Here is a 63,626-nt window from a genome sequence, read left to right on the forward strand (position 1 = left end):
ATCAGCTCTGACGCTCGTCGGATGTGGCAGGGCTTGTAAACTATTACGGACTACTAAGGGAAATGGAAAAGCCGCGGGGCAGGACAGATTACCAGGACGTGTACTCAAAGCATACGCAGACCAACTGGCAAGTGTCTTCACTGACATTTTAAAACTCCCTGACTGAGTCTGTAATACCTACATGTTTCAAGCAGACCACCATAGTCCCTGTGCCCAAGGAAGGCTCCTTAACCAAATCAGATTTATTTATATCGCCATTCTTACATCAGCTGATATCTCAAAGTGCTGTACAGAAACCCAGCCTAAAACCCCAAACAGCAAGCAATGCAGGTGAAGAAGCACGGTGGCTAGGAAAAACTCCCTAGAAAGGCCAAAACCTAGAGAGGAACCAGGCTATGAGGGGTGGCCAGTCCTCTTCTGGCTGTGCCGGGTGGCGATTACAACAGAACATGGCCAAGATGTTCAAATGTTCATAAATGACCAGCATGGTCAAATAATAATAGTCACAATAGTTGTCAAGGGTGCAGCAAGTTAGCACCTCAGGAGTAAATGTCAGTTGGCTTTTCATAGCTGATCATTAAGAGTATCTCTACCGCTCCTGCTGTTTCTAGAGAGTTGAAAACAGCAGGTCTGGGACAGGTAGCACGTCCAGGTAGCACGTTTTTTAACAGCTTCTAACCCCAAGCCATAAGACTGCTGAACAATTAATCAAATGGCCACCCGGACTATTTACATTGACACCCCGCCATTTGTTTTTACACTGCTGCTACGCTCTGTCTATTATCTGTGCATAGTCACTTTACCCATACCTACATGTACAAATTACCTCGACTAACCCGCACATTGACTCGGTACCGGTACCCCTTCTATATAACTCGTTATTGTAATTTTATTGTGTTACTTTTTATAATTTTTGACTACTACTATCAGGTGTGAAGGTAAGATCCAGATGCAGACCACGTCGAATAAACGATAATTCAACTGGGGCAGGCAATAGACAGGTCAAGGCAGACAGGGGTCTAAAACCAGAGGTGGCGCAACAGTACCGGGCGGCAGGCAGGGTCAGGGTAAGGCAGAGGTCAGTAATCCAGAGAGGGGCAAAGGTACAAGTCGGCAGGCAGGGTCAGGGGCAGGCAGAGTGGTAGGCTGGCGGGCTCAGAGTCAGGTCAAGCAAGGTTCAAAAACAGGAGGACAAGAAAAGAGAGACTGGGAGGAGCTGAAACTCAAAATGCTGGTTGACTTGAACAAACAAGACGAACTGGCAACAGACACACAGAGAAAACAGGTATAAATACGCAGGGGATATCGGGGAAGATGGACGAGACCTGGAGGGGGGTGGAGACAATCACAAAGACAGGTGAAACAGATCAGGGTATCCCATCTGGTTTACGCTTAGCGGGACTATCATTTGTTTTTCAACAGAACAATGATCCAACACGCCTCCAGGCTGTTTAAGAGCTATTTGACCGAGAAGGAGAGTGATGGAGTGCTGCATCAGATGACCTGGCCTCCACAATCACCTGACCTAAACCCAATTGAGATAGTTTGGGATGAGTTGGACCGCAGAGTGAAGGAAAAGCAGCCAACAATTGCTCAGAATATGTGTGAACTCTCTGAAGACTGTTGGAAAAACCTTCCAGGTGAAGCTAGTTGAGAGAATGTCAAGAGTGTGCAAAGCTGTTGAGAAGGCAAAGGGTGGCTACTTTGAAGAATCTCAAATATATGTTTAACCCTGTTTTGGTTACTAAATGATTCCATATGTGTTATTTCATAGTTTTGATGTCTTCACTATTATTCTACATCCGGAGATGTAGAATCGGATTCAAGTCCGGGCTTTGACTGGGCCACTCAAGGACATTCAGAGACTTGTCCCAAAGCCACTCCCGCATCTTGGCTGTGTGCTTAGGGCCAAATAGTTAAATCTTGGTTTCATCAGACCAGAGAATCTTGTTTCTCATGGTCTAAGAGTTTTTATATGTCTTTTGGCAAACTCCAAGCGGCTTTCGTATCCCTTTTACCGAGGAGTGGCTTCCATCTAGGCCACTCTACCATAAAGGCCTGATTGGTGGAGTGCCGCAGATATGTTTGTCCTTCTGGAAGGTTCTCCCATCTCCACAGAGGAACTCTAGTGCTCTGTCAGAGTGACCATCGGGTCTTGGTCACCTCTCTGACCAAGGCCCTTCTCCCCCGATTGCTCAGTTTGGCAGGCCGGCCAACTGTAGGAAGAGTTTTGCTGTTTCCAAACTTCTTCCATTTAAGAATGATGGAGGCCACTGTGTTTTTGGAGACCTGCAATGCCGCAGACATTTTTTGGTATCCTTCCCCAGATTTGTGGCTCGAAACAATCCTGTCTCGGAGCTCTACGGACAATTACTTCGTCCTCATGGCTTGGTTTATGCTCTGACGTGCACTGTCAACTGTGAGACCTTATATAGACAGGTGTGTGCCTTTCCAAATCATGTTCAATCAATTTAATTTACCACAGGTGGACTCCAATCAAGTTGTAGAAACATCTCAAGGATGATAAATGGAAACAGGATGCATCTGAGCTCAATTTCGAGTCTCATTGCAAAGGGTCTGAATACTTATGTAAATAAGGTATTTTTTTAATACATTTGGTAAAATAAAAAATAAAAACATGCTTCCACTTTGTCATTATAGGATATTGTGTGTAGAGTTATGAGGAATTTACTTGATTTTATCCATTTTAGAATAAGGCTGTAACGTAACAAAATGTGGAAAAAGGGAAGGGGTCTGAATACTTTCCAAAGGCACTGTATTGCTGTGGAAGCTGGATGTATTTCTGACACACCTGTTTCTGAACACGGCCATATTGGGCTTGTAAATGATCTGTTGATTTAGTTTGCTTCCTGTAACTCTGCCATCGACTGTATGGGATCAAATTGGAGTTTCAAGAACACTTCAGCAGGTTTGATACCATCTCTATGACGCAGGGTCATAAAGCAATCCCAAACTACTTTAGGCTGCATGTATTTCTGACACCCAGTTTGAATCATGGTCATGGTTGGAGAAGGTCACTAGGCAGGGGGTAATAACTGTGGACTTGTTGGTCCAAGGATCTATAAAGCTTATTGAAAAACACAACAGCTCCCCATTTGATCCAAGTGTTTATCCTTGTAAATGTATTAGATTAATATCCCATTGACATTACACTGCATGCTGAAAGGGGGAGCAGAGAGAGATCCGATACAGGCCAGCACATTATTTTGACCTTATTAGTCAACCATGAGGCCCTTACATTGCTGACACCGTCATAGATTTACAGCAAGATATGTGACCTGGAAAATAAGATCTGAATTAACCCGAGCCAAGATTGGATGTTTTGTAGGTCCATGCCACAGCATGTGACATTTCAAATCCAGATATAGATTTTAGTGGCTTTGACATTTTAATGGATTGAATCATATTAAAAAAATGCTGACGTGAGCCAAGGCACTGGGGTGTCTCAGGCCAACTACTTTGCGGGTCGTTTTACAGAACAAAATGTATTGGATCAGCAGTTACTATGCGATCCCCCCAAGGCCCTGCTAAAATACAAATGTACAATAACAGTTTTGTAATGACAGTTTACTCAACTGCTTAATGACATCTGACAGTTAATAACAGTATATCAGGGACCTGCAACTCCTGTTCTGAACAGCCCATCCACATAGAGTGCAGGCTTTTATTCCACCCCAGCACTAACACAGTGGGTTCAGCTAAATCAAATGATCATAACCTTCAATTTAGCCCTGAATTATTAGAAATCAGGTTGGGATTCCTATGAGTTGGGAGCCATCAGCCAATGAAGAAGAATATAATTGACTACTCTAAAATGGAGATCGCCTCAATGGCACTGCCCATGCTGTCACAGACACTATAATGGCACAGATACAAATATGAGTCCTCTGTCTATCTGTTGTTAACACACAGTATCTGCCCTCTCATTGGCTAAAATGGTCCCGCCTAATCTTGCCTCCTCCCACCTGCCTTCCACCTTCGGAGACATGTATTTCCATTGTTAGAGTGGTCACTAAAATATCTTGTCAATATAATAAACATTCTTTGGCAAAATCAACTTGTTGTGAAGGGTCATGCCACTCCTACAGGACTCCCAAATGCTCCTAATTACCCTAGGCCACGCCCCTTCCCTCCTCACCTGTTACCACTCCCTAATCATCTCTTCACTGCCGTTTTACACCCCTTTCATTTTCCTGGCTAAATTCCCAATCTGGCTCTCAAACCATCATGGTCACCTAATAATCCCCAGTTTACAATTGGCTCATTTATCCCCCTCCTCTCCCCTGTAACTATTCCCCAGGCCGTTGCTGCAAATGAGAATGTGTTCTCAGTCAACTTACCTGGTAAAATAATGGATCAATTTATTTTTTTATTTTTTTAAATGTAGAAGTGGTAAGTAGATGGCGGCATGCACATTCAAATTGTGTCAACGCCTTTATACCACAGAAGAGAATTGGAGATGGCGGAATCTGAGGTTTTGTTTGAAAATGCTTGTGAGTCGAGTGAAGCTAGTAGTACAGAAAGTGAGAATGAGTGGGTTACCATGGCGAAGAAAAAGGGTAACAAGCGAAGAAGAGGTGTTGTGGAAAAAAGGTAATCACGAGACTCGTTTTTAGTCGGAGTGAGGTATTTTAGATCAATGCTACTGGGGAAATCCGTTGAACGTCTCCAGGAAAATCTGGAATGTGTTGGAGGAAATTGTGGAGTCGGTGAGAGTCACAAGAAGTGGTCTTATTTTTTGTGTGTTTGTGTGTCTGCGGAGCAGAAGAAGCATATTGGAGTGGAATTTTTCCTCTATGGGTTGTCGTAGTCGGCTGCCTATAAAGGGAGGTATTTCTGGGGTGGCGCAAGAAATAAAGGCAGAGGATATAACTGAAGATATATGGATGGAGTTGTTGGTGTACGTTGATTGACCTGTATGGTGGATGGGGAAAAGAAATGAACTTCATCCATGCTACTGTTCTTTGATGAGTCTCTCATTTAAAGTTAGGATTCATGAGATACATGGTTGGAGCTTTTGTTTACAAACCTCTTCAGTGTCATAAATGGAACTCCCATCGGAGAATGTAGAAGTGGTTCACTGCACTCAGTTAGGATAAATGTCACACTTCATTTCACTGCATATCTAATAAAGTCCCAACATCATTTGTACACACGTGGTACATTTCCTTGACAAGTCACACTGCAAAAGGGGAAACTATTGGCCTAACTCACTGAATGGCAAGCTAATGTCTCATAGGCAGTTGTTTGTCTAACGTTTTAAAAAACAATTGTATGTTTCTACATTTCCACAACCTAACCTTCCCATCGGCCTTTACAAGCCCCAACTCCAACTCCTAAACCTTAATCAAACCCTCATGTGCTCTGTGTTCCTGTTCCACTGTGTAATAAACACTGAACCTGGATTCTTAATCTCAATCTCCTCATTGCATTCTGACCAATGGGTTCTTAATCTCAATCTCCTCATTGCATTCTGACCAATGGAAACATCTTAATACAATCCTTTGTTCTATATTTAATTCCTTTATTTTGGGGGGATTTGCCTGTATTGTATTGTTAGGTATTACTGCACTGATAGGAACATAAGCATTTCGCTGCACATGTAATAACATCTGTAAAATATGTGTTACGTGACCAATAACATGTGATTTACAACTAATCATGATCTTCAATTTAGCCCTTAATTACCTTAAATCAGGTCCCGTATGTTAGTGCTGGAGAGGAAGAAATACAATTCAGTTCAATCAGGAAGTAAACTAAATTAAAATATTTCACAATGCTTTCAAATAGACATTTCAGTTAACTTCCTGAATTTACTTGAAATGACCCCTGATCTGCATTGTGAGAAGACCCATGGCTGTAAAGTCAGATGAGGTCTTTGTGGCCAAATGCACAGTTGTCTAGTTGGGTATGACAGCTGTACATATTCCTCTGACACTGATCTAAGGTCAGTTTTATCCCTGCGGGTAACTTCTGCCCAGAAAAAGTTTGGAGCTAAACATGTCCCTCAAATACAAAAACGCAGGTCATAGATCATGCAAGATCTTAGCACATTAAAATCAATATCATAAATGTTTCGTCTGCATGGTGCTAATGTTCTCTCCACCCACAAACATGGCAAGTAAATATCTTGTCTAATAACAGTGGCATCGGTGCCAGAATTAGCCTGCGTTGGCAGATATACCAAACAATAAACCTTGGCTGCAGTGAAGATGAGAGCACAGTCCAAGAAATGAAAAGGCTTTGATGGGATCCTTCCAGATGGTCACCCTGCTCAACTAGTGTATCCAGCAGATATGGGGCTTCTTGTACTGATGTGCTGGGTGGACACTGGGCATAATGAATGAATCAATATCAATACATAATAGTACATAAGGTAATCCAAGTAATAACAATAACCCTAGAGCGGTAACAAATTAATTAAATGGATGGTATTTAAACCCATTCTGACACAAAGAGAAGAGTCAGGTGTGAGAGATAGAGACCTACACAATCTATACATACATACACTTTGTTATATGTTCCCAGCCTGTGTCCCCAGTTACTGGCCATATAGGCGTAAACTTGTGAACAACTAAAAAATAACGGCCTTCTCTGTTATGGACATGTTCATTTTATTATACCTTTTAGAGCCCCACCCTCCTGCTGAATAGTTCAGAACAGGACACACACACGTCTGATACACCTTGGAATACGTGGCATAACCAATATCTTTCAGTGTTTTTGTTACTAATCACCCCAAACAACCCAAAAGTACCCAAAACAACCCCCAAACAGATACCCAACAGAACCCAAAACAACCCCAAACAGATACCCAACAGAACCCAAAACAACCCCAAACAGATACCCAACAGAACCCAAAAGAACCCCAAACAAACCCACTGTAAGAGACTCGTTGTAACCCATCTATAACCGCACTTCATAGAATTTCTTCACTTTGACGTGAAGGGTCACGGCCACCCCGAGAGTGGTTTGAGTGTGATCGCAGGTGGGTATGTTCCTTCAAATATCATCAAGTTAACATTCAGTCGAACCACACCCAGGCGAGAACGAGTCTATACCGGATACATTGTTTAAGATTTGGGAATGGGATTCACTATGGACTTACACCAAGCGGATGGCAGTATACTGTACTCAAAACATATTAGGAGCCAACCATGTAGAACTTCAGTTAATTCAGGGATTTTAAGACTTATTTAGACAGTTCGTCAATCATTTAGTTATGGGTTACAGATATTTGTATTGATCCTTTATTTAACTTGAGAAAGTCACATCGAGATTGACAGTGAGCCCTGGACTAGAAAGCAGCATTCATAGAGTTGTCACGCCCTGACCATAGAGAGCCCTTGTTGCTCTATGGTGTAGTAGGTCAGGGCGTGACTAGGTGGTATTCTAGTTTATAATTTCTATGTTGTGTTCTAGTTTATATTTTCTATGTTGGTGTTCTGTATGATTCCCAATTAGAGGCAGCTGGTAATCGTTGTCTCTAATTGGGGATCATATTTAAGTAGCTATCAAATCAAATCAAATTTTATTTGTCACATACACATGGTTAGCAGATGTTAATGCGAGTGTAGCGAAATGCTTGTGCTTCTAGTTCCGACAATGCAGTAATAACCAACAAGTAATCTAACCTAACAATTCCACAACTACTACCTTATACAAACAAGTGTGAAGGGATAAAGAATATGTACATAAAGATATATGAACGAGTGATGGTACGGAACGGCATAGGCAAGATGCAGTAGATGGTATAGTGTACAGTCTATACATATGAGATGAGTAATGTAGGGTAAACGTGATATTAAGTGGCATTGTTTAAAGTGGCTAGTGATACATTTTTACATAATTTCCATCAATTCCCATTATTAAAGTGGCTGGAGTTGAGTCAGTATGTTGGCAGCAGCCACTAAATGTTAGTGGTGGCTGTTTAACAGTCTGATGGCCTTGAGATAGAAGCTATTTTTCAGTCTCTCGGTCCCTGCTTTGATGCACCTGTAGTGACCTCGCCTTCTGGATGATAGCGGGGTGAACAGGCAGTGGCTCGGGTGGTTGTTGTCCTTGATGATCTTTATGGCTTTCCTGTGACATCGGGTGGTGTAGGTGTCCTAGAGGGCAGGTAGTTTGCCCCCGGTGATGCATTGTGCAGACCTCACTACCCTCTAGAGAGCCTTACGGTTGTGGGCGGAGCAGTTGCCGTACCAGGAGGTGATACAGCCCGACAGGATGCTCTCGATTGTGCATCTGTAGAAGTTTGTGAGTGCTTTTGGTGACAAGCCAAATTTCTTCAGCCTCCTGAGGTTGAAGAGGCGCTGCTGCGCCTTCTTCACAACGCTGTCTGTGTGGGTGGACCAATTCAGTTTGTCCGTGATGTGTACACCGAGGAACTTAAAACTTTCCACCTTCTCCACTACTGTCCCGTCAATGTGGATAGGGGGGTGCTCCCTCTGCTGTTTCCTGAAGTCCACAATCATCTCCTTTGTTTTGTTGACGTTGAGTGTGAGATTATTTTCCTGACACCACACTCCGAGGGCCCTCACCTCCTCCCTGTAGGCCTCGTCGTTGTTGGTAATCAAGCCTACCACTGTAGTGTCGTCCGCAAACTTGATGATTGAGTTGGAGGCGTGCATGGCCACACAGTCGTGGGTGAACAGGGAGTACAGGAGAGGGCTCAGAACGCACCCTTGTGGAGCCCCAGTGTTGAGGATCAGCGGGGTGGAGATGTTGTTACCTACCCTCACCACCTGGGGGCGGCCCGTCAGGAAGTCCAGGACCCAGTTGCACAGGGCGGGGTTGAGACCCAGGGTCTCGAGCTTGATGACGAGTTTGGAGGGTACTATGGTGTTAAATGCTGAGCTGTAGTCGATGAACAGCATTCTCACATAGTTAATCTTCTTGTCCAGACGGGTTAGGGCAGTGTGCAGTGTGGTTGCGATTGCGTCATCTGTGGACCTATTGGGTCGGTAAGCAAATTGGAGTGGGTCTAGGGTGTCAGGTAGGGTGGAGGTGATATGGTCCTTGACTGGTCTCTCAAAGCACTTCATGATGACGGAAGTGAGTGCTACGAGGCGGTAGTCGTTTAACTCAGTTACCTTAGCTTTCTTGGGAACAGGAACAATGGTGGCCCTCTTGAAGCATATGGGAACAGCAGACTGGGATAAGGATTGATTGAATATGTTCTTAAACACACCAGCCAGCTGGTCTGTGCATGCTCTGAAGGCTGGGAATGCCGTCTGGGCCTGCAGCCTTGCGAGGGTTAACACGTTTAAATGTTTTACTCACCTCGGCTGCAGTGAAGGAGAGCCCGCAGGTTTTGGTAGCGGGCCGTGTCAGTGGCGCTGTATTGTCCTCAAAGCGAGCAAAAAAGTTATTTAGTCTGTCTGGGAGCAAGACATCCTGGTCCGCGACGGGGCTGGTTTTCTTTTTGTACTCCGTGATTGACTGTAGACCCTGCCACATACCTCTTGTGTCTGAGCTGTTGAATTGCGACTCTACTTTGTCTCTATACTGGGACTTAGCTTGTTTGATTGCCTTGCGGAGGGAATAGCTACACTGTTTGTATTCGGTCATGTTTCCGGTCACCTTGCCCTGGTTAAAAGCAGTGGTTCGCGCTTTCAGTTTCACGCGAATGCTGCCATCAATCCACAGTTTCTCGTTTGGGAATGTTTTAATCGTTGCTGTGGGTACGACATCGTCAATGCACTTTCTAATGAAATCGCTCACCGAATCAACGTATTCGTCAATGTTGTTGTTGGACGCAATGCGGAACATATCCCAATTCACGTGATCGAAGCAGTCTTGAAGCGTGGAATCAGATTGGTCGGACCAGTGTTGAACAGCTCTGAGCGCGGGAGCTTGCTGTTTTAGTTTCTGTTTGCAGGCTGGAAGCAACTAAATGGAATCGTGGTCAGCTTTTCCGAAAGGAGGGCGGGGGAGGGCCTTATATGCGTCGCGGAAGTTAGTATAACAATGATCCAAGGTTTGACCAGCCCTGGTAGCACAATCGATATGCTGATAGAATTTAGGGAGTTTTGTTTTCAGATTAGCCTTGTTAAAATCCCCAGCTACGATGAATGCAGCCTCAGGGTGTGTGGTTTCCAGTTAACAAAGAGTCAGATAAAGTTCGTTCAGGGCCACCGATGTGTCTGCTTGGGGGGGGATATATACGGCTGTGATTATAATCGAAGAGAATTCCCTTGGTAGATAATGCGGTCGACATTTGATTGTGAGGAATTCTAAATCTAGTGAACAGAATGATTTGAGTTCCTGTATGTTGTTATGATCACACCACGTCTCGTTGATCATAAGGCATACACTCCCGCCCCTCTTCTTACCAGAATGATGTTTGTTTCTGTCGGCGCGATGCGTGAAGAAACCAGCTGGCTGCACCGACTCCGTTAGCGTCTCTTGAGTGAGCCATGTTTCCGTGAAGCAAAGAACGTTACAATCCCTGATGTCTCTCTGGAATGTTACCCTTGCTCGGATTTCATCAACCTTATTGTCAAGAGACTGGACATTGGCGAGTAGTATGCTAGGGAGTGGAGCGCGATGTGCCCGTCTCCGAAGCCTGACCAGGAGACCACTTCGTTTGCCCCTTTTTCGGCGTCGTTGTTTAGGGTCACCGGCTGGGATCAGATCCATTGTATTGGGTGGAAGGCAAAACACAGGATCCTCTTCGGGAGAGTCATATTCCTGGTTGTAACGATGGTGAGTTGACGTTGCTCTTATATTCAGTAGTTCCTCCCGACTGTATCTAATGAAACCTAAGATTACCTGGGGTACCAATGTAAGGAATAACACATAAAGCCATTTTTCCCACCTGTGTTTGTGGGATATTGTTTAGTGTTTGTGCATGTGCACAACGTAGTCACGTTTAGTTGTTCATTTATTGATATATTTTGTTTTGTTTAAGTTTCTTTTTGTATTAAATATGTGGAACTCAACATCCGCTGCGCATTGGTCCCGTTCTTATGACAGCCGTGACAATAGTAAACACATGAAACACAACACAACGTTCTGTAGCGGCTCTCGTTGGTGGCAGGAAGAGTAGACCAAAGCACAGCGGGCAAAGTGTTCATGATTCTTTTATTCAAAAAACACTCAAGCAAAATAACAAAAGCGAAAACGAAAGCGCACAGTTCTGTCAGGCTAAGACACTAAACAGAAAACAAGATCCCACAGCCTAGTGGTGGGAAAAAGGGCTGCCTAAGTATTATCCCCAATCAGAGACAACGATAGACAGCTGCCTCTGATTGGGAACCACACTCGGCCAAAAAACAAAGAAACAGAAGACATAGAATTTCCCACCTGAGTCACACCCTGACCTAACCAAACATAGAGAATAATAAGGATCTCTAAGGTCAGGGCGTGACAGTACCCCCCCAAAGGTGCGGACTCCTGCCACAAACCTGAACCTATAGAGGAGGGTCCGGGTGGGCATCTACACTCGGTGGAGGCTCCGGTGCGGGACGCAGACCCCGCTCCGCTTGAGGCTCCCCCCACTTCGGTGGCGCCTCTGGTGCAGGGATCGTTGCCGGGGCCTCCGGACCATAGATCGTTGCTGCAGGCTACGGTCTGTGCACTGTCGCTGCAGGCTCCGGACTGGGGACCGTCGCTGCAGGCTCCGGACTGGGAACCGTCGCTGGAGGCTCCGGACTGGGGACCGTCGCTGCAGGCTCCGGACTGGGAACCGTCGCTGGAGGCTCCGGACTGGGAACCGTCGCTGGAGGCTCCGGACTGGGAACCGTCGCTGGAGGCTCCGGACTGGGGACCGTCGCTGGAGGCTCCGGACTGGGGACCGTCGCTGGAGGCTCCGGACTGGGGACCGTCGTTGGAGGCTCCTTCCCCTGGATCTTCACTGGAGGCTTCGTGCCATGGATCATCACTAGAGGCTTCGGGCCATGGATCATCACTGGAGGCTCCGTGCCATGGATCATCACTGGAGGCTTCGTGCCATGGATCATCACTGGATGCTTCTTGCCATGGCTCATCACTGGAGGCTTCATGCCATGGAACATCACTAGAGGCTTCGGGCCATGGATCATCATTGGAGGCTTTGTGCCATGGATCATCACTGGAGGCTCCGTGCCATGGATCATCACTGGAGGCTTCGTGCCATGGATTATCACTGGACTGAGGAGACGTGCTAGAAGCCTGGTGAAGGGAACTGCCACAACGCATACTGGTTGGATACCCACTTTAGCTCGGTGAGTGTGGAGAGCTGGCACAGGACACACTGGGCTATGAAGGCGCACTGGAGGCATAGTGCGTAGAGCCGGCCCAGGATATACTGGGCCGTGGAGACGCACTGGAGGCATAGTGCGTAGAGCCGGCGCAGGATATACTGGGCCGTGGAGGCGCACTGGAGGCATAGTGCGTAGAGCCGGCGCAGGATATACTGGGCCGTGGAGGCGCACTGGAGGCATAGTGCGTAGAGCCGGCGCAGGATATACTGGGCCGTGGAGACGCACTGGAGGTCTGGAGCGTAGAGCTGTCACAACGCGTCCTGGCTGGATGCCCACTCTAGCACGGCAAGTGCGGGGAGCTGGCACAGGCCACACTGGGTTGTGCTGGCGAACTGAAGATACCGTGCGTAGAGCTGGCGCAGGATATCCTGGACCGAGGAGACGCACTGGAGACCAGGACTGCTGAGCCGGCACAATCCGTCCTGGCTGGATGCCCACTCTAGCACGGCAAATGCGAGGAGCTGGCACAGAGCGCACCGGGCTGTGAATGTGCACTGGAGACACAGTGTGCATCACCACATAACACGGTGCCTGACCAGTCACACTCTCCCCACGGTAAGCACGGGGAGTTGGCTCAGGTCTAAACCCTGACTCCGCCAATCTCCCCGTGTGCCCGGCCCAAAATTTTTTGGGGAGCTGTCTCTCGGGCTTCCGTTGTTGACCTAACTCCTCGTATCGTCGCCGTTCCGCTCTCGCTGCCTCCATCTGCTCCCTTGGATGGCGATACTCTCCGACCCGCGTCCAGGGTCCTTCTCCATTCAGGATTTCCTCCCATGTCCACTCCTCCTGGCCACGCTGCTTGGTCCGTTTTTGGTGGGAGCTTCTGTAGCGGTTCTCGTTGGTGGCAGGAAGAGTAGACCAAAGCGCAGCGTGGAAAGTGTTCATGATTCTTTTATTCAAAAAACACTCAAGCAAAATAACAAAAGCGAAAACGAAAGGGCACAGTTCTGTCAGGCTAAGACACTAAACAGAAAACAAGATCCCACAACCTAATGGTGGGTAAAAGGGCTGCCTAAGTATGATCCCCAATCAGACACAACGATAGACAGCTGCCTCTGATTGGGAACCACACTCGGCCAAAAAACAAAGAAAGAGAAGACATAGAATTTCCCACCCGAGTCACACCCTGACCTAACCAAACATAGAGAATAATAAGGATCTCTAAGGTCAGGGCGTGACACGTACAGTGCCTTCGGAAATTATTCAGACCCCTTGACTTTTTCCACATTTTGTGACATTACAGCCTTATTCTAAAATGGATTAAATAAAAAAAAATCCTCAGCAATCTGCACACAATACCCCTGATGAAAAACCTAAAATAGGTTTTAGACATTTTTGCAAATGTATTAAAAATAAAAATAAAAACTACCTTACTTACATAAGTATTCAGACCCTTTGCTATGAGACTTGAAATTGAGCTCAGGTGCATCCTGTGGTAATTTCAATTGATTGAACATGATTTGGAAAGGCACACACCTGTCTATATAAAGTCCCACAGTTGACAGTGCGTGTCAGAACAAAAATGAAGCCATAAGGTTGACGGAATTGTCCGTAGAGCTCAGACAGGATTGTGTCGAGGCACAGATCTGGGGAAGGGTACCAAAAAATGTCTGCAGCATTGAAGGTCCCCAAGAACACAGTGGCCTCCATCATTCTTAAATGGAAGAAGTTTGGAACCATTAAGACTCTTCCTAGAGCTGGGCGCCTGCCCAAACTGAGCAATCAGGGCAGAAGGGCCTTGGTCAGGGAGTTGACCAAGAACCCGATGGTCACTCTGACAGAGCTCCAGAGTTCCTCTGTGGAGATGGGAGAACCTTCCAGAAGGACAATCATCTCTGCAGCACTCCACTAATCAGGCCTTTATGGTAGATTGGCTAGATGGAAGCCACTCCTCAGTAAAAGGCACATGACAGACCGCTTGGAGTTTGCCAAAAGGCACCTAAAAACTCTCAAACCATGAGAAACAAGATTCTCTGGTCTGATGAAACCAAGGTTAAACTCTTTGGCCTGAATGCAAAGCGTCACGTCTGGAGAAAATCTGGCACCATCCCTACGGTGAAGCATGGTGGTGGCAGCATCACGCTGTAGGGATGTTTTTCAGCGTTAGGGACTGGGAGACTAGTCAGGATCGAGGCAAAGATGAACGGAGCAAAGTGCATTGAGATCCTTGATGAAAACCTGCTCCAGAGCGCTCAGTACCTCAGACTGGGGTGAAGGTTCATCTTCCAACAGGACAACAACCCTACGCACACATCCAAGACAACGCAGGAGTGGCTTTGGGACAAGTATCTGAATGTCCTTGAGTGGCCCAGCCAGAGCCAGGACTTGAACCCGAACGAACATTCCTGGAGAGACATGAAAATAGCTGTGTAAAATGTTCCACGATGATAGTTCAGCAAAGCTAAAAGCACTCCTGCCGAACTCTGTTCTTTTGTTGGGAACATTAAATATAATGACTTCCTACCAAACTCTGTTCTTCTATTGGGAACATTATATAAAATGACTTCCTACCAAACTATTATTTTGTATTGGGAACATTATATAATATGACTTCCTACCAAACTCTTATTTTGCATTGGGAACATTATATCACAGGAGGTGGTGGCACCTTGATTGGGGGGGATGGGCTTGTGGTAATGGATGGAGTGGAATGGGTGGAATGGTATCAAATACAGCAAACACATGGTTTCCATGCGTTTGATACCATTCCATTTGCTCCTTTCCAGTTGTTATTATGAGCCGCCCTCCCATCAGCAGCCTCCACTGCATTATATAAAATGGCTTCCTACCAAACTCTGTTCTTGTGTTGGGAACATGATATATAATTACTTCCTACCAAACTCAGTTTTTTTGTTGGGAATATTATATAATATGACTTCCTACCAAACTCTGTTCTTATGTTGGGAACATTATATAAAATGCTAGATATAAGAGAGTTCTGACATTATTTTTTCAAGTTCAGTTTTCAGTGAACATGTGGCTTTATAAAATTCTTCCTCAAAATATGCCACATTTTCATTACTTGAGAACAAATTAGCAAACCCCTTCTACTACTCATTAAGTACCTGTGTGTTATCAGAGTTCAACCCCCCCTTCTCTTCATTAAGTACCTGTGTGTTATCAGAGTTCAACTTCCCCTGCTCTTCATTAAGTACCTGTGTGTTATCAGAGTTCAACCCCCCCTGCTCTTCATTAAGTACCTGTGTGTTATCAGAGTTCAACCCCCCTGCTCTTCATTAAGTACCTGTGTGTTATCAGAGTTCAACCCCCCCCCCCCGCTCTTCATTAAGTACCTGTGTGTTATCAGAGTTTAACCCCCCCTGCTCTTCATTAAGTACCTGTGTGTTATCAGAGTTCAACCCCCCCTGCTCTTCATTAAGTACCTGTGTGTTATCAGAGTTCAACCCCCCCTGCTCTTCATTAAGTACCTGTGTGTTATCAGAGTTCAACCCCCACCCCCCTGCTCTTCATTAAGTACATGTGTGTTATCAGAGTTTAACCCCCCCTGTTCTTCATTAAGTACCTGTGTGTTATCAGAGTTCAACCCCCCCCCCCGCTCTTCATTAAGTACCTGTGTGTTATCAGAGTTCAACCCCACTGCTCTTCATTAAGTACCTGTGTGTTATCAGAGTTTAACCCCCCCTGCTCTTCATTAAGTACCTGTGTGTTATCAGAGTTCAACCCCCCCTGCTCTTCATTAAGTACCTGTGTGTTATCAGAGTTCAACCCCCCCCCTGCTCTTCATTAAGTACCTGTGTGTTATCAGAGTTCAACCCCCCTGCTCTTCATTAAGTACCTGTGTGTTATCAGAGTTCAACCCCCCCCCCCCCGCTCTTCATTAAGTACCTGTGTGTTATCAGAGTTTAACCCCCCCTGCTCTTCATTAAGTACCTGTGTGCTATCAGGGTTCAACCCCCCTGCTCTTCATTAAGTACCTGTGTGTTATCAGAGTTCAACCCCCCCCCCCCGCTCTTCATTAAGTACCTGTGTGTTATCAGAGTTTAACCCCCCCTGCTCTTCATTAAGTACCTGTGTGCTATCAGAGTTCAACCCCCCTGCTCTTCATTAAGTGCCTGTGTGTTATCAGAGTTCAACCCCCCCCCCCCTGCTCTTCATTAAGTACCTGTGTGTTATCAGAGTTCAACCCCCCTGCTCTTCATTAAGTGCCTGTGTGTTATCAGAGTTCAACCCCCCCTGCTCTTCATTAAGTACCTGTGTGTTATCAGAGTTTAACCCCCCCTGCTCTTCATTAAGTACCTGTGTGTTATCAGAGTTCAACCCCCCCTGCTCTTCATTAAGTACCTGTGTGTTATCAGAGTTCAACCCCCCCCCCCCCCCCGCTCTTCATTAAGTACCTGTATGTTATCAGAGTTGAACCCCCCCTGCTCTTCATTAAGTACCTGTGTGTCATCAGAGTTCAACCGCCCCCCCCTGCTCTCCATTAAGTACCTGTGTGTTATCAGAGTTCAACCCCCCCCCCCCCCCCCGCTCTTCATTAAGTACCTGTGTGTTATCAGAGTTCAACCTCCCCTGCTCTTCATTAAGTACCTGTGTGTTATCAGAGTTCAACCTCCCCCTGCTCTTCATTAAGTACCTGTGTGTTATCAGAGTTCAACCTCCCCCTGCTCTTCATTAAGTACCTGTATGTTATCAGAGTTCAACATCCCCCTGCTCTTCATTAAGTACCTGTATGTTATCAGAGTTCAACCTCCCCCTGCTCTTCATTAAGTACCTGTATGTTATCAGAGTTCAACCTCCCCCTGCTCTTCAGTAAGTACCTGTGTGTTATCAGAGTTCAACCTCCCCCCTGCTCTTCATTAAGTACCTGTGTGTTATCAGAGTTCAACCCCCCCCTGCTCTTCCCGGACTTCCGATGGGGTTGTTTCGTTTCTAACTTATTAGGTTCCAGAACTGTAGAGTATTTCTTATCTGTATCTACTCAAGGTGTAATAACTGCCCTCTCTGATATCTGTGTTAGAAGAGGCAGTCTTCTTTTAAACACATGCTGTTTTTTCTTAAATGAGTTTCTTTACGCTGAATACAATCTCCACATTACAGAACATAGGTCCCTTAACTCATCATTCCAATAAGGCTTGTTCAGCTGACTTTGGTTAATATTCTCAATTGAAATGATCCCCCCCATTTCATTTTCAGATGCTCTAATCCAGAGGGATTTACAGTAGTGAGTGCATACATTTCCATATTTGTTTGTACCGGTCCCCCTAGAGGAGTTGAACCCACAGCCCTGGCATTGCAAGCACCATGCTCTACCAACTGAGCCACACAGGACCAAATTATAACACCAAATGTTTCATATCACACGTCTAAAGTTTCGATGAGTTTTAACAGTGTGACTTGTGCCATTTCAGAGCATAGAAAATCATTTGCCACATTTATTTTCTTACATTTAGGCCTTTGCAGGGTATGTGTATGTTGCATCGAGTGATGCTCAGTGGTCTCTCAGAAAATTCATGGCCCACAGAAAGGTCATAAATAAAGGTCATCGTTGAAGCCAGATCAGCTGCTAAGCAGTTTATATCAGAGTGTAATAAATGTTTGAGGCAGCTATATCGCTGTCAGCAATATGAGTGGATAAGATTATTGAAATACTGTACTGGTGATATGTGAGTCATAAGAATCTACTGGACAGTTTTAGCCAACTGAAATGTGAGACAAATAAAAGCTCCTCCAGAATCTTCAATAGGACATGGGTCGTTCCACATAATGAGTCCCTTATGGGTAGTGAAACTTGGCAAATGAAACCGTTTTATTTGCCAATTTTGCCACTTTAGCAAGTCTTTATTTATATTAGAGATCAGAGCATTTCCTTTACTAAAACATGCTTTTAAAATGCAATATTGGTTCACAATTTCTACTGAAAATGTCAAAGGGATGCTAAAGGGACTCATTTCGTGGAACAACTATCCAATTGTTGATAAACTACATGACCAAAAGTATGTGGACACCTGCTCGTCGAACATTTCATTCCAAAATCATTGGTATTAATATGGAGTTGGTCCCCCTTTGCTACTATAAAATCTTCCACTCTTCTGGAAAGGCTTTCGATAAGATGTTGGAACATTACTGTGGAGACTTGCTTTCATTCAGCCACAAGAGCATTAGTGAGGTCGGGCACTGATGTTGGGCGATTAGGCCTGGCTCGCAGTCGGAGTTCCAATTCATCCCAAAGGTGTTTGATGGAGTTGAGGTCAGGGCTCTTTGCAGACCAGTCAAGTTCTTCCACACCGATCTCGACAAACCATTTCTGTATGGTCCTCGCTTTGTGCACTGAGGCATTGTCATGCTGAAACAGGAAAGGGCCTTCCCCAAACTGTTGCCGCAATGTTGAGAGCACAGAGTCGCCTAGAATATCATTGATGCTGTATCGCTAAGATTTCTCTTCACTGGAACTTAGGGGCCTGGCCTGAACCATGAAAAAGAGCCCCAGCACATTATTCATACTCCACCAAACTTTACAGTTGGCACTACACATTCAGGCAGGTAGCTTTCCTCCAAACCCAGATTTGTCCGTCAGACTGCCAGATGGTTTTGCGTGATTCATCACTCCAGAGAACGTATTTCCACTGCTTCAGAGTCCAATGGCGGTGAGCTTTACACCAGTCCAGCTGGCGCTTGGCATTGGGCATTGTGATCTTAGGCTTGTGTGCGGCTGCTCGGCCATGGAAACCCATTTCATTAAGCTTCCGACAAACAGGTATTGTGCTGACATTGCTTTCAAAGGCAGTTTGGAACTCGATAGTGAGTGTTGCAACCGAGGACAGACGATTTTTACGTGCTTCAGCTCTTGGCGATTATGTTCTGTGTGCTTTTGTGGCCTACCACTTCGCGGCTGAGCAGTTGTTGCTCCTAGACGTTTCCACTTCAAAATAACAGTACTTACCGTTGATCGGGGCAGCTCTAGCAGGGCAGAAATTTGATGAACTGACTTGTTGGAAAGGTGGCATCCTATGACAGTGCAACGTTGAAAGTCACTGAGCTCTTCAGTAAGGCCATTCTACTGCCAATGTTTGTCTATGGAGATTGCATGGCTGTGTGCTCGAATTTATACACCTGTCAGCATTGGGTGTGGCTGAAATAACCGAATCCATTCATTTGAAGGGGTGTTCACATACTTGTATGTATGTTTATATATAGTTTACCTAAACATTATATTTAACAGTTTTATGAGCTGGAATTAAAAGCCTAAATGTTTCCGTTCTAGCTTTTAAATCTTAATTTAATATGGTTCCACCAGGGTGATAAATCAAACTGAGCAAAGCACGAGGTAACGGCCAACTCCGTCACAAGCATGAGGTGAGGAGACAGTTCAGATGTGTTTACAAGCTAAATCATATAAATAATAGGTGAACATATATATAAAGTTGTTGATGAGGATTAATGCGACTTAAATGGAACTAAATAAGGTCAGATTAGATTTAATGAAAACTATTTTAGTTGTAGTGGGGCAACATGGATTCCACTACAGTATTTGAGGGTCAGTGGTAGTAACATTGGAATCAATTAGATTAATCAAACTTTTGATATTGTCATAACTATTAGGAATGAAATCTCTCATTTATGTTAATTCACTGAAATTCAATTCGGAGACAAACATTAAAAAGTAATGTAATGGGAGTGTGGTGCTCCTGGAAGTGGGAGGTGCTAGTGATACACAGAAATAAACAAGTCTCTCATCCAATTCATTTCCTTTCCCAGAGTGGGACATAATTAACTTTTGCTTGGTTAGCACTTCCAACCAGATATAAGGAGGCTGAGGCCCCAGCATCCATGAGTCAGAAACCTTCTTCCTCTGTGGTAAGACCTCTCCACCTCCTTAGATTTTTAAATGCGTCTCATCCTTGCACTCAGCATCTGAGGCAGTATATAACTGCACTATTTGAATTGAGTTCTGTAAGATTTTACAATATTAAATCAAGTGGCATTAAAAGTAATTTTGTTTTTATTATGTGTTTTACTTAAAATCTGTAACTTTCCTTTACAGTACAAAGTGGTGCTCCTGCACTTGAAAGGGTGTTCTAGAATGTAACTGGGTTTTCAGGGGTATTTATTTGAATTCCTAACAGAATGTGTGGATGTGTAGTAAATGAAAGTTATCAGGTGCACCTGTAGTTGAATTTGACATGGCTGTAATGATTTAGTTAAATGTTTTCTAGCCCTTCCGGGGCTAAATGATAAGGCTTTAGACTTGTGGGTTTTCACAACACTCTCATGTTTCACAGGGTCCTCCAAGAAGTACACATTCATCTGTAGGAAGGGGAAAAGAAGGTGAGACATGGTTCCAGTCTTCACATAAAAAGTTATGAGAATATTTTGTGAGAGATATCGCTCACTTAACTCTTTTGACTGGGGAGGAAGCACCACAGAGTCAATAATGTTTCTTGTTTCATCTCTTTCCTAGTTATCCGTCACCATGAGTACGGACGCTGAGATGCAAGTCTACGGCAAGGCTGCCATATACCTCCGTAAATCTGAGAAGGAGAGGATGGAGGCACAAGCCATGCCCTTTGATTCAAAGAACTCCTGCTATGTGACAGACAAGGTGGAGCTGTACCTTAAGGGTTTAGTCACTGCCAGGGCCGACGGGAAGTGTACTGTGACAGTTACCAAACCTGACGGCAGTAAGGAGGTAAGTCTGATCTGAAAACTATTCAAGTTCAAGTTTGCGCAATCACTCTAATTCTTGAAAAGTCAACTAAATGCAAAAACAAACTTCCAATGTTTTTTGTAAGCAGAATATAATCTTCAAAGACATAAATTTTATTGCTGCAATTTATAAATTATATGGAATTTCTCATGTTGACTAGTCAAGAATCACCAGTTATGTCAGTGGGTGATAACAAAGTAGTTGGATTAATGTGGATATGCATTTTTTAAATGATTAAACTTGTATTTATTGAGCAAAAAGCATTCAGTCATGTCCAGTTTGATCTGTGTGTAATCTACATTTCTGACTGTTTCAGGAAGGAAAAGAGTTCAAAGATGCAGACATCTATGAGATGAACCCCCCTAAGTACGACAAGATTGAGGACATGGCCATGATGACCTACCTGAATGAAGCCTCTGTGTTGTATAACCTCAAAGAGCGTTATGCAGCATGGATGATCTACGTAAGAAACCTGCACATACAAACACACACATACATGAACATAATAAATTCACACATACATTACTACACATAAATGAAAGGTAGAAACCAAAACATATCAATACAGTAGACCCACATCAGTAAACCAAAGTACACCCACATCCTCACATAAATCCAGGTAAAAGTACATCTGACTTTACTAATCCACAAATGTAATTATGCTTTCATCCAGACCTACTCTGGGCTCTTCTGTGCCACGGTGAACCCCTACAAGTGGCTCCCTGTGTACGACGAAGAGGTTGTCAACGCCTACAGAGGGAAGAAGAGAGTGGAGGCTCCACCCCATATCTTCTCCGTCTCTGACAACGCCTTTCAGTTCATGATGATTGGTACGATATCTCATGGATGGATGGATGGATCAATCAATCACATTTATTTATAAAGCCCTTTATACATAAGCAGATATCACAAAGTGCTTATACAGAAACCCAGTCTAAAACCCTAGACACCAAGCAATGCAGACCCTAAGAAAAAACCTAGAGAGGAACCATGCTCTGAGGGGTGGCCAGTCCTCTTCTGGCTGGAGATTATAGGAGTATATGGCCATTAAGGCCATACAAGATGTTCAAACGTTCATAGATGACATGCAGGGTCAAATAATTATCACAGTGGCTGTAGAGTGTGCAATAGTTCAGCACCTCAGGAGTAAATGTCAGTTGGCTTTTCATAGCCGAGCATTCAGAGGTCGAGACAGCAGGTGCTGTAGAGAGAGAGAGAGAGAGAGACAGAGATAGGGAGTCAAAAAACAGCAGGTAGCACATCCGGTGAACAGATCAGGGTTCCATAGCCGCAGGCAGAACAGTTGAAACTGGAGCAGCAGCACGGCCAGGTGGACTAGGCAAAGCCAGGAGTCATCAAGTCAGGTAGTCCTGTGGCATGGTCCTAGGGCTCTGGTCCTCAGAGATAGAGATAGAGAAAACTTAAGTTCACACAGGACACCAGCTAAGACAGGAGAATTTCACCGGACTTAAAGGTCGAGACCGAGTCGTCGTCTCTCACATGGATAGACAATCCATAAAAATGGAGCTCTATGGATGTTCATAAGTGCATATAGATATCAAAGTCCATAAGTGCTAATGGATGGATGGATGGATGGACGGATGGATAGTTGGGTGTAAAATCAAATCAAATCAAATTCAAATATGCTTTAGAGTTTTCTCGTCTAGGTTAGAACAGTTTGCTGGGAATGTCTGATTTCAGTATCCATGAATGGAAAATGTTCCAAAATAAAATTCATGATTATACGAATGTACCCATAATGTTGCAGTATGATAAGCAATGTGTTTTTTGGTTCCAGATAAGGAGAACCAGTCCGTCCTGATTACGTAAGTTGTTTACTAAAATGTCACTTGAGAAAGTGTTCCTATTGTAATAAGTTGGGTTACTTGGTGTGATGAAATACATGACATTATGAATAGATTAGAGCATTAGGCTATGTGTAATAATGAGTCGATGAAAGAGAATATTTGTTAATGATTTACTTATGTTAGAAAACAAGTATTTTTCAATGCTATTTCTTGGTGAAAGCCAATCTGACACTCAAACATGTACCTAAAACCCCTCTTTCTCTGTCATATAAACCAGTGGAGAATCCGGTGCAGGAAAGACTGTCAACACCAAGCGTGTCATCCAGTACTTTGCCACCATTGCAGTGTCTGGTGGCAAGAAGGAAGCAGACCCCAACAAAATGCAGGTAGGTTGTGCTTATGTTTGCCTTTTTAACACATTTCAGTTTGGTTTTCTGAGCAAACTTTTTTTCCAGCTGTGAATCATGTTTCAAGAAATTTGTTCAAGTCAGAGAAAAACAAACTTGAACACTTTTCCCGTTTCTGAGCAACTTGTGTTTCTCAATCAGGGGTCTCTTGAGGATCAGATCATTGCAGCTAACCCTCTGCTGGAGTCTTACGGTAATGCCAAGACAGTGAGGAACGACAACTCGTCTCGCTTTGTAAGTATGAGAGGCATACTGTGGAAGTTACCTTATATTAGAAAAATGTATTTCAGTAGTTCCCTATTGTTATATCAATAGATGTCCAACAAACTGTAACATTTAAAGGTGTCTATCAAAGTAAAATGTTTATTTATTTGTTGACCTATTCCTAACCCCCATGCTCTACTACAGGGTAAATTCATCAGGATTCACTTCCAGGCTGGTAAACTGGCTAAAGCTGACATTGAGACATGTGAGTTGGTTTTGATTGTTTCTCAATGCTTTCCTAAATTCACACAGATCATTTTTTGTAGATCATATCATCAAATTTGATTTCATCTTGTTTTCTCTCTCTCTCTCTCTCTCTCTTTCTCTCTTTGTGTCACTCGCGCTCTCTCTTTCACCCTCAGACCTGCTGGAGAAGTCCAGAGTGTCCTTCCAGCTGCCTGATGAGAGAGGCTACCACATCTTCTTCCAGATGATGACAGGCCACAAACCTGAGCTAGTTGGTACGACAAAGTAGAGGTTCAGGGGAAATTATTCCCACCTTCATCCGTGGAACTTGTTAAAAATATTCATAGTCCACACTAATAATACTATTACAATGAGTACATCCAAGGTAACAAGGCATCTAGACATTTGGAAGGTCTTTGGGAAACATCTATCAAGTAATGCACTGTGATGCACTAGTCCACAAGTCTCAGTCTCCTCTTCTGATGCTATTCATTATATACTACATGTATCCTTGAGTCCATCTATTGAGTAAAGGAGGGAGAGATACTGTAAAGGTAGGACAGCAGAATTCTAAGAGATTTAACTGACAAGCTGTTCTCCGTTGTCCACAGAATTGGCGCTCCTCACCACCAACCCCTACGACTTCCCCATGTGCAGCCAGGGTCAGATCACTGTGGCCAGCATTAATGACAATGAAGAGCTGGATGCCACAGATGTGAGTGAAACAAAGGGTTAACCAAACTATAGATATATAATGGGTAGGACCATCATACACACTGAATGCACTGTGACTTAGTGGCAGCTGGGAACTTTCATGTATTTTTTGTTTGATTCAAAATGCCTTGTGTTAGTTAAGCATGAACATAAAGGAACTTTTCATGCCTTCACACTTCGCCTTGAGGCACATACATTTAAGACATCCACAAGAGAGCGCCACTAAGTGCCCTGTGGAACTGTGTAAAACTCATTTTGTGCTGCCATCTACTAATGTGTTGGCCAAGAGTCAAATCTATCCATCCCATTCGTTCTGGAGTGAGCACAGAACTGTAGCGTAACGTCACTGTTGTACTTCTTCCTTATTGCCAGGATGCCATTACCATCCTGGGCTTCACTAATGAGGAGAAGCTTGGAATATACAAGCTGACAGGAGCTGTAGTGCACCATGGCAACATGAAATTCAAGCAGAAGCAGCGTGAGGAGCAGGCCGAGCCAGACGGCACAGAGGGTGAGTCCCACTCATAGATATACAATATGTAGAACATTAGTCCCATTCCCTGTCCCAAACATAGAAATAGAACACCTAAGACAGACAGTGCCACATGAAAGTGTAATGGAAATTCTCCACTAAGGATACTCCTCTTGGTTCCCGGAGCAATGTTCTAGGCGTACTGCCAAATTGCTTATACAGTGATAGTGAGTACAATCAGTCCCTCGCATGAACCCAACAGAATTGGTAATAAGAAGAAGCATTTTAAGAAAAAGCTGCATTGATCTGAAAACACACAAACATAAAATGTTCCATCACATTCCCTCCTTTTATCACTTTCGTTATAATTATTGTAACATGTTAAGGTGAGCATTAGATTATGGCTTAAACTAGCCAAGGACGTTCTATCAAAATACTTCTATAAAAGTAAGTGAAATCAACACATAAAATGACACTTTATCCTTTCAAACCCTTCATTCTGGGTTGTACAATCTAACTAATAACTTATCCTTATTCCAATGGTCTAACACTTGTAAAACTATTGTAGTAGAATGGTTTAACTTAAGACCTTCCTTTCATACAGGTACACACATGCTTCATTACATAAGTTCATTTATGGAAACATCATAAGCGGCAGGGGACTTTCTCTTCAACCTTCTGGTTCCTAAGAGACTTGAAAAGAAAAAAGAAAAACGGAATATGACCAGTGTTAGTAATACGTTAAACTATGCATGATCATATATGGCAAAAATCCCAACGTTTGATAACATGATGATTCCCACTCTCCCCTAGCCTGACTCTATACCTGATAACATGATGATTCCCACTCTCCCCTAGCCTGACTCTATATCTGATAACATGATGATTCCCACTCTCCCCTAGCCTGACTCTATACCTGATAACATGATGATTCCCACTCTCCCCTAGCCTGACTCTATACCTGATAACATGATGATTCCCACTCTCCCCTAGCCTGACTCTATACCTGATAACATGATGATTCCCACTCTCCCCTAGCCTAACTCTATACCTGATAACATGATGATTCCCACTCTCCCCTAGCCTGTCTCTATACCTGATAACATGATGATTCCCACTCTCCCCTAGCCTGACTCTATACCTGATAACATGATGATTTCCACTCTCCCCTAGCCTGACTCTATACCTGATAACATGATGATTCCCACTCTCCCCTAGCCTGACTCTATACCTGATAACATGATGATTCCCACTCTCCCCTAGCCTAACTCTATACCTGATAACATGATGATTCCCACTCTCCCCTAGCCTGTCTCTATACATGATAACATGATGATTCCCACTCTCCCCTAGCCTGACTCTATACCTGATAACATGATGATTCCCACTCTCCCCTAGCCTGACTCTATACCTGATAACATGATGATTCCCACTCTCCCCTAGCCTAACTCTATACCTGATAACATGATGATTCCCACTCTCCCCTAGCCTGTCTCTATACCTGATAACATGATGATTCCCACTCTCCCCTAGCCTGACTCTATACCTGATAACATGATGATTTCCACTCTCCCCTAGCCTGACTCTATACCTGATAACATGATGATTCCCACTCTCCCCTAGCCTGACTCTATACCTGATAACATGATGATTCCCACTCTCCCCTAGCCTAACTCTATACCTGATAACATGATGATTCCCACTCTCCCCTAGCCTGTCTCTATACATGATAACATGATGATTCCCACTCTCCCCTAGCCTGACTCTATACCTGATAACATGATGATTTCCACTCTCCCCTAGCCTGACTCTATACCTGATAACATGATGATTTCCACTCTCCCCTAGCCTGTCTCTATACCTGATAACATGATGATTTCCACTCTCCCCTAGCCTGACTCTATACCTGATAACATGATGATTCCCACTCTCCCGTAGCCTGACTCTATACCTGATAACATGATGATTCCCACTCTCCCCTAGCCTGACTCTATACCTGATAACATGATGATTCCCACTCTCCCCTAGCCTGACTCTATACCTGATAACATGATGATTCCCACTCTCCCCTAGCCTGACTCTATACCTGATAACATGATGATTCCCACTCTCCCCTAGCCTGACTCTATACCTGATAACATGATGATTCCCACTCTCCCCTAGCCTGACTCTATATCTGATAACATGATGATTCCCACTCTCCCCTAGCCTGACTCTATACCTGATAACATGATGATTTCCACTCTCCCCTAGCCTGACTCTATACCTGATAACATGATGATTCCCACTCTCCCCTAGCCTGACTCTATACCTGATAACATGATGATTCCCACTCTCCCCTAGCCTGACTCTATACCTGATAACATGATGATTCCCACTCTCCCCTAGCCTGACTCTATACCTGATAACATGATGATTCCCACTCTCCCCTAGCCTGACTCTATACCTGATAACATGATGATTCCCACTCTCCCCTAGCCTGACTCTATACCTGATAACATGATGATTCCCACTCTCCCCTAGCCTGACTCTATACCTGATAACATGATGATTCCCACTCTCCCCTAGCCTAACTCTATACCTGATAACATGATGATTCCCACTCTCCCGTAGCCTGACTCTATACCTGATAACATGATGATTCCCACCCATGTGATCACTCACATGTTCCACACCACCTAGAATACATATTGCCTTGAACAGGGAAGATAAAGAATACATGTTTAATCATTTTCTCTCCTTCTCGACTTTCCGAATCATACTTTAAACTTCTGATAAATGATCCCATGCTTCTTGAATTTATGACTTTAATTGATGACTCACACACCGACATTGGCAGAATGTACATCTAAAGACAGGGGTGTATACATGTACTACATGTCAACATATAGTATATTCATCTGATATTTCTAGCATTAACTTTGTCCTTGTCTTATACTATCGCCAGTGGCATGTTAGTGACACATCAGTATCTCAATTTCTAGACTAAATTACTAAATAACATTTCAAAGTGTGCAGACCTCCACAATCAACCTAATACCCCCAAATGAACCATTTTGGACCATCCTAAATCAGTTACGGTAACGGTTGACCCCCCCCCCCCCCCCAGCACTCATTCTTCTGGCGTCTCTTTGTTTTCTTCTTAAGATAGCGTTGCAGTTCATCCTCACAATGGTACACATGGAACTCATGCCTGTCAATGTGGATGGCTCTTGATAATGTCCCGATTTCAATATCCCCAAGCAGACGAAACTCTCACCTGAGCCGCCGCCACCACCCTTTGTGGTCCATTCTGTCTTATCCGTTTTCCGGCCAGTCCACAAGCAGCATGAGATACGTTTGGAGGGGTTAAGGATCACACTGTTCTCGGTGGAATGATCCCTTCCATGCATCTAGATACCATCTGTGGTCACATTCACCATAACCTCGAGAGAGAGAGGACAGATCAGAACAACGGTTTAGGCTATTTCTGATTCAGGAAATCCAGAATAACTTTCACTGTATGACAAATTATTACATTCCCAATATTCTTAATTCTAATTAATTAATTAATTTCTAAGGCAAATATCAAAGAGAATCACAACTGTTCAAACCATTTCAAATGTCAAAGAGAATCACAACTGTTTGCAAATTGGCTTATACTCCCCTATCATGTTGGCAACCTCATGGCAGAGTTACAGGGCCAGGGAGTCAGAGAACAGCAGACCCAATCTGGTGAGATGTGTATTGAAGCCAAACAACAACAGCAATAGACTACTTACTAGCATTTACCAGCATTTACATATTATACTGAAATCTCACCCAGTGTCTCTAGCCTTTGAGTGATTAGGCCTCACCAGAAAGTCAGAGCAAAGGTCATTCAACACCATTAAGTGAGTGTTCTTTCCCCTTTCAGAGTAACATGAGTTATCAGTTTCCTTCAACTAGGACATCTTTCCAGTAGGAAATCCCTCTCAATCACTACTGCTAATACACATGGATCACTCTCAAACAATGTTCTGCTTTTACCCCTATTGTAAGGTTGAGAAACATGCAAAACAAACATGATAACTTTCTCCTTATTGGAAGGCATTGTTTTCATTTTAGTCTAACAATGTTACTCTTAATAAAGGATTCATTTACATTGGGTGTTCGTCTTAAGTGGAGAAATTCCATTACAAAAGTCATGCAGGAGAGTTTTTGGAAACCAAATTCCAAACTCCCAAAATGATTTGAAATGATGAATATGGGAGAAAATCAAAACCAAACTCACAAAGTTATCCAAACTATTTTGTCAGTGTGAAATCAGAAACAAGTGATCTTGTGTCCCTGAGTCTGTTGTTGTTGGTTCTCTCCAGTGGCTGATAAAATCGCCTACCTGCTGGGCCTGAACTCAGCTGAGATGTTGAAGGCTCTGTGCTACCCCAGAGTGAAGGTCGGCAATGAGTATGTGACCAAGGGACAGACTGTGGCTCAGGTAAGACCGCAAAACACAGCATCTACCAATTTCTGAGCACTGGAATTATCTTGGGGACGAGTGCATTGCTTTTTTAAAGTAGTGATGTTGTTTATCCCAAGGTCTTATCACCTTATCATCAGACACGGTCAATATCTCATGTATTAATTTGAGGTATTATCATTGCAGGTTAATAACTCAGTCAGTGCTCTGGCCAAGTCCATCTATGAGAGGATGTTCTTGTGGATGGTCATCCGTATCAATGAGATGTTGGACACCAAGAATCCAAGGCAGTTCTATATCGGTGTGCTTGACATTGCCGGGTTTGAGATCTTTGATGTGAGTATGAGACCAGAACAAGACAATTAGATGTGATTGAGATGGATTAGTCTTGTATGATGAAATGATCCCTTTTAAAACTCCATCAACAGTACAACAGCATGGAGCAGCTGTGCATCAACTTCACCAATGAGAAACTGCAACAGTTTTTCAACCACACCATGTTCGTCCTGGAGCAAGAGGAGTACAAGAAGGAGGGAATCGTCTGGGCCTTCATTGACTTCGGCATGGACTTGGCTGCCTGCATTGAGCTTATTGAGAAGGTAAGCTGTCTGTGAGGATTGTAATGGACCGTAACAGCAAAGATCATAGTGAGCCCTGTGTGAGATATTATCACAGTGGTACAATGTATCTGACTGTTGAGAACTCAATATGTTTCCTATTATGTGCCCCGAAATGAATGTAATCCACAGTAGAATGTTTACTAAAGGAATGAATGTTATCCTAAACGGAAATATCACTAATTTGATATACATCTCTTTTTGTAAAGCCATTGGGCATCTTCTCCATCCTTGAAGAGGAGTGCATGTTCCCCAAGTCTTCAGACACTACCTTCAAGGACAAGCTGTACGCCCAGCATCTTGGTAAAACAAAGGCGTTTGAAAAGCCCAAGCCTGCCAAAGGCAAGGCAGAGGCCCACTTCTCCCTGGTGCACTACGCCGGCACTGTGGACTACAACATCACTGGCTGGCTGGAGAAGAACAAGGACCCCTTGAACGACTCAGTGTGTCAACTGTACGGGAAGTCAGGAGTCAAAATTCTGGCTGCCCTGTATCCCCCTCCCCCTCCTGAGGGTAAGACTAGCATCATGTCACAACATTTAATTAAATACTAGTTACAAGTCACACCCAAATGTTCTTTGGTCTTTCAATGTATCACAATTTCTCAATGTTTATTACTAGGTTGATTTACTCATAGACTTGGTTAATTTAATCATGCAGTAGGTCTTATTTAACACAATCTCATTGGCAGCATTTGCCTCTAGATACATGTGAAGTTAACCAGAGATTCTCTGGTTTATAATTAGTGTGCTTGCTGAAGACAAGACCACTCTAGATTTCTTACATACTCTTATTATTATTCTATTTATTCCACCCGCTCTAGGAAATGGACTTTTGTAGTTATCTTTTACTTTTCCCCATTTTAACAGATAAAGCCAAGAAAGGAGGCAAGAAGAAGGGTGGTTCCATGCAGACAGTGTCCTCCCAGTTCAGGGTGAGCTTTTGAAATGTGTATATTCAGTCCTTTAAAATGTGCATTGATTATCATAAATTATTTCTGAGAAAATGGTTTGTAACCCTCTTACAGGAGAACTTACATAAGCTGATGACCAACTTGAGGAGCACTCATCCTCACTTTGTGCGCTGCCTGATCCCCAACGAGTCAAAGACTCCAGGTACAGGAAATATTGAGTTAAATATGTCATCTTATCAGTACAGTATCAGTAACCTTAACAATCCCAATCTTTAACCTGTTTATGAGTATTAAAAGAGACTTGTTTTGTTTTACCAGGTCTGATGGAGAACTTCCTGGTTATCCACCAGCTCAGGTGTAATGGTGTACTGGAGGGTATTAGGATCTGCAGAAAGGGCTTCCCCAGCAGAATCATCTATGCTGACTTCAAGCAGAGGTACACACACACAAACACAAATGCACAAAGGTTTTCCCAGCATCAGAATAGTCTTACCTTTTACGAAATATAACCAACATATTACAACTTGACATACTTTAAAAATGTCTCCTCATTCAGGTACAAAGTACTGAATGCCAGTGTCATCCCTGAGGGCCAGTTCATGGACAACAAGAAGGCTTCTGAGAAGCTGCTTGGGTCCATTGATGTGAATCACGAGGATTACAAGTTTGGACACACCAAGGTCAGTCAAATGCCCCCAGCAAAAGCTGACATCAAAACACAACTTGAATAATAATTTAAACCCGTACCATATAAAATGTCTCCAGGTGATCTATCCATCCTTTTGTTCTTGCTTCTTCATTTAACTAATGGAAAAGGTGGAAAAACATTGTACTGTTTTTTTCTTCAGTCATTCATCACAAGTATAGAGGAGAAACTAAACTCATTACCATGTGCATTGTGTTAGAGTGGTATGGCTGCAGTTATCTGTATCTGTGTACATTATTAATCTACAACTGTACAATAACTAACAACTTAGAAACAACCGATCCAATGGTATGTTTGTAACCGTTGCAAAGTTAATGTTGTTTAAGTCAATCAAGTGGTGTTGTTCCCCTCTTTTGATTCAACCCTTTCTATCTGTCACCATCTGTGGTTCCATTGACCATGTTAACCTGTGTCTCAGGTCTTCTTCAAAGCCGGTCTGCTGGGTGTCCTGGAGGAGATGAGAGATGAGAAGCTGGCCTCTCTAGTCGGCATGGTCCAGGCTCTCAGCCGTGGATTCCTCATGAGGAGAGAGTTTAGCAAGATGATGGAGAGGAGGTGAGGAATAGCAGACATCTGGGCAAAGATTTCTGTCAACCACCTGTATCTAATGCATTATGATTACATACTGTATATGCTGTGAGTTGTTCAGAATGAGAAAGTACATCTTATAATGGTCTACTAAAGCTTTTGGGTTCATTCATTTAGTCCAGAAATGGATGTAGCAACTAAGGATTCTAGCTTTATAGCTGCAGTTTGGGATTTGGCTGTTCAACTGTCATTTAAATGTGTGGTATTTACCTTTTAATTCTTGAAGAATATAAAATGCATCATGAGCTTAGCATAACCTGTCAGTCCTTGCATCTAGTCCGCTATCTGTGAATTTAGGAGGGGTTACATTTCCCTAACCCCTTTGTTCAGCTGTAAACAAACAGTGACAGGTGGTTCTGTTTTGTTGTTCATCTAATCCCATCATCTAATCACTCACCATGCCACTCCATCGTTTCTGTCGACCAGAGAATCAATTTACGCCATCCAGTACAACATCCGCTCATTCATGAATGTGAAAACCTGGCCATGGATGAAGTTGTACTTCAAGATCAAGCCCCTGCTGCAGAGCGCTGAGACTGAGAAGGAGCTGGCCAACATGAAGGAGAACTATGAGAAGATGAAGACAGACCTGGCCAAGGCTCTGTCCACAAAGAAGCAAATGGAGGAGAAGTTGGTGGCCCTGACGCAGGAGAAGAATGACCTGTCGCTCCAAGTCGCATCTGTGAGTGAACAACTACCCTCGTATGGCCACATTTACATACACATGAATACACACACATACACACACATATGAACACACTGTAAAGTATGTGGCTAACTCACAAATTTTTATTGCCCATGTTATATATTGTATATATTTCATGAATGTCTATTGATTTGCTCTGAACTTTTTGACTAAAGTGTATATTTTGACACAAAAAATTAGGTCGCTGAATTTTTTCTCCTGTTCTGAAACCAGGAAGGAGAGAGTCTGAATGATGCTGAGGAAAGGTGTGAGGGGCTCATCAAAAGCAAGATCCAGCTGGAGGCCAAACTCAAAGAGACGACCGAGAGGCTGGAGGATGAGGAGGAGATCAATGCTGAGTTGACTGCCAAGAAGAGGAAGCTGGAGGATGAGTGCTCTGAGCTGAAGAAGGACATTGATGACCTGGAGCTCACCCTGGCCAAAGTGGAGAAGGAGAAGCACGCCACTGAAAACAAGGTCTTGTGTCTTACCATAGACAGTCTAACCAAATAATAATCACCTCAAAACATAGCTTAACAGAAATGGAATTCACGTTGTACAATAGTAGAATTTCAGTTGCGTGGTACTCTCAACATTCATTGCATGTTCTGCTCATTTATGACTTTCATTCAGTACACTGGCATGGTGAACACTTCCATCTAGTGTTGAATCTATAGTACAGTAAATGTATATGACTTGTTTTATCTAAATGAAATGAATGCAATATATAACAAACTAAATCTCCCCTTTATGGTGAAGTATAATTATGTTGTGGCCATTTACAGGTTAAAAACCTGACAGAGGAGATGGCGTCTATGGATGAGAGTGTTGCCAAGCTGACCAAGGAGAAGAAAGCCCTCCAAGAGGCCCACCAGCAGACACTGGATGACCTGCAGGCAGAGGAGGACAAAGTCAACACTCTGACCAAGGCAAAGACCAAGCTGGAACAGCAAGTGGACGACGTGAGTGGAGTTTGACATTTTGGCCATGATAGTATGTAAGATTATATTATCTTCAGTGGTTTAGATTTGAACAATATATGTGTTTTTATCTCATAGCTTGAGGGTTCTCTGGAGCAAGAGAAGAAGCTCCGTATGGACCTTGAGCGATCCAAGAGAAAGTTGGAGGGAGATCTGAAACTGGCCCAGGAGTCCATAATGGACCTGGAGAATGACAAGCAGCAAGCTGATGAGAAAATCAAGAAGTAAACACAAACCTATGACTACAGTATTTCCTGCTATAATGGCTGTTCTTGACAAATTCTTGTAATAAGGAATTAACACTTGAATGGTATTTTTAAAAGCAAAGTAAATGGTATGATTCTCTCCCTTTACACTATCAAACAAAAACTAACTCTGCAATCGGTGTATTTGTGTTTCTTAGGAAGGAGTTTGAGACCACCCAGCTCCTCAGCAAGGTTGAGGATGAGCAGTCTCTGGGAGCTCAGCTGCAGAAGAAGATCAAGGAACTCCAGGTACAGTACAGGATATAAGCTCCAGTACAGAAAAGCACAAACTTTAATCATTTCCTGAAAAACATTGTTCTGGTAGCACACATTTCCCGGTGGCTTCTGATGGCTGAGTAGGTTGGAAGATGGTGGTTCTGAGCATTGTGGTTTTGGTTCCTGCATGGGCCACTGTCTACTGAATATATTAGTGTAACTGGCTTTTTATTAAACACATTTATGCAAAATATACATACTATTATTATTTAGTGAGGTTCAATTGTTTCAACTGTATTGTAGTGTTCATCCCCCTGCTCCTGCCCCCTGTTCTAGGCCCGTATTGAGGAGCTGGAGGAGGAAATTGAGGCTGAGCGTGCTGCCAGGGCTAAGGTTGAGAAGCAGAGGGCCGATCTCTCCAGGGAACTTGAGGAGATCAGCGAGAGGCTGGAGGAGGCCGGAGGCGCCACTGCTTCTCAGATTGAGATGAACAAGAAGCGTGAGGCTGAGTTCCAGAAGCTGCGTCGTGATCTTGAAGAGTCCACCCTGCAGCATGAGGCCACAGCCGCCGCTCTGCGCAAGAAGCAGGCCGACAGTGTGGCTGAGCTCGGGGAGCAGATCGACAACCTGCAGCGCGTCAAGCAGAAGCTGGAGAAGGAGAAGAGCGAGTACAAGATGGAGATTGATGACCTCTCCAGCAACATGGAGGCCGTCGCCAAGGCTAAGGTGAGTAGTGATGTTTTGATCAAGCAGTGTTGAGGATGGTCAACTACTGAAGTTGACAGGAGTCACATATATAAAGTAATGATGGAACATGTTTCACTAACAGGGCAATCTGGAGAAGATGTGCCGTACCCTTGAGGACCAGCTGAGTGAGCTCAAGACTAAGAATGATGAGAATGTTCGCCAGGTCAACGACATCAGCGGACAGAGAGCCAGACTCCTGACAGAAAATGGTACCATCAGCAATGAACAACAAGCCAATGGTTTCCTTCAGAAAACACAATAACGTGTTGGGGGCTGTATCCACATAATTTATACTGTAATATTCCCCACCTAACATTGCCCTACGATACCTCAAAATAAATGTTCAATCTTAGAGAACAGAGACCCTATTAACAAGATGTCCCTCTGTCCCTGCAGGTGAGTTTGGCCGCCAGCTGGAGGAGAAGGAAGCCCTGGTGTCTCAACTGACCAGAGGAAAACAGGCCTTCACCCAGCAGGTGGAGGAGCTGAAGAGGGCGATTGAGGAGGAGGTCAAGGTAAGGGACCCAAAATGGACTCCACGTCCACAGAGTTTAGAGCTATATCTTCATATAGACGGTGACTACGCCACCCTCAGAGAATTCTACTGTCTCTCCACCCTCAGAGACTTTTTCCCATAATTTGTTTGAGCATCTCGCTAATCATTCTTTGTCTTTCTCTTTCTTTCTCACAGGCTAAAAACGCACTGGCCCACGGTGTCCAGTCTGCCCGCCATGACTGTGACCTCCTGAGGGAGCAGTTTGAGGAGGAGCAGGAGGCCAAGGCAGAGCTGCAACGTGGCATGTCCAAGGCCAACAGTGAGGTGGCTCAGTGGAGGACTAAGTATGAAACTGATGCCATCCAGCGTACAGAGGAGCTGGAGGAGGCCAAGTGAGTAGCACACAACAGAAAAACTCAGATATGGTGTGGATGGTGAGGGTGGTAGCGGGCTCTGAGAAAATGTTACATCAATATGTATTGTTTATCAAAATAAAATAAATACACCATTAAACCACCCTCTGTTGTCCAACAGGAAGAAGCTGGCCCAGCGTCTGCAGGATGCTGAGGAGACCATTGAGGCGACCAACTCCAAATGCGCCTCCCTGGAGAAGACCAAGCAGAGGCTGCAGGGAGAGGTGGAGGACCTCATGATTGATGTTGAGAGAGCCAACGCATTGGCCGCCAACCTCGACAAGAAGCAGAGGAACTTTGACAAGGTGAAAATGAATAAACCTATATTTTTTTATCAATTGTATAATTATTTTTCATTTCTAATTTAAAAACTCTTCATCTATGACTTCTAATGAAAATTCCATGGATTCTCCTAGGTTCTGGCAGAGTGGAAGCAGAAGTATGAGGAGGGCCAGGCTGAGCTGGAAGGAGCTCAGAAGGAGGCTCGCTCTATGAGCACTGAACTCTTCAAGATGAAGAACTCCTACGAGGAGGCTCTGGATCATCTGGAGACTCTGAAGAGAGAGAACAAGAACCTGCAACGTGAGCATTTGGCAGCAGTTCTATTTGGCTCATGTTTCATTAGTAATAATTAATTGCTGAACTGTAATCATCAACATTAATTTTACAACATTTCAGAATTGTCACATACAGTATAATTTGTAAATATTTTACTTGTAGTTGTTATTCCTTTGAACATTCCAATAAGTGGTCGGCGATTAGATTTGCAAGATCCTATGAAGTGCTGTTAATTAATTAACTGTTAATATGATTTCACGTCAAATTCAGCACTCTGGAATATCCACTGAAAATCTCCCAAGTGTAAACTGCTCCTGTGTGTGTGTGTGCAGAGGAGATCTCTGACCTGACTGAGCAGATCGGAGAGACTGGCAAGAGCATCCATGAGCTGGAGAAAGCCAAGAAGACCGTGGAGACAGAGAAGTCTGAGATCCAGACCGCTCTGGAGGAGGCTGAGGTACAAACTACAGCTGTTTGATGGGGAAAGCAGTGTTACACTAGCCAACGCCAGCTACAGTCCAATGATCCTTGTATTGGAGTTTGTTGTAGTCATACATATTTAATTCCTACATACAAATGTATTGAACATGATTTTTCTGACTGCTTCTGTTTGTCCAGGGAACACTGGAGCACGAGGAATCCAAGATTCTGCGTGTGCAGCTGGAGCTGAACCAGATCAAGGGTGAGGTGGACAGGAAGATCGCTGAGAAGGACGAGGAGATGGAGCAGATCAAGAGGAACAGCCAGAGGGTGGTTGACTCCATGCAGAGCACCCTGGACTCTGAGGTCAGGAGCAGGAATGATGCCCTGAGGGTGAAGAAGAAGATGGAGGGAGACCTGAACGAGATGGAGATCCAGCTGAGCCACTCCAACAGGCAGGCCGCTGAGGCCCAGAAACAGCTGAGGAATGTCCAGGGACAGCTCAAGGTAAAGGGACTGGGACAGCAGGCTCAAAAACCTGAACATGGAGAGGGATTTGTTTTGAAATCTGTAGAAAATAATAGAACAGAGGATTTGAATAGAGTGGTTTATGTACTAAAGGTAGCGATACTGGGGAAATTCTTACCAATGAACATTTCTATCACTGATCGATCCTATCACCTCTACTTCCACAAGTCCTAATGAACGTATGTCATTGTGAAACCCAGGATGCCCAATTGCACCTTGACGACGCCGTCCGTGTCGCAGAGGACATGAAGGAGCAGGCAGCCATGGTGGAGCGCAGAAACGGTCTGATGGTGGCTGAAATCGAGGAGCTGAGAGTTGCTCTGGAGCAGACAGAGAGAGGCCGCAAAGTGGCTGAGACTGAGCTGGTAGACGCCAGCGAGCGTGTTGGACTGCTGCACTCCCAGGTATGGGTCAAAATCCATTTCTAATGAAACTCAACCAAGCATACAGTTGAAACACAGCTGGAATTTGACAGTGCTTGCCTTAGATTTTGATAATTTCAGTCATGTGACTTGCAAGTTCTCTTGAGATTCAAACAAATCGTCTTGTTTCCTCCTTCAGAACACCAGCCTTCTGAACACCAAGAAGAAGCTGGAGACTGACTTGGTGCAGGTGCAGGGAGAGGTGGACGACATCGTCCAGGAGGCCAGAAATGCAGAGGAGAAGGCCAAGAAGGCAATCACTGACGTGAGTCTTTGAATTACATCAACTTGATTTGTCCCCAAGTGCCAATGGTAGCAGGGCTGGTTAAGAACAACAAAGATCTGAGGGGGACGTTATGATTGGTGCATAAATTAAACAAACTACTATTCCAGGCGGCCATGATGGCTGAGGAGCTGAAGAAGGAGCAGGACACCAGCTCTCACCTGGAGAGGATGAAGAAGAACCTGGAGGTCACAGTCAAGGACCTGCAGCACCGCCTGGATGAAGCTGAGAATCTGGCCATGAAGGGAGGCAAGAAGCAGCTCCAGAAACTGGAGTCCAGGGTGAGTTACCAGCAGGGTGGATTAGGGTGGATTGAAAGACTGATTGCTGGAAATGTATTTGATCATATAAAAATACACAGGAGCATTGTTTAGTGACTTGTTCTCGCAATAACCCACCTAGATCAGGGGTTCCCAAACTTCTTTGCATTGGGGACCACCCCTTTTGTGATAGCGAATTCATCAGGGACGCCCTTCATAATATCAGAACACAACTCCTACTTTAAAGTGAGATAAAAATAGCATCCACGCAGATTTCCTATGACTTCCTCAGTGCATGACTGGACTAATCAAGCCTCGGGCCCTGGGACATTTTTAAGTCCCCCCTCTCTGCATCAGAGAGAAAATGTTGCAGTTTTAAAGGTCATTTCCTGTCATTCTACACATTTTGCCGTGGGGCAAAAAGAAAATCTTGCAGTTTTAAAGCTTAAATTACAGTGAATTTATGATCATAACAACAAATTATAATAATTTGACACTTATTTAATGGAGTTGATCCAAGACCTTTAAATAAATTCAAATGTATTCATCTAGTTGCTTCATTCAGGCTTAATTGTCTCAGCAGACTTCATCTAATCTGCCATTTCATTCATAATAATAATAATCATAATTCACAATAAACATCAACACAGAATATAATATACAATCATCGAATTAATGTCGTAGTAATAATTTCTCTCTCTATAGTTGTCTCATTCACTGGCCGTTGCTAGGGAAGCTAGCGTTGCTATGCGGGGCTAGCAGCTAGCAGGCTAATGGCTGAATTAGCTTGTATGCTAGCGGACTTGAATAAGTTCATAAAACCTGAAAATACAACATAACATCTCAACAAACATATGTACATGCTCCAGAAACATTACCGTCTTGAATATGGTGATTTTACACTCGCTTACCTTCAACGTTTTTTTATAAAAATTTATTTATGTCGGTGCTTCTTTCTTCATGTTGGCTCACTTGGCAAACTACTCTCAACTGCCATGGCGCGAGCTCCATAATGGAAGTAATGTCACAACATTAAAACATGAGAGTGGTAACCTTTAATTGCCGTACTGGTAATGCACCATACACCACTAAACGCATGACAAAATGGTTAAAAAGTCATATTTCAAATACAAGAAGAATTGAGTTGTGAGCTTCCCAGACCTGTTGTTTATCTAAGAGTTAATAACATAAATTGTGGATTAATAATATTACATTGTACTGTATTGCACCCTCTAAACGTTTTCCAAACATCCCGTGCTTTTTAATCTGTTCTTGCTTGAAATATACATAAACAAATTGAAATGTAAATTCCACTTTGAGAACCACTGACCTAGATAATGAAAAGTTGTTGTTATTATTACAGACCCCTTCAATAAATGTTTTAAAGGAGTACATATGAACAGATGACAATTGTGCCCCCTTGACTGGGTAGAAGACTATACCTCTTTTACAAATATTTGTTACGTCTGATTTCACGACCTCCAACAAACTCCTACGTTTATTTCTTCCACAAAGGTGCGTGAGCTCGAGACTGAGGTGGAGGCCGAGCAGAGAAGAGGTGTAGACGCGGTCAAGGGAGTCCGCAAGTATGAGCGCAGAGTCAAGGAGCTCACTTACCAGGTAAAAGATAGAGAAAGTGCCTTTACACACTTGACACTAATACAGAAAGGTTTGTGCATAAAACTATTGTGACTTTGATTCTTTGATCTTCTCCCACAGACTGAGGAGGATAAGAAGAACGTTAGCAGACTTCAGGACCTGGTAGATAAGCTGCAGATGAAAGTGAAGGCCTACAAGAGGCATTCTGAGGAAGCGGTGAGTCACAGAGGGCATTCATACATTGCTATTCATATACATTGCTATCCTAAATCTGACAATGCATTTTGCCACTCACTTTCTCTGCTGTATCATCTAGCTCCCTGTATACATTGTTATCCTAAATCTTGTATTTAGTTTTTTAAATACCTTTTAAAAACAGAATATTAATTTGCTACCTGAAGCTTCAAACTTTAAATGTTGATGTTCTGCTCTCCCTCTCTTCTCCTCACCCAGGAGGAAGCAGCCAATAGCCATATGTCTAAGTTCAGGAAGGTTCAGCATGAGCTGGAGGAGGCTGAGGAGCGTGCTGACATCGCTGAGACTCAGGTCAACAAGCTCAGAGCCAAGACCCGTGACTCTGGAAAGGTACAGAACTGCTGCTAAACCTATACCTGACTCATGTTCAGATATGACCACATTATCACCACCTATGATTCAGTCTTCTCAGAGGTCAATACAGACCTTTTACACTCAACTGTATTTATGATCTCTAAGAAGAACATTTCAGGTAAGGCTAAAAAGGAAGGTTAGATCATCCATATATTTATCATGTTCATTGTTATTACTGATCCATTATATTCTATCCATATATTTATCATGTTCATTATTATTACTGATCCATTATATTCTATCCATATATTTATCATGTTCATTATTATTACTGATCCATTATATTCTATCCATATATTTATCATGTTCATTATTATTACTGATCCATTATATTCTATCCATATATTTATCATGTTCATTATTATTACTGATCCATTATATTATTTATTTCTTCTTACAGGGAAAAGAAGCTGCTGAATAAACAAGACCAAAGTATTGAAGATCAAAGTCTTACCATTTTCCTGTGTTTCATAAAATATGATTTTCAGGGTGAAATGTTGAGCATTGATTAAAAACATGTAGATCTACATACACTTCCTTTGTGACTGTGGACTTATTACTCAGCAAACAGCTTTTTCATACCATAAAATATATTGTTCTTTAATTAAAGGAGCAACTTGTGATTCCAACAACAACAAAGCGTTCACATCAGCTGAGGGATTAGAATGGGGAAATGTAGCCACTCAAATTCATTGACTGAGCTATGGATGTAAGGACTGACCAGCTAAACATCAAAATTATAGTGTTAACCCTTTACATTAAGCAGAATTGGACTATATGGACTGGCCCACATGTAAATGTTTCTAAAAGAAAAAGATATGAGAAGAATATGCATAACCATGGTAGCAATTGAAAGGGATCACTTTGAAGATTTTTAAAAATATTTTTTAAGTGACTGAATTTTTGTATTCGAATTTTGTAACAGATTGTGCACACATTAATTTGTTGTGGAAACACTATGTAAACATAAATGGAGATTTTAGTTCTGGGTTAACCAATATTATGTAAACCAGAGGAGGCTAGTGGGAGGAGCTAAAGGGCAACGGGCTCATTGTAATGGCTGGAATGGAATTAATGGAACAGCGTCAAACATGTTGTTTCCATAGGTTTGATACCGTTCCATTCATTCCATTCTAGCCATTACGATGAGCCTGTCCTCCTACAGCTCCTCATCCCTGGAAAATGTCACTTTCATAGGGTATAGAATAGTCTGATTATGCTGCGTTCAAAACAACTGGGAACTCGAAAATCTCCGACTTCGGTGCATTCAAGACAACTGGGAACTAGTTCAGGCTGGGAAAAATCGGTCTGAACATCCAACTCAGAATTCCAAGGCGGAAACTCTCTTAGAGATCCGCCTTTCCGACATGAAGATCACTGACGTCATGATTTGACCTAGTTTATTTTTTTCAAGTTCCCATTGAAAGCACCATAAGTCCTCAAGAAATCATGAAAATAAAACAATTAGCTATCTCATTAATCATAATTTATTTGATTGAAGAACACTAGTCTTAAAGTCACTTGATGATAACTTAACTATACATGGACAACATTTTCACTAAATAAACTTCATAACTGCTCTTCTCTGTACAATAGAATTCATCTGTCAAGTGAAACAAAGCTTCAAACCATGTTTAAGTGAACCAAAATCCAGAAAATGGAAGGTGAAGTCACTTCCTGACACGGTAGACTCCTCCTCCTCACCATTCTATCATCCTTGCATTCTGTCATTCAGGGACGACTGATACTACACCAGTCATGTGTGATTTCCACACCTAAACATTTTGTGGAACACTTCCTGTATCATTTTCATTGACACAATGAGACCACTCTTGAGCTGTGTAGCGAAGTCAGACTGTATCTGGGGAGGGGTGGTTTCACGTGGAGTGATGATGTTGACGCTGGCCACACGGAGGCCATACACAGGCATTTCCACTTTGTCTTTAGTGTTTAACCGCTGCTCTTCAAAACAGAAACACTGGGAGGGGGAAAGAGATGTGCTTATTAAACATCAGAGAAAACAGACTCAATATGTTTTGATCACATCTTTACTAAAAATTGTATCGTTGAGAGGGATGTGGCAAAAGGAATGGCAAATAAGTCTGGCTGCACAACCGATTGGTAAAAATACTGTTGAGAGATCGTGACTAAACTGAATAAAATGAAGAAACTACACTATGAAACAATGACAAAGAATGATAGTAAAACGTTTTGGAGCACCTTCAATTACATTTTGGGAAAAAAGGCAAACTCAGTTGTATTATTCAATGAAAGATCAAAAGAGTCCATATTAACAAAGGAAATTGAAGGACTAACAGTACAGTTAGATAGCAATATAAACGGTACCATAGAGGCACAGAATAAGTTAGAGGAAAAACAAAAAGAAATGGAGGAACTTATTCAAGAAAGATCTAGTGTAATATATTATAAAAATAAAGCGAACTGGGTGAAATATGGTGAAAAATGCACCAAATTCTTTTTCAATCTTGAAACTTGTTACAAATGATGGAGTCACGCATGATTCAACAAATTATATTTTGAAAGAGGAAGTGAAGTACTTTAAGAATATGTTTTCGTTTCAGTCTCCTCCATCTTCACTAACCGAAACTCATTGTATGGATTTTCTCTATTAATAAGGTCAAATGAACATCTGTACAGAAAGACTCACGTGAAGCCAAATTACAGAGGAGGAACTTCTCGATGCAATTAAAGTCTTTAAGTCTGGGAAAACTCCAGGGCTGGATGGCATACCAGTGGAAGTATATAAAACTTTTTTTTGATATACTCAGAGGACCATTATTAGCATGTTTTAATCAACGGTAGACTATCCGATACTCAACAAGAAGGTCTGATTCCATTATTACTGAAACAAGACCCAGTCCATTTAAAAAAGTGGAGGCTTCTTACACTTCAGTGTTGTGATGCAAAAATTCTAGCTACAGTTGAAGTCGGAAGTTTACATACACCTTAGCCAAATACATTTAAACTCAGTTTTTCACAATTCCTGACATTTAATCCTGGTAAAAATTCCCTGTTTTAGGTCAGGTAGGATCACCACTTTATTTTAATAATGTGAAATGTCAGAATAATAGTAGAGAATAATTTATTTCAGCTTTTATTTCTTTCAGTTTATATACACTCAATTAGTATTTGGCAGCATTGCCTTTAAATTGTTTAACTTGGGTCAAACATTTCGGGTAGCCTTCCACAAGCTTCCCACTATATGTTGGGTGAATTTTGGCCCATTCCTCCTGACAGAGCTGGTGTAACTGAGTCAGGTTTTTAGGTCTCCTTGCTCGCACACGCTTTTTCAGTTCTGCCCACAAAAAATGACATGGTTCAACTGTCTGGTTCCTGACCCAATCTGCTGTTGAATGCTCATTACATATTTAAGCAATTTGGCATGAGTGGGTGTGGTATATGGCCAATATACCACAGCCCAGGGCTGTATCCAGGCACTCCATGTTGTGTCGTGCTTAAGAACAGCCCTTGGCCGTGGTATACTGGCCATATACCACACCCCCTCTGGCCTTATTGCTTAAATATATCATGAGCATTCAACAGCAGATTGGTTCAGGAACCAGACAGTTGAACCATGTCATTTATATGTAGGTACATATGGAACAGACTCAGGAAACAGACAGTTGAACCATGTCATTTATATGTAGGTAAATATGGAACAGACTCAGGAACCAGATAGTTGAACCATGTAATTTATATGTAGGTACATATGGAACACAGACTCAGGAACCAGACAGTTGAACCACGTCATTTATATGTAGGTACATATGGAACATACTCAGGAACCAGACAGTTGAACCATGTCATTTATATGTAGGTACATATGGACACAGACTCAGGAACCAGACAGTTGAACCATGTAATTTATATGTAGGTACATATGGAACACAGACTCAGGAACCAGACAGTTGAACCACGTCATTTATATGTAGGTACATATGGAACACAGACTCAGGAACCAGACAGTTGAACCACGTCATTTATATGTAGGTACATATGGAACACAGACTCAGGAACCAGACAGTTGAACCACGTCATTTATATGTAGGTACATATGGAACACAGACTCAGGAACCAGACAGTTGAACCACGTCATTTATATGTAGGTACATATGGAACACAGACTCAGGAACCAGACAGTTGAACCACGTCATTTATATGTAGGTACATATGGAACACAGACTCAGGAACCAGACAGTTGAACCACGTCATTTATATGTAGGTACATATGGAACACAGACTCAGGAACCAGATAGTTGAACCATGTCATTTATATGTAGGTACATATGGAACAGACTCAGGAACCAGATAGTTGAACCATGTCATTTATATGTAGGTACATTTGGAACAGACTCAGGAACCAGACAGTTGAACCATGTCATTTATATGTAGGTACATATGGAACAGACTCAGGAACCAGACAGTTGAACCACGTCATTTATATGTAGGTACATATGGAACAGACTCAGGAACCAGATAGTTGAACCATGTCATTTATATGTAGGTACATCTGGAACAGACTCAGGAACCAGACAGTTGAACCACGTCATTTATATGTAGGTACATGTGGAACACAGACTCAGGAACCAGACAGTTGAACCACGTCATTTATATGTAGGTACATATGGAACAGACTAAGGAACCAGACAGTTGAACCACGTCATTTGGATGTGGTAGAATGTGATTCAGAAGAATCAGAATCAAAATGTGATTCAGCACCAGAGAGGTCACGGTTGCAGGTGTTTACTACAAAGCAAGATCAATGTGTTATCCAGCTAACTTGCCTAAACATTCTGAAATAACTTGTTTTATAGAAATATATAAAGTGCATGGTATAATAAAACAAACAAAAACACATATCTAAGTTTAGCTTTCTTAATGAACCAGAAAATCAATAGTTATTTCTGGTTGCTTATCAAAGTTATAGCGCAAACTCATTGATCCTGCTGTGTAGTATTCCCTTCTGGGCTGCATTCAGCAGGACACGTTGGACAACCTTCAGATAGAAATGTGTTTGGTAGAACAAACATGACTCTCTGGCATGTATAACAGTAGTTCAGAGTGGTCTATAGTGGTCTGTAGTTGTTCAGAGTGGTCTATAGTGGTCTGTAGTTGTTCAGAGTGGTCTATAGTGGTCTGTAGTTGTTCAGAGTGGTCTATAGTGGATGAGTGGTCTATTGTGGTCTGTAGTTGTTCAGAGTGGTCTATAGTGGTCTCTAGTAGTTCAGAGTGGTCTGTAGTTGTTCAGAGTGGTCTATAGTAGTTCAGAGTGGTCTATAGTGGTCTGTAGTTGTTCAGAGTGGTCTATAGTGGTTCAGAGTGGTCTGTAGTTGTTCAGAGTGGTCTATAGTGGTCTCTAGGAGTTCAGAGTGGTCTATAGTTGTCTGTAGTTGTCTCTAGTAGTTCAGAGTGGTCTGTAGTTGTTCAGAGTGTTCTATAGTGGTCTGTAGTTGTTCAGAGTGGTCTGTAGTAGATCAGAGTGGTCTGTAGTAGATCAGAGTGGTCTGTAGTAGATCAGAGTGGTCTGTAGTAGATCAGAGTGGTCTGTAGTAGATCAGAGTGGTCTGTAGCTGTGTAAGCAGACGTCTCCATTGAGGTGTGCCGTCAGGACAGTTCCCTGCGCCCCCCAACGGGCGAGCTGACACCCCAGCTCTGGGAACCAGACCCCCTGCTGGCCCTGACGCCCCCCAAGCTGCCACACACACACGGAGCCGGACCGGAAAACCCCAACCACACTGGAGCCATGGACATCAACCTCCACCAGCCTAGGGAGAGAACACACACACACACAGAATAAAACACACACCCACAAACGACAGAGAGGTTAACACACAATTCCCTCTTCCTGCCAACTCGCCCTTTCCTCCTCCCCCCTCTCACCTCCCAGTGCAGGCTTTGGGGAGGCCTAGTCTGGTTGCCAGGGCGACGGTGCCAGTCAGAGGGTTGGTGGCGACCAGCGAGAACAGAGCCCCTCCCTCTTCCTCCTCCACAGCACACAGGGACGGGTGTTGCAACAGGACAAACAGCACCCCCTGTAGGACGAATGGGGACATGACAAATCAAAATTCATTCAAATAGAAAAATCAAAAATCAAAAAAAGAAACAACCAATAAAACAGGACAACATCATGACTATACATACCATCACTATATCTACAAAGGTACCCCCGCACATTGACTCGGTACCGGTTCCCCCTGTATATAGCCTCGTTATTGTTATGTAAATGTGCCGCTTTACTTTTTGATTGATTAGTTTGTTTTTTTAACTTTAGTTTATTTAGTAAATAATTTATTAACTATTTCTTGAACAGCATTATTGGTTAAGGGCTTGTAAGTAAGCATTTCACGGTAAGGTCTACACACCTGTTGTATTCGGCATATGTCACAAATACAATTTGAGTTACACATTGACTGTCTCAATTCTCTGTACTCTCACAATACACTTGTTCACTTCCCTTCATGGATTTAGAAGGAAAGTAGTGGACACTCCCTCTTACCCATGGATGGGTTATGGACAGTAATGCTTTTAAAAAATGTGTGTGGGAGAGAGTGCACATAGAGAAAGGGCAGAGAATTGGGTGGTTTGGGACGCAGACACTGGGAGGTTTCGTAGGACGGAGTGGGACATGACAACATCATCATTATTCAGTCAAGGTGGGTGGAGGCTGTTGGTTAGACATGGGGAATTACATGGTGAGAATACACACACAACGATCAGAAATTCTCCCATGTCCTGTAGGTTCTCTCACACATTATAGTAGGAACGAACACACTCTTTCTGGTACAGATACTACACACACACACACACTAAATACACACACACACACACACACACACACTAAATACACACACACACACACACACACTAAATACACACACACACACACACACTAAATACACACACACACACAGTAAATACACACACACAGTAAATACACACACTAAATACACACACACTAAATACACACACACTAAATACACACACACACACACTAAATACACACACACACACAGTAAATACACACACACACACACACAGTAAACACACACACACACACACACACTAAACACACACACACTAAACACTAAACACACACACACTAAACACACACACACTAAACACACACACACACTAAACACACACACACTAAACACACACACACTAAACACACACACACTAAATACACACACACACACACTAAATACACACACACACACACACTAAATACACACACACACACACACACTAAATACACACACACACACACAGTAAATACACACACACACACACAGTAAACACACACACACACACACACTAAACACACACACACACACACACTAAACACACACACACACACACTAAACACACACACACTAAACACACACACACTAAACACACACACACTAAACACACACACACTAAACACACACACACTAAACACACACACACTAAACACACACACACTAAATACACACACACTAAATACACACACTCACGCAGAGGGAGTATCCTCGGAGGCAGGTCGTATCCGTGAAACCATCTCCCAGAGTGATGCTCCGCAGCAGCTGCCCCGTCGCCACGTTCCTGACAAACACACACACACACACAGTTAACGGAGAAGATTCTCATTCAACTGTAAACAGGTTTGAGAAGTCATTTAGCAGATGCTCTTATCCAGAGAGAGACTTACAGTCAGTGCATTCCACTAAGATAGGTGAGACAAGCACATATTACAGTCATTGGAAGTTAAAGCGTTCCTCGATAATGCAGCTGTCTACAAAACCAGTGCAAGTGTCTTTGAAAACCTTTCAATTAGAGCATCCTGGTGCCGGGGACCTAAAGGGGTGTTTTTGCTCTAGAACTACACCACTTATTAAAATAACCTCAAGGCTGCCCCCGTTTAGGACCCCAGCACCAGGAAGCACTGAATTATCTACATTCTCTTGCTCACCACAGAACAACATGTCCGCCGTGGGTTGAGCCAATCAGAGCGTCAGTCTGTCCCTCCACCGCCGCCACGGTCCGCACGCGCTCAGTAGGACAGACCAAAGACAGGCAGGCCTGCAGCCTGAGAGGTCAGAGAGACAGAAACACAGACATAGAGTTCACACACACAGCATTAACCATGCCAGACGAGAGAAGACCCTGGTCACCCGTGGTTACCTGCCATCCTGTGTGAGTGTGTAGACCTGCAGCGGGGTTGTGGCTACAGAGTAGGAGGAGCTAACAAGCCTTCGGTTGGACATGCCCAACACCATCTGGACCTCCCCCTCACACAGCACCGCCTGGGACAGACTGGAGCAGCACAGTACCCTACACACACAGAGACACATGTGCACAGACACACATATTAATAGAAACATTTACAGACGCATGAACACAGAGACAAGCAAAGAAGAGGGAGAGAGAGGAGAAAGAAGAACAGGGAAGAAAAAGAGGGATGGGGGAGTGGTAGCAGTATGTGTGTGTGTGTGTGTGGGGGGGTGGGGGGGGGTAGTACCTGGCCTCTCTGATTTCCAGATGGCCCAGAGTCACACACAGAAGCCCAGGAGCGTCCGGCACAGGAAACACTGACATCACTGACTTAAACACACACACACACACACACACACACATTAAATACACACACACATACAACGTACACTCACTGGACGGTTTATTAGGTACACCCATCTAGTATCGGTCGGGCCCCCCATTGCCTCCAGAACAGCCTGAATTCTTCCGGGTATTCTACAAGGTGTGGGAGACGTTCCACAGGGATGTTGGTCCATGCTGATGTGATGTCATCACGCAGTTTCTGCTGATTGGATGGCGGTACATTCATGCTACCAACATCCCGTTACATCTCATCCCACAGATGCTCTATAGGGTTGAGGTCTGGGGACTGACCAGGCCACTCAAGTAAACTGAACTCGCTGTCATGTTCCAGGCGACGTTTTTCCACTCCTCTTGTCCAGTGTTGGTGACGGCGTGCCCACTGGAGCCTCTTCTTCTTGTTTTTAGCTGATAGGAGTGGAACCCGGTGTGGTCGTCTGCTGCAATAGCCAATCAATGACAAGGATCCACGAGTTGTGTGTTCTGAGATGCCGTCCTGCGCCGTTATTTGTCTGTTTGTGACTCGCCTGTTAGCTTGCACGATTCTTGTCACTCTCCTACTCATTCAAGGGTTTTTCTTTATCTGTACTATTTTCTACATTGTAGAATAATAGTGAAGACATCAAAACTATGAAATAACACATATGGAATCATGTAGTAACCAAAAAAAGGGTAAACAAACAAAAGAGAGAATGCTAAGAGTGTGCAAAGCTGTCATTAAGGCAAAGGGTTGATACTTTGAAGAATCTCAGAATCTCTTTTTTTATATTTAACACTTTTTTGGTTACTAGATGATTCCATATGTGTTATGCCGTAGTTTTGATGTCTTCACTAAAGAAAGAAAAACTCTTGAATGAGTAGGAGTCCAAACCTTTGACTGGTACACACACACACACACACACACAGTATTTAACACAGTTGTTACACACACTCATTAAACACAGAAACAGCCATAAACAATATAAAAGTCAGTTGTTACACACACACACACACATTAAGACACACAACACATAGTTACTTCTATGAAGGTCCAGGTGTGCAGTCGTCTCCAGTGTGGGGGGTTGGTCTGACCCCAAACACACACCTCCCACTCTCCTGCCACCGCTACACATACACCTACTGACAGCCACGACACACAGCACACATCCACCAGGCTGCCTCCTGCAGGGGCCTACACACACACACACACACACACACACACACACCATTATTATTACACACACACACACCATTATTATTACACACACACACACCATTATTATTACACACACAGACATTCTCTGAAGTGAGTTGTGACATGGATGTTGAAATACACAACAATGGCTTGACATCACAGTATTGACCTTCAGTGTGTGAGAGAGCTTTAAGACACCCTCCTCTGTCATCCCATCCCTCCTCTTCTCCTCTTTCTTCCTCCATGCTCTCTCCTCCTCTCCCTCTCCTCTCTCCTCGGTGGCCTGTCTGGTTGAGTGGAGAGAGGGAGCTGGCTGGCGAAGAAGCTGGGTAGGGGGCGATGGAGAGGGTGTATTTGGGGTTGGAGGGAGAGACTGAGGCAGTAGTAGAGGAGTGGGAGGGAGCAAAAGTTGGGGCAGGGAATCAACCAGGCTGGGGTGGCAGAGAGCGAGGGAGGGAGGGGAGGAGGAGAGCGGGATGGCTGGAGAGGGGCAGGGAGAGAGGGAGGGAGGAGAGAGGGCTTGGGTGGAGGGACTAGAGGGGAAGGGGAGGGTCAGGGTGGGGGGGCAGGGAGAGCAGGAGAGGGGGAGGGGCAGAGTGGGGGGGAAGGGAGGGCAGGAGAGGGGCAGAGAGGAGGGGCAGGGAGGGCAGGAGAGGGGCAGAGAAGAGGGGCAGGGAGGGCAGGAGAGGATGTGAGTCACCGCCTCTAAAGAACGTAATGGGGGGCTGTCAGGGAGGGAGAGGGGTATGTTGGGGTTAGTGGTCAAGGGGTTAGGGCTCATCCCTAAGGAAGGTAAGGGGGGACTGGAGGAGAGGGGAAGGGAGTGGGTGTGTCCGTGACGGGTGTGGCTGGTTAGGGAGGGGCTAAGGAGGAGCAGGGAGGGGCTGGGGGGGACAGCACACTCTGCATCTGTCTCCGTCCGGAGGGAAGGGCACTCAGTAATGCACATGGAAGGACATTTGGTTAGGCACTCGACAGAGAACTCCGTAGGGCACGGAGAAAGGCACTTAGTCTTTGTGTGGAAGGACGGACACTCGGGAGGGCACTCGGTCACTGTTTCAGTTTGAAGGGAAGGGCACTCAGTAGTGAGTCGGCCTGTCTGCTGGTCTACTGAAGGAAAGTCTATAGACTGGCATACTAAAACGGTAAGCTGATGGCCTATAAGCTGGTCAACAGGATGGTCTGTAGACTGATGGCCAGTATGCTGGTCTACAGGGTTGTCTGTAGACTGATGGCCTATAGGCTGGTCTACGGGGTGGTCTGTAGACTGATGGCCAGTAGGCTGGTCTACAGGGTTGTCTGTAGACTGATGGCCAGTAGGCTGGTCTACAAGGTGGTCTGTAAACTGATGGCCAGTAGGCTGGTCTACAAGATGGTCTGTAGACTGATGGCCAGTAGGCTGGTCTACAAGGTGGTCTGTAGACTGATGGCCAGTAGGCTGGTCTACAAGGTGGTCTATAGACTGATGGCCAGTAGGCTGGTCTACAAGGTGGTCTGTAGATTGATGGCCAGTAGGCTGGTCTACAAGGTGGTCTGTAAACTGGCAAACTGAATGGTACTCCGAATGGAGGTCTGTAGAATGGTCTAGTGAGTCTGTAGACTGCTGGCCTATAGGGTGGTCTATAAGATGCTGGCCTATAGATATGTCTATAGACTGTTCTACCGGAGTGACGCAGTCTGTGATAGGAGGGGTGAGGCTGAGAGGGAGGGGCTCAGGCGTAGGCGCTTTAGATGTCTGACCGCCTGTGTCGCCGTGGAGACCGTGGACCGAGCCTCTGCTGCGGCGACGACGCATGTTGTAAGGTGAGAAGGATTCCAGTTCTGGGACGGCAACGGCAGACGAGGCGCGAAGCTTCTGGAGCTTTAGCTGTCCGAACTGGTCGTCGGGGAGATGGAAATCCCGGAGGTCAAAGGTTGAGATGACGCGGCCCAGACTCCCAGGGTGCACTGCTGGTCCTCCAGGGGAGAGGGAGGAGGGCAGGAGGAGAGACCACACACTCTCTACACACACACACACAGAACACGAGTGAAAGGATGAAAATGTTAGTTGATAATTGAAGTCACAGTGAAACGTAACAGCCTTCAGATACACCACACGGCTCAGTCCCACCTTTGCTCTGCTTTGATGTGTGAATGAGGGGAGAGACACAGCTCCTTCTGAAGATGGGATAAAGCTGTTCCTCCACACCTCCAGAAAGAGGCCAGCGCTCCAGACATCCACCCCCAGGGAGAGGCTGTGAGGCTGGGCTAATAGCGGCCGGGGTCTGGGTGTTGTCTGGGCCTGGTGCTGGAGGATCCGAGTCCAAACTTAGAGAGCGGCCCAGTCTCGGCTTCCTTCCTCTCCTCCTCCGGCCTCTGATAGGCCGAACACTGCAGGCTCTGGAAGGTAAACGCTCACTCTGATTGGCCCCTGACTCAGCGGTAAGCATCTGATTGGCTGATGGCTCCTCGACCGGTGTGCGATTGGTCGGTGAGTTTGAGGTCAGTTGACTTGAGCACTGGCGGTGATTGGAGGGTTGTGCTAGTGAGTCGGAGTGTGAAGTTGAGAGTGAGTGTGTGTCAGACATCTGGCCCCTGCTCCTTCTGTGGCGCCCCCTGTTGAGTTGGTTCAGAATGACGGCCTGCAGGTCTCTGAAAGTAGCATTAACAAAACACCTTACATTAGATTTGTGAACCACAGACGAGACGGAGCAGGCTCACATTCAAATTACTGACACGGCGATTTGTTGATGGAAAACGCTAAATGATGGAATTTCACGTGGACGAATGGTTATGCATCCCTCCAATAGAGTTCCAGACACTTAAAGAATCTTTACCAAGGCGCATTTGAATCTGTTCTGGTGGCCACAAAGCTTTATGTTGGCGTTTCCTTGATTTTACCTATAATACAATGCATTCATCAAGTATTCAGACCCCTTGACTTTTTCCACACAGCTTGTTACGTTACAGAGTTGAAACGGTATGAACATTTCATATCACGATTACAGTGACCAAAATGATCACAGTTATCAGTATTGTCAATGTTATCAGTATTATTTGTATTGTCAGTATTATCGCGGTTATCAGTATTATGGCGGTGTTGTTAAGATGTGCTGGAAATGTTCAAAAAGTACTGTTACAATGAAATCATTTCAACAAGTCTTATACTGAAAACCAACAAATAAAATTAGCAGCACTATGCACTTTTAAAAATAATATCATTAACATTAAAGATGGCGCCATGCACTAAGTTTCCTTAGTGCAGGTTTTAATGAACACAACCTTAAGTAAGCAAATCAAATGTCCATAAAAAAGCATCACAAGTAAAGCAATGTGCATGTAAGAACAATACAACCATATGTAAACAAATCCAACGTGAAGGTGATGACATTAAAATAACACAATATGTAAACAAATCAAATGAACAACACTGATTGTATGTCCGTTCTCTCCTTCATAAAGAAACAAGGTGCTGCTGGTCTAACATCCTGTATGTATGTTCTCTCCTTCATAAAGAAACAAGGTGCTGCTGGCCTAACATCCTGTATGTCTGTTCTCTCCTTCATAAAGAAACAAGGTGCTGCTGGTCTAACATCCTGTATGTCCGTTCTCTCCTTCATAAAGAAACAAGGTGCTGCTGGCCTAACATCCTGTATGTCTGTTCTCTCCTTCATAAAGAAATAAGGTGCTGCTGGCCTAACATCCTGTATGTATGTTCTCTCCTTCATAAAGAAACAAGGTGCTGCTGGCCTAACATCCTGTATGTATGTTCTCTCCTTCATAAAGAAACAAGGTGCTGCTGGCCTAACATCCTGTATGTCCGTTCTCTCCTTCATAAAGAAATAAGGTGCTGCTGGCCTAACATCCTGTATGTCTGTTCTCTCCTTCATATAGAAATAAGGTGCTGCTGGCCTAACATCCTGTATGTATGTTCTCTCCTTCATAAAGAAACAAGGTGCTGCTGGCCTAACATCCTGTATGTATGTTCTCTCCTTCATACAGAAACAAGGTCTAACATCCTGTATGTATGTTCTCTCCTTCATAAAGAAACAAGGTGCTGCTGGCCTAACATCCTGTATGTCTGTTCTCTCCTTCATAAAGAAACAAGGTGCTGCTGGCCTAACATCCTGTATGTATGTTCTCTCCTTCATAAAGAAACAAGGTGCTGCTGGCCTAACATCCTGTATGTCTGTTCTCTCCTTCATAAAGAAACAAGGTGCTGCTGGCCTAACATCCTGTATGTCTGTTCTCTCCTTCATATAGAAACAAGGTGCTGCTGGTCTAACATCCTGTATGTTTGTTCTCTCCTTCATAAAGAAACAAGGTGCTGCTGGCCTAACATCCTGTATGTATGTTCTCTCCTTCATAAAGAAACAAGGTGCTGCTGGTCTGGTACTGGTACTCCCTGTATATAGATGCACAGTGATCTGGTCCTGGTACTCCCGGTATATAGATGCACAGTGATCTGGTACTGGTACTCCCTATATATAGATGCACAGTGATCTGGTACTGGTACGCCTGTATATAGATGCACAGTGATCTGGTCCTGGTACTCCCGGTATATAGATGCACAGTGATCTGGTACTGGTACTCCCTATATATAGATGCACAGTGATCTGGTACTGGTACGCCTGTATATAGATGCACAGTGATCTGGTCCTGTACTCCCTGTATATAGATGCACAGTGATCTGGTCCTGTACTCCCTGTATATAGATGCACAGTGATCTGGTACTGGTACTCCTGTATATAGATGCACAGTGATCTGGTACTCCCTGTATATAGCTGCACAGTGATCTGGTACTGGTACTCCCTCTATATAGATGCACAATGATCTGGTACTGGTACTCCCTGTATATAGCTCCACAGTGATCTGGTACTGGTACTCCCTGTATATAGATGCACAGTGATCTGGTACTCCCTGTATATAGCTGCACAGTGATCTGGTCCTGTACTCCTGTATATAGATGCACAGCGATCTGGTCCTGTACTCCTTGTATATAGCTGCACAGTGATCTGGTCCTGTACTCCTGTATATAGATGCACAGTGATCTGGTACTCCCTGTATATAGATGCACAGTGATCTGGTACTCCCTGTATATAGCTGCATAGTGATCTGGTACTGTACTCCTGTATATAGATCCACATTGATCTGGTACTTCCTGTATATAGCTCCACATTGATCTGGTACTGGTACTTCCTGTATATAGCTGCACATTGATCTGGTACTGGTACTCCCTGTATATAGATGCACAGTGATCTGGTACTCCCTGTATATAGATGCACAGTGATCTGGTACTGTACTCCCTGTATATAGCTGCACAGTGATCTGGTCCTGTACTCCTGTATATAGATGCACAGTGATCTGGTACTGGTACTCCCTGTATATAGCTCCACATTGATCTGGTACTCCCTGTATATACCTCCACATTGATCTGGTACTCCCTGTATATAGCTCCACATTGATCTGGTACTGGTACTCCCTGTATATAGCTGCTCATTGATCTGGTACTGGTACTCCCTGTATATAGATGCACAGTGATCTGGTACTCCCTGTAAATAGCTGCACAGTGATCTGGTACTGGTACTCCCTGTATATAGCTGCACAGTGATCTGGTACTGTACTCCTGTATATAGATGCACAGTGATCTGGTACTGTACTCCTGTATATAGCTGCACATTGATCTGGTACTGGTACTCCCTGTATATAGATGCACAGTGATCTGGTACTCCCTGTATATAGCTGCACAGTGATCTGGTACTGTACTCCTGTATATAGATGCACAGTGATCTGGTCCTGGTACTCCCTGTATATAGATGCACAGTGATCTGGTCCTGTACTCCCTGTATATAGATGCACAGTGATCTGGTACTGGTACTGCCTGTATATAGATGCACAGTGATCTGGTACTGGTACTCCCTGTATATAGCTGCACAGTGATCTGGTACTGGTACTCCCTGTATATAGATGCACAGTGATCTGGTACTCCCTGTATATAGCTGCACAGTGATCTGGTACTCCCTGTATATAGCTGCACAGTGATCTGGTACTGGTACTCCCTGTATATAGCTGCACAGTGATCTGGTACTCCCTGTATATAGCTGCACAGTGATCTGGTACTGGTACTCCCTGTATATAGATGCACAGTGATCTGGTACTCCCTGTATATAGATGCACAGTGATCTGGTACTGGTACTCCCTGTATATAGATGCACAGTGATCTGGTAATCCCTGTATATAGATGCACAGTGATCTGGTACTGGTACTCCCTGTATATAGATGCACAGTGATCTGGTACTCCCTGTATATAGCTGCACAGTGATCTGGTACTGGTACTCCCTGTATATAGCTGCACAGTGATCTGGTCCTGTACTCCCAGTATATAGATGCACAGTGATCTGGTACTGGTACTCCCTCTATATAGATGCACAATGATCTGGTACTCCCAGTATATAGATGCAGTGATCTGGTACTGGTACTCCCAGTATATAGATGCACAGTGATCTGGTACAGGCACTCCCTGTATATAGATGCACAGTGATCTGGTACTGGCACTCCCTGTATATAGATGCACAGTGATCTGGTACTCCCTGTATATAGATGCACAGTGATCTGGTACTGGTACTCCCTGTATATAGATGCACAGTGATCTGGTACTCCCTGTATATAGATGCACAGTGATCTGGTACTGGTACTCCCTGTATATAGATGCACAGTGATCTGGTACTCCCTGTATATAGATGCACAGTGATCTGGTCCTGGTACTCCCTGTATATAGATGCACAGTGATCTGGTCCTGTACTCCCAGTATATAGATGCACAGTGATCTGGTACTGGCACTCCCTGTATATAGATGCACAGTGATCTGGTACTCCCTGTATATAGATGCACAGTGATCTGGTACTGGTACTCCCTGTATATAGATGCACAGTGATCTGGTACTCCCTGTATATAGATGCACAGTGATCTGGTACTGGTACTCCCTGTATATAGATGCACAGTGATCTGGTACTCCCTGTATATAGATGCACAGTGATCTGGTCCTGGTACTCCCTGTATATAGATGCACAGTGATCTGGTCCTGTACTCCCAGTATATAGATGCACAGTGATCTGGTACTGGTACTCCCTCTATATAGATGCACAATGATCTGGTACTCCCAGTATATAGATGCACAGTGATCTGGTAGAGGCACTCCCTGTATATAGATGCACAGTGATCTGGTACTGGCACTCCCTGTATATAGATGCACAGTGATCTGGTACTGGTACTCCCTGTATATAGATGCAGTGATCTGGTACTGGTACTCCCGGTATATAGCTGCACAGTGATCTGGTACTGGTACACCCTGTATATAGATGCACAGTGATCTGGTACTGGTACTCCCAGTATATAGATGCACAGTGATCTGGTACTGGTACTCCCTCTATATAGATGCACAATGATCTGGTACTCCCAGTATATAGATGCAGTGATCTGGTACTGGTACTCCCAGTATATAGATGCACAGTGATCTGGTACTGGCACTCCCTGTATATAGCTGCACAGTGATCTGGTCTTGTACTCCTGGTATATAGCTGCACAGTGATCTGGTACTGGTACTCCCTGTATATAGATGCAGTGATCTGGTAATCCCTGTATATAGATGCACAGTGATCTGGTCCTGTACTCCCTGTATATAGATGCACAGTGATCTGGTCCTGTACTCCCGGTATATAGCTTAATTCTTCTGTATTTTATTCCTTGTGTTACTATTTGTATTTTTCTTATCTTATTATTTTTAACTGTGCATCATTGGGAAGGGCTTTCAAACTTTTATTTGATTATTGGTCTAAAAGGAGCTAAAACAGCCAATTTCATCATGAAATGGTTTGTGATACAAATGTAAAAAGCATATCAAACATCCTTCCTCCCAATTAAATCTATTCGTCCCACCCTGGCGTGGAATCACCCAAGCAACCTGCGGATCTGAGACGAAGGCATGCTTCGCCGTCTTGTGGTTCTGAAGTAGTACTCCACAATAGAATAGAGTACAATACAATCAAGTATAACAACAACAGATATTAAAGGAGACCACTAACCTGTGGCTCTGTGAAGAGGCCATGCGTCTCGTGGTTCTGATGTAGTATTCTACAGGGAACGGCAGACCTTCCACCAGAGTGCACGAGTCCAGGACCCCCCCAGTGTTACACAACCCAACAGCCCCTAACACAGAGACTCCCACAGCTCCTGAATCACCACCCTCTTCTCTCTCATGCTCTCCATCTCTCCTCAGGTTCACCCCTTCCTTCTCCATCTCCTTCTGTCCATATGTCCTCTGTTCTTTTCTCTCCTCTCCATCTCTCTGTTTCAGTGCCTCTTTATCTGGAGTGTCCCTCTCATTCTCCTCCCTCTCACCCTCCTTCTCTTCCTCCATATTTCTCTTCTCTCCGTCCTCTTCTTTATCTGTCCGTGCGTCCAGCTCCAGCCCATCCTCGCTGGTCTCCGTGTCGTACATCCCCCCTGCCCCCTCGCCGCCCTGGACCCTCCCCGTCCGCTCCCAGCGCAACCGGCTTCTCCGTGACCTTAGCCGGAGGGAGTGGCTTCGTCTGTGAGGGTTAAGGTCAGGTGTCCGAGGGCAAGAGTCATCGACGGGGAGGAGGAAGCGGATGGACGGACTCCTCCGCCTGGGGTTCTCAGATTCCACTGGACACGATGCCGCCACAGTCGAGTCTGCACACATACACACACACTACAACGTCATTTCCAATACACATTACAACCTGGATATAACCTGAACACACACACTACGTAATTTCCAACACACATTACAACCTGAAAACACACACTACAACCTTAATAATATAATAGCGGTAAGCTCAAATATGCTAACGTCACAATTTTTTTTACAGCACTTAGTTTCTAATACGGGGAGACTGACCTCCAGCGGGGCCTGGTGGTGAGGCCGAACCTGGGGCTGTCCTAGCAGGGCTACCAGGGGAGAGGGAGGGTAGAGCTGGGTTGGGAAAGGTGCTGGCTGGGACTGGGTCTGTCTGGTCCTGGAGGTTCTGCTCAGAGATCCGACTCCTCACATGCTTCCGCACGGCATCTGAACGCTCAGCTCGCTGTGTGTGTGTGTATAGGGGGATAATGTACATCAATGTTGTCAAACATGTGCATAAGGTGAATGCACCAATTTGTAAGTCGCTCTGGATAAGAGCGTCTGCTAAATGACTTAAATGTAAATGTAATGTGCAGTACTACACAACGCAGATATCATTCATGATTGTGGTGCTTACTACACACACTACTAACCCACCAGTGCATACACCCCCCACACACCTGCTACCGCCTTTACACACCATATCTCTCACCTGTAATCTCTGAACTGTCCTGGAGTACTCCCTCTGTAGCAGGGCCAGTTTCCGCCTCAACTGGGGAGGGACACACACACACTTATCATGCTACTTGAGAAGGAAGGTAGGCCTAGCTACATGACCGCTTACACAGGGCCCTACTATATGTAAACATTACACCTACCTCCTCCTTGTCATCGCAATGGAGCACGCGCTCCAAATTATCCTCCATTCTTGTCACGCGATCCTAACGGTCACCATTGACAGTTAGCTAAAACACAAGAGAGGTTTTCAAATAAAAACCTGTAGATTTAGCAAGTGAACAAGAATCTTAGCTAGCGCTAGCTGACAAACTAGCTAGTTAGCTAACTAGTTTTAACTACTGCAACGTTAACTACCTCACATTTTCAGAATAGTAGCTAGTAGCTAATTATTTGATAACACGTACCATTCAAAGCCATTTGTTTCTGTATTTATCGGCGTCAATATGCTAGCTAATCACGTTTTTTGTGGGGGCAGGAAGGATTCCAATCCAGTCGCTGTTTTTTCTGGTTTAATCAATGAACAAAGCAGACCAGGCCCAGCTGCTATCGCATTGGTGTCTACGGGAGCGCCACCCTGTTAAGCAGACCGTAAATTGATATTTTTTTTAAACGGCCTTAGTGAACTCTTTATTTATCCACCATTTTTGTCCAAACTCTCCCGCGACTTCACGGTCCAGACAAGACCAATGGATAACCGAAAATGCAACAGCCGGGTGACTGCTTCTCAGGAAGGCTGCCGAGGGTGGAGTATATCTTCTCCTTCTTTGGTATCATGGCGTTCACACATTTTGTTTGTGCATGCCGCCACCTACTGTTCGATAGTGTGTGTTCAATCACGTTACATTTGTGATACAAACAGAGGAAGAAAAAAATTGTCCACCAACTAACCCGACACCTGTATACCACAGATGAGGCTGGTGAGAGGAGCTATAGGAGGACGGGCTCATAGTAACGGCTGGAATGGAATAAATGGGACGTTATCAAACATATAGAAACCACAGCTTGTTTGAATACTACACAATGAGTACATACTATTAGTTAATTTTAGTATACTGTAAATGAACGGTAGCCTTTCAGTTGAGAGTACTAGCACTTCGCCTGTCTACCGGAAGTTGATGCTGTTGTTATGCAACTTCTTGCTAGCTTGTTAGCATAACAAATAACTAGCTGACATTTTACGATTTTGGGTGTGTTTGTAAATTCAATCTGGAGTGCCAGAGTGCGCTCTGGGCCTTTTCGTAAATCAGGAGTACGGTTGATCTGCGAGTTCTGACCTCACAATGGCAGTCAAGCACCCAAGCTAACTGGCTAGCTAGCTAGCTAGTTCCAAACACAAATGTTGAGAACACCTCACTCTGACCATTTTACTTACCCTAGTAGAGCTGGTTAGGCTGTTTTCATGTTATCCAGAGCGTTGGTGAATGTAACTGTGCTGCTGGCAACAATTTAATTACGTTTAGGTTTTTTTGCCTACTTTTACTAACACCGGCCATATATTCAATAGGTGTTGAGCGGCACACTCAAACGAGAGTGCTCTGAAATCAGAGTAGATAGACAGAATTATGTATTCGATGTATTAGTAGCCAACTAACTTTAGGTAACTAGCTAACATACCTGTACATACTGATGTAATGCTATGCGGTTCGTAAGGATAACGTAGCTAACAAATTGTCAGCCAACATAACGTGTAACTTATTTGACAAGTCATTACTTTATTACATTTCTTAACATTTGTCATAATTGGTTAAAGCAATTAATTTGTATCCGCTCTCATCGGACATCGGGTGTATATTTTATTAAATTTTCTTCAAAATCTAAAAACATTGTGAAGCCACGCCCATTTTCAGAAGAATTGCATTATGGGCCCTAAAAGCACGGAAATAGTGTCCACTGCTTGTATACTTCGTATTTTGGCGAATTTAGTACGACATCTGGGAACTTTTAGCATACTAACTATATTCATACTATGACAAAAAAGTATACAACATACTCAATTAAATCACAAATAGTATGGTTAGCGCGGTTAGTATGAGTATTCGAACAAAGCTCACGTTTGACTCTGTTCCATTTATTCCAGTCCAGCCATTACAATGAGCCTGACCTCCTATAGCTTCTCCCACCAGCCTCCACTGGTATCCCATTATTTGATATAAATCTCATTAACATATAACGCTTCTTTAGTAAAATGTCATACACCCATGTAATTCTCTGCAGCTTCCACTTACACTCATTAAAAACCTATTAGCCCATTCCACTACTTTGACTATATCTTCTCTTGCACCATGCCAACAGCCTGGGAGGAAGGGACACCACCTCTCAACACACCCTGGAACTCTTTGAAAGTCAAATCTCGTTCACTCCCTCCCTCTCTCTCAAGACTGACACCCCTCCCTCTCTAGACTGACACCCCTCCCTCTCTAGACTGACACCCCTCTCTCTCTTTCTCTAGACCGACACCCCTCCATCTCTCTTTCTCTAGACTGACATCCCTCTCTGTCTCTCTCTAGACTGACACCTCTCCCTCTCTCTCTCGACTGACACCCCTCCCTCTCTCTCAATACTGACACCCCTCCCTCTCTCTCAAGACTGACACCCCTCTCTCTCTTTCTCTAGACCGACACCCCTCCATCTCTCTTTCTCTAGACTGACACCCCTCCCTCCCTCTCAAGACTGACACCCCTCCATCTCTCCCTCTCTAGACTGACACCCCTCCCTCTCTCTTTCCCTCTCAAGACTGACACCCCTCTCCCCATCTCTCTCTAGACTGACACCCCTCTCTCTCTCTCTCTAGACTGACACCTCTCCCTCTCTCTCTCGACTGACACCCCTCCCTCTCTCTCAAGACTGACACCCCTCCCTCTCTCTCAAGACTGACACCCCTCCCTCTCTCTCAAGACTGACACCCCTCCCTCTCTCTCTCTCTAGACTGACACCCCCCCCCTCTCTCTAGACTGACACCCCTACCTCTTTCTCTCTCACTAGACTGACACCCCTCCCTCTTTCTCTCTCTCTAGACTGACATCCCTCCCTCTCTCTCTCTAGACTGACACCCCTCCCTCTTTCTCTCTCACTAGACTGACACCCCTCTCTCTCTCTCTAGATTGACACCACTCCCTCCCTCTCTCTCTCTAGACTGATACCCCCCCCCCTCTCTCTCTCGACTGAAACCCTTCCCTCTCTCTGGACTAACACCCTTCTCTCTCAAGACTGACACCCCCCTCTCTCCGTCTCTCTAGACTGACACCCCTCCCTCTTTCTCTTTCTCTAGACTGACACCCCTCCCTCTCTCTCTCGACTGAAACACTTCCCTCTCTCTAGACTGAAACCCTTCCCTCTCTCTAGACTGACACCCCTCCCTCTTTCTCTCGACTGAAACACTTCCCTCTCTCTAGACTGAAACCCTTCCCTCTCTCTAGACTGAAACCCTTCCCTCTCTCTAGACTGAAACCCTTCCCTCTCTCTAGACTGACACCCCTCTCTCTCTTTCTCTAGACTGACACCCATCCCTCTTTCTCTCTCACTAAACTGACACCCATCCCTCTTTCTCTCGACTGAAACACTTCCATCTCTCTAGACTGAAACCCTTCCCTCTCTCAAGACTGACACCCCTCTCTCTCTTTCTCTAGACTGACACCCCTCTCTGTCGCTTTCTAGACGGACACCCCTCCCTGTCGCTTTCTAGACGGACACCCCTCCCTCTCAAGACTGACACCCCTCCCTCCCTAGACTGACACCCCTCCCTCCCTAGACTGACACCCCTCCCTCTCTCGACTGACACCCCTCTCTCCGTCTCTAGACTGACACCCCTCCCTCCCTCTCTCTAGACTGACACCTCTCCCTCTAGACTGACACCCCTCTCTGTCTCTCTCTAGACGGACACCCATCCCTCCCTCTCAAGACTGACACCCCTCTCTCTCTACTGACACCCCTCTTTCCGTCTCTCTCTAGACTGACACCCCTCCCTCCCTCTCTC

The 63,626-nt window shown here is 44.2% G+C and overlaps 2 protein-coding genes across 3 annotated transcripts; one reads left to right on the top strand and one right to left on the bottom strand.

The window, feature by feature from the left end:
- Window positions 1-20,038: 20,038 nt before the first annotated feature.
- Window positions 20,039-41,038, top strand: LOC129839042 (myosin heavy chain, fast skeletal muscle-like). Its single transcript, XM_055906305.1, has 41 exons — window positions 20,039-20,081; window positions 20,507-20,552; window positions 20,686-20,913; window positions 21,248-21,394; window positions 21,605-21,761; window positions 22,730-22,757; window positions 23,017-23,125; window positions 23,288-23,380; window positions 23,555-23,615; window positions 23,773-23,871; window positions 24,208-24,311; window positions 24,683-24,821; window positions 29,120-29,238; window positions 29,407-29,556; window positions 29,649-29,819; window positions 30,047-30,350; window positions 30,707-30,771; window positions 30,865-30,952; window positions 31,069-31,186; window positions 31,307-31,430; window positions 31,875-32,011; window positions 32,471-32,726; window positions 32,964-33,206; window positions 33,515-33,691; window positions 33,788-33,933; window positions 34,113-34,203; window positions 34,507-34,896; window positions 35,000-35,126; window positions 35,314-35,432; window positions 35,609-35,805; window positions 35,948-36,131; window positions 36,243-36,408; window positions 36,717-36,841; window positions 37,003-37,311; window positions 37,533-37,736; window positions 37,894-38,019; window positions 38,148-38,318; window positions 39,813-39,917; window positions 40,017-40,112; window positions 40,350-40,481; window positions 40,906-41,038. The coding sequence occupies exons 3-41, from the start codon at window positions 20,698-20,700 to the stop codon at window positions 40,924-40,926; spliced, it is 5,814 nt and encodes a 1,937-aa protein (XP_055762280.1). The 5' UTR covers window positions 20,039-20,081; window positions 20,507-20,552; window positions 20,686-20,697; the 3' UTR covers window positions 40,927-41,038.
- A 3,225-nt stretch (window positions 41,039-44,263) lies between these two features.
- Window positions 44,264-60,384, bottom strand: LOC129839047 (mucin-2-like). Of its 2 annotated transcripts, XM_055906311.1 has the most exons (14): window positions 60,058-60,384; window positions 59,794-59,880; window positions 59,628-59,687; window positions 59,195-59,378; window positions 58,356-58,986; window positions 52,406-52,926; window positions 50,465-52,296; window positions 50,140-50,292; window positions 49,027-49,109; window positions 48,690-48,839; window positions 48,478-48,594; window positions 48,023-48,110; window positions 46,407-46,558; window positions 44,264-46,291 (listed from the first exon to the last, which is right to left on the bottom strand). In XM_055906311.1, exons 2-14 carry the CDS (start codon window positions 59,839-59,841, stop codon window positions 46,081-46,083), a joined length of 4,230 nt encoding a protein of 1,409 aa, XP_055762286.1. In that variant the 5' UTR covers window positions 59,842-59,880; window positions 60,058-60,384; the 3' UTR covers window positions 44,264-46,080. The 2 variants fall into 2 exon arrangements, with proteins under 2 accessions (XP_055762286.1, XP_055762288.1); XM_055906313.1 differs by lacking the exons at window positions 44,264-46,291; window positions 46,407-46,558; window positions 48,023-48,110; window positions 48,478-48,594; window positions 49,027-49,109 and having other exon boundaries at window positions 48,697-48,839.
- Window positions 60,385-63,626: the final 3,242 nt, after the last annotated feature.

The sequence above is a fragment of the Salvelinus fontinalis genome, chromosome 40 (genome assembly GCF_029448725.1).
Source record: "Salvelinus fontinalis isolate EN_2023a chromosome 40, ASM2944872v1, whole genome shotgun sequence".
In the NCBI taxonomy this organism is placed as follows: domain Eukaryota; kingdom Metazoa; phylum Chordata; class Actinopteri; order Salmoniformes; family Salmonidae; genus Salvelinus; species Salvelinus fontinalis.

Excerpts from the sequence above, each read along its gene's own strand:
- LOC129839042 (XM_055906305.1), top strand. The coding sequence starts at position 20,698 with ATGAGTACGGACGCTGAGATGCAAGTCTACGGCAAGGCTGCCATATAC. Across the intron at positions 34,897-34,999 it reads AGGCCGTCGCCAAGGCTAAG|GGCAATCTGGAGAAGATGTG; the intron begins GTGAGTAGTGAT and ends TTTCACTAACAG. Across the intron at positions 38,020-38,147 it reads CCAAGAAGGCAATCACTGAC|GCGGCCATGATGGCTGAGGA; the intron begins GTGAGTCTTTGA and ends CTACTATTCCAG.
- LOC129839047 (XM_055906311.1), bottom strand. The coding sequence starts at position 59,841 with ATGGAGGATAATTTGGAGCGCGTGCTCCATTGCGATGACAAGGAGGAG. Across the intron at positions 58,987-59,194 it reads ACCACCAGGCCCCGCTGGAG|ACTCGACTGTGGCGGCATCG; the intron begins GTCAGTCTCCCC and ends GTATGTGTGCAG. Across the intron at positions 46,292-46,406 it reads CCCAAAGCCTGCACTGGGAG|GCTGGTGGAGGTTGATGTCC; the intron begins GTGAGAGGGGGG and ends TTCTCTCCCTAG.